General features: G+C 37.3%; 3 protein-coding genes and 1 pseudogene across 4 annotated transcripts; 1 reads left to right on the plus strand and 3 right to left on the minus strand.

Annotated features, from left to right (window-relative positions):
• Positions 1-2,161: 2,161 nt before the first annotated feature.
• Positions 2,162-27,391, minus strand: LOC110781202 (uncharacterized). Of its 2 annotated transcripts, XM_056829235.1 has the most exons (9): positions 18,340-21,703; positions 18,173-18,260; positions 16,559-17,295; positions 16,329-16,458; positions 15,926-16,224; positions 15,486-15,695; positions 15,314-15,406; positions 15,130-15,228; positions 2,162-3,652 (listed from the first exon to the last, which is right to left on the minus strand). In XM_056829235.1, the coding sequence occupies exons 4-9, from the start codon at positions 16,450-16,452 to the stop codon at positions 3,440-3,442; spliced, it is 1,038 nt and encodes a 345-aa protein (XP_056685213.1). In that variant the 5' UTR covers positions 16,453-16,458; positions 16,559-17,295; positions 18,173-18,260; positions 18,340-21,703; the 3' UTR covers positions 2,162-3,439. The 2 variants fall into 2 exon arrangements, with proteins under 2 accessions (XP_056685213.1, XP_056685214.1); XM_056829236.1 differs by lacking the exons at positions 16,559-17,295; positions 18,173-18,260; positions 18,340-21,703 and adding an exon at positions 27,153-27,391.
• Positions 27,392-27,817: 426 nt separating this feature from the next.
• LOC110775170 (oil body-associated protein 2A) lies at positions 27,818-29,521 on the minus strand. The gene is made up of 3 exons (XM_021979774.2): positions 29,135-29,521; positions 28,195-28,309; positions 27,818-28,080 (listed from the first exon to the last, which is right to left on the minus strand). The coding sequence occupies exons 1-3, from the start codon at positions 29,474-29,476 to the stop codon at positions 27,824-27,826; spliced, it is 714 nt and encodes a 237-aa protein (XP_021835466.1). The 5' UTR covers positions 29,477-29,521; the 3' UTR covers positions 27,818-27,823.
• A 4,677-nt stretch (positions 29,522-34,198) lies between these two features.
• Positions 34,199-37,461, plus strand: LOC110775175 (uncharacterized). Its single transcript, XM_056829722.1, has 3 exons — positions 34,199-35,121; positions 35,220-35,653; positions 35,750-37,461. The coding sequence occupies exons 1-3, from the start codon at positions 34,199-34,201 to the stop codon at positions 37,459-37,461; spliced, it is 3,069 nt and encodes a 1,022-aa protein (XP_056685700.1).
• Positions 37,462-69,124: 31,663 nt separating this feature from the next.
• Positions 69,125-70,589, minus strand: LOC110775169 (pyrophosphate-energized vacuolar membrane proton pump-like; annotated as a pseudogene).
• Positions 70,590-72,089: the final 1,500 nt, after the last annotated feature.

Here is a 72,089-nt window from a genome sequence, read left to right on the forward strand (position 1 = left end):
TATGACGTTCTAATTCTGTGAATTGATGTGGTTACTGGTTATTTAATCCTACCAAATTTGTTAGATTTTACTGCTGTTTGAAATTGACAGCAACTTATAAGATTGATTAAACTTAAGTCTGCTCATAGAACTATTTTACTGTAACATGATCCAAAACCTACTCTAATAGTAGAAAACTCATAGTTCCCTTGCATACTGTGAAATGTATAGGTACTGATGTACTGGTGTAGTGCCCCATCCCTTATTTGTTGTTTTGGTTCTAGCAACGAGTGGTTATCTTCTGTCTTCCGTAGTCCGTTAGGTTCAATTAGGCCGGGTCTATGCTAGGGAGCAACCTGGTGTCTCTTTTCTACTAAAAAGTTGTGGTTATAAGTTGTGGATTGATTGGTTGTACTAAAAAAAATGCTAGATATTTATGGTAAAATCTAAATGCCTTTGACTTTCTCATAATTGTGCTTTGACCATATTGTTGGCACTCCCCTTGGCAAGGTTTTCGGTGATGTTTCTGAGGAACAATCAATTGCGACTGTTATTGAAGCTTTTAATCAGGGTATCAACTTATTTGACACTTCTCCGTAAGTTCATCGTCTTCCTCAAATTTGATGAGCCATTTCTGTATTTCTCCCCAATTTTAGTAGTATCTAGATGTGTATTTTTTGGAATTTTTGGAATTGTAATATGTTATTTTGATTATTGTTATACGAAAATTGAATTTTTTGTGACCCATTTTGGGGTTAGATCAGTATTTGTCATACTGAAATCTATTAGAGTGAGTTGTCTCGGGTTGGAGACTAATAGAGTGATCGCAAAATTACTCCACCTATATAGCCAATTGATTATGGGATGAACAGGGATACAAGTGTTCTGACTTGGATTTCGGCCAAGCCTATTTTACAAAGTTAACATTATATACTGTAAAGATGCCGCCTTTGTCATTTGATTGGATTAATTAGGATTGTGTTGTTGTAATGATTTGTTATGATGAATCTATTTTGTGGATTTTGCATGTTTAGGTACTTTGGTGCGAAAATGTCGGAGAAAGCGCGTGGGAAGTGTTTGAAAGCACTTGGTGCACCTAGAGGAAGCTCTCTGATTACAAAAGCAGTGATGGGAAGACAACTCTACTTCACTTTGTGGTTCATGAGGTTGTCAGGAACGAGGGGTGACGGTGTGTTATGAACAGGAACAACATCTTAGCCAGAACTAACAGTCACATAAACTCAACCTCAAACCCAAACCCAAACCCAAACCCGGAGGAATCCAAGTCAAAAGAGGAACAAGAAAAAGAGTTCTTACAGCTAGTATTACCTGTTGTAGGGGGGTTAAGCTCTGAGTTCTCAAATGTTAAGAAAGCAACCACCCTGATTTCATTTTAGACCATTACTTTGAGCTAGAATTAAATAATTAATCTGTATTCCTCAGCTTCTGTTTTAGAACACAGTTCTTATAAGTAGACTGAGTTTATATTTTACTTTATAAGATCAGAAGAAATGTCCCTTAGATTGCAAAATATTTCTTGGTATATTATATACTTATATAGCACAATTTTTAGTTTTTTTTAATACTCGCACGCATCGCGTGCATATAAGACTAGTATATATATATGCTAGGGTTTGAGTTATGATCCCCAATTTATATGATTTTCTATTCTCTCTAACATCCCATCTTCAATAGAATATCAAATGAGACTATATAAAATTGAAATATCCATTAACCCACTACATCAATCCAATGAAAAAAGGGTACGATGCCACAATTATATCACTACAAGAAAAGGACCTATTTATGACGGGAAATCCCGTTGTTGACCCGTCATAAAAGACCTATTATGACGGGATTACCCGTCACAAGCCCGTCATGAAAGGGGGCCGTCGTAATTGGCTATCCCTTCATGACCCCGTCGCAAAAGCTTATTGTGACGGGAAAAATTCCCATCGCAAAAACCTATTATGACAGGAGAAAATCCTGTCGCTAAAGGCAAAACTCGACGGGCTAACCTCCCGTCGCAAAAGCCAACTAACAACTATGACATACTAAGCCGTCGCAAAAGACAAGATATTGATTCTTATATGAATCTGCTTGTGTAGCTGCACCTGCTACATATCCCAAAGATATATTCTACATTATAGTAATACCATCATCATTGCATACAAATCAATGAAAACAACACAACCCCAGTTAATTACAAAAAATCCAAATGAATTGTCTGATGCCTAATTATATAAAATTTCCAGTTTATCTGATGACTAATTATATAAAAATTCAAACTCACTTGTCTACAACAGAGAAGATTCAGCCAGTAGAAATGAGGCACTTTAATTAGCAGAGCAGTTAGCAAGGAAGCATATCAGCAACACCAACTTAACTTGAGAGCAGTCAGCAAGGAAGCCAGTAGAAATGATATCCACCATCCAAATAATTGTCACAAAATACATGATGTAGACAAACAGAACCCAACATTAGTCGACCAAGTCAATTAATGCAAAATGTAGTTGATCTGTAAAAGATCTTTCCTTTGAATTCAGCAGAGAGCGAAACAAGTTATGTGTTTCAAACCAAGACAGAATTTGATTAAAATAAAATGTGGAAAGTGTTATGGTATATAACTGCAAGCTCAGACCTTCCAATTACACTCTAAGGTGTACTCACGTCTACAAATGTAACTCAGAGAGGTGTCAACTCCATTGATACTAAGCAGGTTAGCTGAACCACCTAGCCAGTCATTTTCTAGATTTATCACTTACGATATCATTAATTCATCACTACTTGATCAACTGTAAGATTAAGAGGATACTGATTTTTACAGTCAAACATCAAGTAACAACCGCAGTACCAGCTCTTCTTATTCTTGTCTGCAGCATTATATTGCAAGAAAAAATGTAATTGTTCTTCACCAAGTGAATTCAGAACAACTAAGTAAATATTAATAACTTTTCATTCCTATGAACTAATTGCTAGATCCCTGCTGCTCATATTCGATCGACCACATCCTTGAACCCAATGTATTCGGATCATACTACAATAGTTTGATAAGTAACTAGGCCTAATTTTGTCAATTTTATCTACCAATCTGCTACACACGCACACTTTTTAGTGCTGCGACAACATCTTATCATCTCAAGTAAACAAATTTAGATCTCAAACAAAGTAAAACGCCAATATTGCACCAAATCTCCCTTGAATAAAGCAAATACTTTGTAATAATCATTTAAACTTATGGCCTTAAACACATCTAGAATGGCCTGAAGTTTTCCCAATACCTGTACATCATGTGTTTTACCTATCATAAAAAAAGTGACTTAATTAAAAGAGGGAGATTTATAGTATTTACCTTACTCATCACCAAAAGCATCTAGAATGGCCTGAAGTTTTCCCTCAAATTTTGCTTCAACTTCATTTAAACGAGCAGCGAAGGTTCTGCTTTCTGCTTCCACATGTTCTATTCTTCCCAGTAACACTTCATTAACATTTCCAGCTTGTTTAACTTCATTTCAAGGTCAAATCTGTTTGGTAGAGGTCCTCTTAGATCCTTAGGCTTGACAGAACCACCATACCCAACCACATATCCTTTATTTTGCCTCCCAAAACATTCTTCTATAACATCAAATACCTCCATCTCTGGATTTTCTTGAATTGTCTTCTTGATCATTTCCTTTAAGAATTAAAAATCAAGTAAGTTGCAATATCCAATAGGGTTTCACAGTTTCATATTTTCAGCTTCTTATTTCACATAACTGTAAGTTGTTATAAAAACCACTGTAAGTTCTTATGGCATGTGTTTCTCTGAATAAGATTATGTGTTCTGTCTTTGTTTGTAAATGAAGATTGTTCCAGGAATTTACTACTTGCTATGGTAAGTTTTTTCCTCATAAACCTAAGTTTGCATCTCAATTCTTTCTATGGTTGTTGTTTGAACCTGTTTCTGTTATAACTGACTGTTACAGAACAAAAACATTGCAGGGGACACTAACAATAGGAGCTGGTTTATAGGATAGAGATACATGACCCCTTGTGAAACAAATGAGCCAAGACTTAACTAGAGATACAAGATTTGAATTGTTAGGTTATGATACATATGACAATTCATAAATCATGCGGAAAAACCATAAAGCCAGGAAAGCATATTATTTACACATAATCATTTAGCATAGTTTAGATGCATACTCTTTGTTGCGTGCCTTCCCTAGCTGCGCCCGAACCGAACAAGAACAAGTCTTTAGGACTCCAAGTGTCGTCCCTCCGTAGATAGTCCACAGCACGTCCGGATCCGCCTTAAGCTTGACCAACTAGGATCGCCCTTAAGGTACTTAGAATTTTCGGCACTTATAGGCAATTGTGTGACTGAATTTTTGCTCTCAAAAATCACTTTGAATACTTGAATACTCGATGTAAATATGTGACCCTAGGCACCTATTTATAGAGTTATGGAAAAGGATTTGGAATCCTATTAGGATACTAATTTATTTAATTATAATCCTACTAGGACTCTAATTAAATAAACTAAATCTTTTAGGATTAGATTTAATCATATGACAAATCCCGGTAGCCTTAGGATTCGAGTAACACACTTCGAGTGATACGCTAGCACCGCACGCAGGCCTTGCGGCCCACGCACAGCGCCAGCCCACTCGTCGCAGCCCCCCGCGCGCGCCAAGGCCATTGCAGGGCCTGGCCTTGTGCTGGACCGGGCGTGGCTTGGCAGCGTGTTTTTGGGCGCTTGGGCTTGCTGAGCGTAGGCCTGGCTTCGTGCTCGGCCTTCGTCTAGCAAGTCTCGTCCGATGCTAATTCGTACGACGCGCTTCCGATTAAATTCCCGATTCCGGAATTTATTTCCGATACGAACAATATTTAATATTTCCGATTCCGGAATTAATTTCCGTTTCGAACAAATATTTAATATTTCCGTTTCCGGAATTAATTTGCGATTCCGATAATATTTCCGATTCTGACAATATTTCCGTTTCCGGCAATATTTCCGATTCCGGCAATATTTCCATTTTCGATAATATTTTCCGATACGTACCATGCTTCCGTTTCCGGCAACATCTACGACTTGGATAATATTTATATTTTCGATACGATCCATATTTCCGTTTCCGGCAATATCATCGTTTCCGGAGCATTCATTTCTTGCCTGTGACGATCTCAGCTCCCACTGAAACCAAGATCCGTCGATTCCGAATATCCATAGATGGAGTATTTAATGCCATTAAATACTTGATCCGTTTACGTACTATTTGTGTGACCCTACGGGTTCAGTCAAGAGTAAGCTGTGGATTAATATCATTAATTCCACTTGAACTGAAGCGACCTCTAGCTAGGCATTCAGCTCACTTGATCTCACTGAATTATTAACTTGTTAATTAATACTGAACCGCATTTATTAGACTTTAACATAGAATGCATACTTGGACCAAGGGCATTATTTCCTTCAGTCTCCCTCTTGTCCTTAGGGACAAGTGTGCATTTCCTAATTTTGTCGCTCGATGCTTGCTCTTGAACATAAGGTAAGAGTTGTCATCCTTATTATGTCCAGAGGTGTTCCTCGGTTTCAGAGTTCAACTGATCAAATAAACAGATAATCATAGCCTATGATTCATCCGAGCACGGCCATGCATTTCACAGTTTCTAGCTCTCCGAGTGGCCTTGTACAACTTTTAAGCATCTCATCCCGATTTATGGGAGGACAATCCCAATCTTGCGATCTTGAGATTAGACTTCGTTTGATAGGTGATTACCTGAGCGTTGCCTTTATAGCCTCCTTTTACGGTGCGACGGTTGGTCAACGTCAAAGCAACCAGTTCTCAAACAAGTAATCTCAAATCACTCAGGTATTGAGGATTTAGTGTCTAATAATTTTAATGAAATTTACTTATGACAGATTTTCATCTCTTACAGTAAAGTTTCATAGGTCTTGTCCGATACTAGTCTTCCCAAAGTAAGTATCTATGCAAATGATTATGACATTGCCATGTCCATGTAGTTCAAGAAACAGAACTACTAGTCATCTTGCATTCTAATCGTCTAACGTTTTCTATGCGTCCAATTTTATAGAAAACTCCGACTAGGGACCATTTTCAACCTTTGACATTGAAGTTCACTTGATAGACATTTCTTAGTCACAGGACTGGTCCTGACAGTCTATCTCGAATATATCGTCAAATTGAAGGGACTCATCATTTAATACTAAACGAAGATTAAATGGAATATGAAAATACATTTCATATATGATAAATGTTCAACCCTAATGTTCTACAGCCATGGGCCTCGAACCCATCCTTAAAACAGTTCATGGAATTCAAAGCTATGCTTGATTTCCAGTGCCACAATGTGAGTGTTGTTTCTCACTTGTTGCATAGGTTTAGTTATCATGCTTTGCCAATCTTAATATCTTTTCATCGAATGTTCTTCGAGATATGATGATAAGATCTTTTGAGTGTGTTTATTTTGTGATCTATTCCTTCTAGCTACAAGAGTAGTTCTACGCATTTTGCAATGAAGAACCATCAAGTCAGAAGACATATGATCTACCCAAGTTCGGTGAAGAACTCTTTAACATAAACCAACAACCCTGTTTTATTGCTTCTTAGGCAATAAGTACTTTTACTTCAACTGTTTAGGTTGCTAGTGATGCTTTGTTTGGATTTACTTATCCAAGCAGTTCACAAATATGTGGAAGACTTTCCAACTATATCTTAGAACTTAGAAATTTAATTTCCCACGCAACAACTCATGGTCTCCAATCCATGTTGCCATTTCAAAAAACGATGCTCTATAGCTCGTCTTTGTCAATGGTTAACTCCAAAGGATCTTGCTTGATCCTTTGCCAGTGTTTATGCGTGTAGCATCAATATTTAGCATATCTTTATTTCCTTGAATCAAGAACTATTCCTATGTACCTTTTCAAGTACCATAAGTATTCTTGATCTCAATCTAGTTGATCTTTACTTAGATCAATAGAGATTGGTATATGTTCGTCATGGCTAAAGTCATACGATACATTTTTGGCGATCCTCATATTATATCATATATGATAAATTCTTTTGCAGAATAATTCTCAACTAAATTGTATTCATGTAACTTTAGCTCATTCAATTTCAGTAGATACTGAATCCAACTAAATTCTATATAATATAGGTTAAGAATCTCACTTAGATCCTTTGATGTTTTAACTTAGTAAATGCTTATACATAGTTCAAACATTCTTTACTTAGATTTATTCACATGGGTCGAATATCTCCAATGGAGACTTTCGTGTTTGATTTAGTAAATGCCATTACTTAATCCAAAACAATATCATAAGATCTTTGTAAATAGATCTTAATACCCAGTATGTACTAAGTTTCGCCATGGTCCATCATTGATGAATAATCTCAAATCTAAGTCATTAGCATTTGAATGTTATTTTACAATAGAGAGATATGTGTGTGATACACATAGGACCAATTAAGTTTTATGTACTCCCACTAAACTTCTTATATATCTATAAGAATCATGTATATTTTATGAAACTAAAATACTTATTAGCTTCACTAAAATACATTTCTAATTCCCAATTGCTTGCTTAAATCTGTACTTAGATTTTATAAACTAGCTTTTCTTTTCAAGCATTTATTTGGATCCACAAATCCTATGACATACCATGTACATAGTTTCTTCCAACATTTGACTGAGGAAGATGTTTTGTCATCCAATTGCCATATGTACCAATATGAAATCATTGCTTGAATTATAGACTTAAGCATTACGATTTTGCATGAGGTTTCAACACAATTCACATCGTGAATTTGCTTGTAACCTTTAGCAACTAATCTAGCTTTGTGTGTGAACATAATTTCATGTTTGATGGTTTTTATCCTTAAAAACAAACTTTGCAACCAATAGGTGTGAAACTATTCTTGCAAATCAACAAAATTTCAATTTTGTCATCAAAACATTGAGTATGTTTTATGGCCTCTAACCATTTAAAACATTTGAGTCTATATATGGCCTCTAACCATTTTAGGGATTCTGGGTTTCGTCATAGCTTTCTTACAAGTCACAAACTCATTAATCTACATGATAATAGTTTGACTGCAAGTTGTAGGTTTCTTCACTATCTAATAGAAGAATTGCATAGTTTCAGTGACCTGAACTCCATGTTTCTTAACTATCTAATAGAAGAATCTCATACTTTCAGTGACTTGAACTCTATGCCTACAAGGGTATAGAACATCAAACAACAGAATATCAATAGCCACTTAAAAGTCCTTTGAATATTCTGTTCTCCTTGAAGCACTTGTAAAGTCTTCTAAGAGATGTCTATTCTTTAAAGCCACTTCTAAAGTCCTTAAAGAATACGTGTTCGGATTTTCTAAAGAACTTCGAAAAGCCTCCGGAATGTCCGTTTATGTTTGTTGTTCGCCTCGAAGACTTTCGAGGTCTATTTTCTCCCACTTGTCATTTTGGAAACGAATCTCCAAAAGGACATTATTTCGAGCAAACAAACATTATGTTCTCAAAAATTCGTGGTAGAAACAATACCCTTGTGTCTCATTTGAATAAATCACAATGAAACATATATCTATACTTGGGCCTTAGTTTGTCGAATGACAAACACTAAGCTCCCACTGAGTTTTGCAACTCTCTAGATATATTTTATGAAAAGTTATTCTGAAATTACTTTTCAATAGCTTTGACGAATTTGGTTTAGTTTGGTGGTAGTTGAGCATTTTGTTTTAGAAATTATAGGAAAAGTCCTTATGATTCATCATTAATCGAATCAAGTACTAATTGACTTCGATTATTCCAACTAAGATATGCCATATCTTATGGACCTAGATTGTGAAATTACAACACACAACCATTGATGATCATATTTGGTCTCAAGTAATCATCAACATGATCTAACCTAGATCTTTATGATTTCTTGCCAAGTGGATTTTATACTTCTGAATCTTGGAACTACCCAAACAGATTCAACTTATATCACATTTGAGTCAATAAACCTATATTCACTCAAATCCATGTGAAATAATAAAGTCATAAAATCTTTCTTTAGCTTTGAACTCTATTGTCTAGGTGTTCTAACAATAGTTCATATCTTTTGTTACTTTCAACAAGTAAGACTAGTCGTCTTAAATTGATCTAGAAATCAATGAACTTTCAAAAGTCCATTAAAATAGAGCTTTTGAATGTTAACTTGTTGATATGGTCTAAGCAACAATGCCAAAGATTAGTGGAACTCAAATCAAGGGTTTGATTTGAACCTAGTAAAGTTTTTATTTTTAAAGAGTTGTTTGTTTTAATCAAGCATATTGACTCAACCCGTAAATGACCATTTCATTCAAATAAACAAACAAACATTGTTTTTGTTCTTCTGAATGTGAGTCTTTCTGTGTTTGAAACAGAAATTTAGGTATGTTGATTATGGAACAAAATATCCATTAAGTTCCAGCCTTTGAAAGGACTTAAAACAAACTAGATGACCCTACAACTAATGTAGCACTGCCATGCTTCATTTCCCACTTGTAGGTCATTAGTGTAGCCTAGCTTCCATTGTTTGAGTTATTACCGAAGTAAGAACCTCAAGCGGTATATGATACCAAGGAAGTTTGATTGCTAGGTCACTTCTCTTTAAACATAAACTTATAGGTAGAAACGGAATCGTAAATTCCTTTCATTTGTTCCTTGTTTTCCTATTTCTTGTACCCTTTCTTATAGTCTTAGGAATTGAATTCTATAGTGTTGACTTTTATACTTTGTTAGACATGTCCGATGTCATTCCAACAGAGTTCTTACCATTTTATTTATGTTGAATATTCTGTTTCAACTAGATGATCTTACCAGAAGCTTCTAAAGTTCTCTAAGCATCAATCTTATTCGACTGTCTAGGGACTAGACTCATTCGAGAATTAAAGGGACAAAGATATTAGGTTGTTAACCATTGGTAAAGCTGAGCGTTTAAACTCAATGCTTTATGATCTCAAAACTACATTGTATTTTGAATTCACAAGCACCAATCGGTTTGCCATTCGACTTTGATACTCGAAAACAACCATAAAAGTCGATATAAGAAACGTACATTTTAAATTGCTCACTTTCTCTCATTTCCGTGAATCGTTCTTGGATTCACTACCAATCGAGGAAATTTACTGTTACCTTTCTAAAAGGATTTACTGCAGTGCAAGATTTTTAATTATAAACAATAATTAAAACATACATTGAAGCATGCAAAGTCAAAACATTTATCATGAATAATAACTTGAAAATTAAAGCAATCATGCAATTCAAACAAGTTATTAGCATTTTATTCGAATTTAATGTTCCGGCAGGTGTGAATAAAATGATTCCAAGATCCTAAAATCATTGAAGAATTAAGCACAGTTTTTCGACTTAATTCTAAAACATCTTAGGTAAGCAAAAACCTTTTGCTAATAGTCTAGAAACTATTCTTGGTTGATAGGCACGTCTAAGAACTTATTAGGTAAACCTATCGATTTTGCCACGACATAAAAGGACTCCTTACTTATATCGTTGAGTTTCACCAAAACTAACATGTACTCACAATTATTTGTGTACCTTGCCCCTTTAGGACCAATAAGTAACACCTCGCTGAGCGAAAACTATTACTAGATTGATGTAAAGGATATCCAAGCAAGTGTATATTTTGGCATGGCACCTTTTAACTCAATTTTTAAGTTTGGTACTTAAGGCTCTTACTATGTTGGTTAGATTTTAAGTGAACTAAAATCCTTAATCATGCAACATAATCAAGCTTTTGATCTCATGCATTTTAAGACATATTTAAAAGCAATAAATAACTTAAAACATGCATAAGATAAATGTGATCTAGTATGACCCGACTTCATCTTGAAACTTTAACTTCAAAATTCGTCTTGAAAATCTCCGTGGGAGGCACCATTTTCTTCAAATAGAATAAGCTATAATTAAAACTAATTACAACTATTTGATGGTACGCAGACCATATCTGAATTGAAAAACAACTTTGGTACTTTAGACCAATTACATTCAAATTAATGGTACGCAGACCATATTTTCTATCCTATTTGGGCCATACTAGTCACTTCATAACCTGCAAAACAGTACATATACAATATATACCATTCACCCATTCATTATCATGAATGGCCCACATGGCTGGTTAGTAAAACACATTATGCATCACGTAAACATTTGCAGCAATTAATCAAGGGCACCAATAATCTACCAATTATTCAGTCCTTATTAATTCTAATCAAGTTGTTTTAACCTTAAGGATTTGTAGACCTAATCAAGAGTTTATGACTAAAAAGAGCTCCTACTTAAACCAATAAATTCATATGCTTTACTAATTTTAAACATAAACATGTATTTCTAGTCTAACCGGAAACATACAAATTTAATTAAAATTTAAAGCTCATATAAATTTATAATTGAATCCAAAAAGTTTAATTTAATTTCAGTCGTATTTAAATTAATTCATGATTTTAATTTTAGTAAAATAATTAGAATAAATAAAATTTATTATAATTACAATATTCAAAATTAAAATCCAAGAAAATAATTTAAATTATTAATTTTAAAATTAATTAAAATTACGTAAACTGAAAATTTCAAATTAAAATTTCAAAACGATCTAATCGCAACGCAACAATCCCACGCAACGCACGCCCATGGGCCACACGCACACAGCCATCGCTGGCCATGTGCGCGCAGCCCATGCGCTGCGTCGCATCGCTGCTGCTCACCATCGCAAGGCATCACGCGAGCTGGTGCTCGCTGCGCGCGCCAGCGCTCGACGCAACAAGCATGCTGCCGCAGCCCATCGCTGGGCGCAGCGCTCGTCGCACGTCGCAACACGCACCCGCACGTCATCGCTGGGCGCAGCGCTCGTCGCACGCACAACAAGCACTCGCACGCCATCGCTGGGCGCAGCGCTCGTCGCACGCACAACAAGCACTCGCACGCCATCGCTGGGCGCAGGGCTCGTCGCACGCACAATAGCGCTCGCTGCGCGCGAGCGATCGATGCTTGGCGCAGCACTCGTGGCACGCGAGCTTACGCTAGCTGCGCGCGAGGCTCCGCACGCTTGCGCGAGGCAGTGCGCGCTGTGGCGCAGCTCGCTTGCTGCCCACACGCGACTGCTCGTGCCTTCCTCTCGCCCTCGCCCATTCGCCCATTGCACACAGCCCACGACACAAGGCAGGGCTGCTGCCTTGTGCTCGTGCACCATGGCCTTGCTCATTGCATTCGTACCGCATGGGCGACGAGCTCCCTTGCTCGTCGTCACATGCCCGAACTATACAACACCCCTTAATGGTAACACGTAGCGTCCATTGCTTTGTGCGTGCAAGTTATATGAGCGAATCGCATAAAAATTTAAAATTTATATTCAAAATTAATGACAAATTAATAAATAATATTAATTTCATAATTTTAGGGCGAAAAAATCGAAAATTTATTATTCAATTGATTTCCGATTAACATGGATTCAAGTCTAGGTCATAAAAATTTAAAATTTAACATAAATTTACAATTTTTATGGTGGTTTTTAATAATAGGTATCTAATTAAATTATAACTAATTATGAAAATCAAATTAATTCTAAATTATTCCAATTTTCAACAAATTAATCATAATTACAAATTAGATTGCATAATTAACAAGGCTAGGCATTCAAACTTGTTAAACATATACAGTAGGTCAATAAAAAATTCAAGATTTATCAACAAGAATCGCAAATATTTAATTTAACATCTTAAATTTACGAAATTTTGCATTCGAAAAACTAAAACCTCCGAAAAGTCATAGTTAGGCTTCGAGTTTGAGAATTCTGGGTTCGGCCGAAAAATATTGTTTTTGTCAAAATTTTAGAATGCCTTTTACATGCGGAATTGACACAAAAATCACTCGATTTGGATGAGTAACGAAGAAACTGCTGAAAAACTGCGTACTTATAATTAAATAAACGCAATTTGCAATTAATTAACAATTACGAAAATTAATCACCCCTTTTAATTCTTGCAAATTTGTAATATTTAACCATGTTCATGCAATTTAGATTATGAAAATAATAAGAGGCTCGTGATACCACTGTTAGGTTATGATACATATGAAAATTCATAAATCATGCGGAAAAACCATAAAGCCAGGAAAGCATATTATTTACACATAATCATTTAGCATAGTTTAGATGCATACTCTTTGTTGCGTGCCTTCCCTAGCTGCGCCCGAACCGAACAAGAACAAGTCTTTAGAACTCCAAGTGTCGTCCCTCCGTAGATAGTCCACAGCACGTCCGGATCCGCCTTAAGCTTGACCAACTAGGATCACCCTTAAGGTACTTAGAATTTTCGGCACTTATAGGCAATTGTGTGACTGAATTTTTTCTCTCAAAAATCACTTTGAATACTTGAATACTCGATGTAAATATGTGACCCTAGGCACCTATTTATAGAGTTATGGAAAAGGATTTGGAATCCTATTAGGATACTAATTTATTTAATTATAATCCTACTAGGACTCTAATTAAATAAACTAAATCTTTTAGGATTAGATTTAATCATATGAAAAATCCCGGTAGCCTTAGGATTCGAGTAACACACTTCGAGTGATACGCTAGCACCGCACGCAGGCCTTGCGGCCCACGCACAGCGCCAACCCACTCGTCGCAGCCCCGCGCGCGCGCCAAGGCCATTGCTGGGCCTGGCCTTGCGCTGGACCGGGCGTGGCTTGGCAGCGTGTTTTTGGGCGCTTGGGCTTGCTGAGCGTAGGCCTGGCTTCGTGCTGGGCCTTCGTCTAGCAAGTCTCGTCCGATGCTAATTCGTACGACGCGCTTCCGATTAAATTCCCGATTCCGGAATTTATTTCCGATACGAACAATATTTAATATTTCCGATTCCGGAATTAATTTCCGTTTCGAACAAATATTTAATATTTCCGTTTCCGGAATTAATTTGCGATTCCGATAATATTTCCGATTCTGACAATATTTCCGTTTCCGGCAATATTTCCGATTCCGGCAATATTTCCATTTTCGATAATATTTTCCGATACGTACCATGCTTCCGTTTCCGGCAACATCTACGACTTGGATAATATTTATATTTTCGATACGATCCATATTTCCGTTTCCGGCAATATCATCGTTTCCGGAGCATTCATTTCTTGCCTGTGACGATCTCAGCTCCCACTGAAACCAAGATCCGTCGATTCCGAATATCCATAGATGGAGTATTTAATGCCATTAAATACTTGATCCGTTTACGTACTATTTGTGTGACCCTACGGGTTCAGTCAAGAGTAAGCTGTGGATTAATATCATTAATTCCACTTGAACTGAAGCGGCCTCTAGCTAGGCATTCAGCTCACTTGATCTCACTGAATTATTAATTTGTTAATTAATACTGAACCGCATTTATTAGACTTTAACATAGAATGCATACTTGGACCAAGGGCATTATTTCCTTCATGAATCAGCTGTAAAGCTGTAAACCTATGAAACTTGCTATTGGATTCTTTATATTTTTCTTTTCAATGCCCACATTGCCCCCCCTCTCTCTCTCTCTCCAAACCAGAGGCCCACAGCACAGATAAAGTCTTTTTGAGTGATTGAGGAGAGAGAGAAATCAAGTGTCAGACTGTCAGCTTTTAGCTCAAGTCTTCAGAGAACAGAGTACAAAACTCCCCACGTATACATGCACAAAAGTCCTACACTTTATCAAGTGTTACTTTAAATTAGTGAGAGTTTTCCTGAAGCTAGGAAAAATTTGAAATGCACCAATAGACATGGACAAACTGTCCCAGACTTACATAACCAAACCAACAGAACTTCAAAGGACAGTAGGAAAGTAAATTCAGATCTTTCATGAGAGGAAACTCATTGATTTACAAATAACAAGTAAGGTGCTAAAAAATAGATACCCTTCGATGGTTTCAGACTATTCAGAGAAACTGTTCTGTTCTGAATTCACAATCTTCAATTATGTAGATTCAATGCATTTAATAATAACCTAAATGATTCATGCATTATCTCAGAAACAAAGATAGAAAGACAGGAAATCGTCAACAGACAAAACTTACATGTTTACATTACAGATCAGAAGATAAAATTACATGTTTACATTACAGATCAGAAGATAAACTTACATGTTTTTCCACAGTTTCAGGCTTGTTTAGGATATTTCCTGTTTTGTGAGTGTCGAACCAAAACTTCTCAAAACTTGGAGGATTTCCAGAACTTCCACCCTACAAAAAATTCAATCAATATATCACACTTCTAGAAAACAAAGTAATTGATGTAAACATTATTTTCGTATGGATGTCATATTACCATGTCATACTTTATTTGTCGAAATGGCTTACTTCCCGTACGCTGTGGCATGGTTACTGCACCTCTATTTTCAGAATTTTTCCCACCGATTTTCTGAAATACAATGATGAAACAAAGCATGAATTAATGTATCATTGGGATAAATACAATGAAGAAAGTGCACGGATGAAACCTTGTAGTTGTCACTATGGTAATAAACTCTCACAAGCCATTCCCAATCATACTTATCCATGTTCCTTGGCACCCTCGTTATAGCTTGTCCCATAGACTTGTTCTTTACGTGATCTTGAAACATTTTACCTTGCCATTTCCTCCAAATTTCCTTCATATGATTAATTGTAGAGGTACGCTCTTGTTCCATGTCCTCGCTCTCAAACTTCTCCTAGAAGTATTCAAACTTTACAGGTTAACAAAAATCTAATTGTGAGGTAACAGAAAAAAGTACAGCATTACCATACAAATCGGAGGTTAAACCAAAACTTAAACCATAATATGTGGTCCTCTTGCTGGAGCTGGGGGCAGTCTTAATGCAAACAGAGCACTTCTCTGACTGCAGTAGTGCAACTAGTGTTTCAGTAAAACAAAAAAAACAACAGTAGCAAATATCCATACCTGTAAAACAGCCCACATATGTTCTACATTATCTGAGTCCAAATCTTCCCATTTGTGAACTCTCACGGGACACAAGTTGGGGTTATGAACAATTTTCCCAAAATACCTTGTGAATTCATTTCCATCATCACCCGCTACTCGACCTTCATAAAACGCTACCCGAAGTTTCTTCCCAGCTGAAAGATGTGCAGCCTTCTTGCACTTATTTCTTCCTCGAGGTACTAGATTGAGATTCTTCGTCTTTACCGGAGCACTTGAAGAAGAGCTAGCTCCAATATTGTTAGTATTTTCTACTTGACCTACTTGATAACAACAAAAATTAATTAGAAACAGGCTTATCCAAATAAAACAAGCAATAAATCACAAAATTTGATACAACAAGAAATAAATCACATTATCTGACCTTGTAAGAGACTGTCCAAGTCATCTTCGAACGGAATATCCTGGGCTTGTTGATTTATTTCTTTACCTCTACTATTCATGCGATTCCTACCAAGTATTTCCTTTATTTTTGCAAAAGGGGCCATATTATTCTGCAATATTACCAAAAGAACAGTTAATAATATTTATAACAGTTAGTAATATGTATATTGAAAGAACTCAATACAAACAAAAAGTATATACTTATATTACTTATTTACAAATGACACTTGATCGTTTTAGGTTCTACTTCTCTTGGAACTTCCACTTGTTTTCTGTTTTCTCCTTCTTTTTATCTCACTTTTATCAACAATTATGGGTTCACCTTCTCCAATTGCATTACAGATCTTACCACCTTTCTCAAAGGAAACATGTGGAAGCCACTCTGGAAGAAATCGTTCGGACTCATTTAACTGAAACGCCTCATTTTCGTTGTCTGTCTCATTTGTATCATTATTGCACTTTGATATTGTTTTATACAAGTCCCTAGGTTGTGTTTTCTCAGCTACATGCCAACCCTTATTAGCATTGTCAACAACATAAAAGGCTTGTGATGCTTGACTAGCTAACACAAATGGTTCATCTGTTTTCAAAAGGCGACGACAATTGATGCTCCCTGTACCATATTCATCGATCTTCATCCCATTCTCAGTATCATGCACATCATACCACCGGCAACGAAACAATGTCACACGTTTAGCACCCAAGTATTGCAAACTCACGACTTGTGTTAGCACCTCGTAGTAGTCGAAGAAGCTATTACTCATATCAACTTCACCAACCACAACTACTCCACTATTTTGTGTTACTAAGCCTCTATCACGCTCTTCCGACTGAAATTTAAATCCACTTGTAATGTAACCACCAAAGAACATAGCAGTTTCCATTGGACCACGCCCTATAGAGAGCATCTCATCATTTATCCGACCTTCCTTTTGCAAATATTCAGCCTGTTTGAAAAAGAAGTTTGAAGAGTAAGAGTGACATTAAAATAGCCTTAACATTTGATATAGAAAGCCAGAAATGAAAGTTGTCTGAACAATCAGATTATTCCATGTTGTCTTGCATCCTGGTTGACTTGGCCTTAACATTTTTTGGCTGAAAGTTGAACATTACTGGTTTAAGATTGTAGGTTCTTACTAAAATGGTCTTTTAGCTAATGATCTCACGTTCTGTCCTTAACAAGGATACATAGAAGATTCTGACCAATGAAAAAGAGTTCCAAACAACTACCACTGGTTTCAAAACATAAGGAAAGATCATTACTACTCACCAAATACCTCAAAAAGATCCTACATCAATTGTCCTATTAGAATCACAACCAATAAATAAATCAATCTCCAATACTTATTTGAACAATCGATTAATGATATACCCAAATCGAAGTGAGTGGCAAACTACTAGCCTAATTACAATTACCATATCAAGAAATTAACTTTCATCAAAGATTTCAAAAACCCAAATCAACTGCCATTGCAAAATAATGATCAAATTAATAAACAAAAAGAGAACAAGAATCGAAACAGGAAATTAAACATACTCAAATCAAAATGAGCTCCAAACAACAAGCCAAAGCATACCATTGCAGTTACTAAATCAGGACCTGATCAACAGTTCATCAAAACTTTAAAAATTCCCTACATTATCTCTATCTTTCCAGAACAATGAACAAATCAAGAAAACAACACAAACCCAATGCCAAGTTCCAAAACAACCAACCAACCAAAGTTTCTAAATCAGGAACTGAACAACTATGCAGTACTGAAATATGAAATATGCAGGCAGATAAATACATAAGGACATAAAGACTATGTCAAGTAACTTTACCGCTTTACGAAATCACTTTATGAAACTTGAATTCCAACTTTGAATTGGTATCTCCAAGCCTCTTTTATCTACCACCTCATGAAATTTCCTGCATTATGTTATATTTGTAAGCATAATAAAAACAACAAAAAGTACCAAAAGAAAAAGAAAAGCAAAACATAACTTACTGGATAAATGGTTGCACCTCTCGACAATTCTTGAGAACATATGCATGGGCCTGCTCCCACTCGTGTAAGGCTAAGTCATGTGCTTGTCCAGCCCCTAATGGTCGTCCAAGGTGACAGAATATGGATAGTCCTCCAAGATTTTCAATGACACCACCATCAAAGTTCCTTACCGGGCGATTGAATTTAGTATTTATGTCATGCAAATACCTTGAAATCAAAGTCGAGCATTCATAATCTGCAAAAGCTTCTGCTATCGACCCTTCTGGACAAGCTCTATTACGAACAAACGACTTAAGAGTGTACAAAAACCGCTCCACCGGATACATCCATCTATACTGAACAGGACCCCCAAGTAAAGCCTCCGTAGGCAAGTGAACCGTGAGATGTACCATAACCGTAAAAAAAGAAGGGGGAAAAACTTGCTCAAGTTTACAAAGGGTTATGGGAATTAGAGTTTCTACGCGCTCCAACTCATCTAGCCGAATTTCTTTAGCACACAATATTCGGAAAAATGAGGACAACTCAAAAAGCGGCTCATATACTGAAGGAAATAATGCCCTTGGTCCAAGTATGCATATAATGTTAAATCTAATAAATGCGGTTCAGTATTAATTAACAAGTTAATAATTCAGTGAGATCAAGTGAGCTGAATGCCTAGCTAGAGGGCGCTTCAGTTCAAGTGGAATTAATGATATTAATCCACAGCTTACTCTTGACTGAACCCGTAGGGTCACACAAATAGTACGTAAACGGATCAAGTATTTAATGGCATTAAATACTCTATCTATGGATATTCGGAATCGACGGATCTTGGTTTCAGTGGGAGCTAAGATCGTCACAAGCAAGAAATGAATACTCTGGAAACGATGATATTGCCGGAAACGGAAATATGGATCGTATCGGAAATATAAATATTATCCAAGTCGTAGATGTTGCCGGAAACGGAAACATGGTATGTATCGGAAAATATTATCGGAAATGAAAATATTGCCGGAATCGGAAATATTGCCGGAAACGGAAATATTGTCAGAATCGGAAATATTATCGGAATCGGAAAATAATTCCGGAAACGGAAATATTAAATATTTGTTCGAAACGGAAATTAATTCCGGAATCGGAAATATTAAATATTGTTCGTATCGGAAATGAATTCCGGACCGCGAATTTAATCGGAAGCGCATCGTACAAATTAGCATCGGACGAGGCTTGCTAGACGAAGGCCCAACACGAAGCCAGGCCCGCGCCCAGCAAGCCAAGCACCCAAACACGGAGCTGCCACAGCCTCGCCAGGCCCAGCAAGGCCATAGGCGCGCGCGGGCTTATGCTCGTGGGCTGCGAGGCAGCGCGTGCTCGAGTGGGCCGCAAGGCTTGCGCGGGTGCGTGCGTTCCTCGTGATCGTGCAACACTCGTGTTCGTAACGAATCCTAATCCTATTGGAATTTGTGCATTGATTAAATCCTAATCCTAATCCTAAGAGATTAAATTTATTATTTAGAGTTCTAATAGGATTCTAATTAATAAATCCATATCCTAGTAGGATTATAATTCCTTTCAATAAACTCTATAAATATAGGCCTAGGGTCACATATTTACATCAAGATTTGAAGTATTTAAAATATAAGATTTTCAAGCAAAAATCAGCCAAACACTTGCAACCCAAATAGCCGAAAATCCTAGTAACCTTAAGGGCGATTCTAGTGGGTCAAGCTTAAGGCGGATCCGGACGTGCTGTGGACTATCTACGGAGGGAAGACACTTGGAGTCCTAAAGACTTGTTCTTGTTCGGTTCCGGCGCAGCTAGGGAGGGCACGCAACAAAGTGTATGCATCTGAATTATGCTAAATGATTATGTGTAAATAATATGTTTCCTGGCTTTATGGTTTTTCCGCATGATTTATGTTTATTCATATGTATCATAACCTAACAGTGGTATCACGAGTCTCTTATTATTTTCATAATCTAAATTGCATGAACATGGTTAAATTTTAAAAATTTGCAAAGAATTAAAGGGGTGATTAATTTCCGTAATTAATTGCAAATTGCGTTTATTTAATTATATGTACGCAGTTTTTCGGCAGTTTCTTCGTTACTCATCCAAATCGAGTGATTTTTGTGTCAATTCCGCATGTAAAAGGCATTCTAAAATTTTGACAAAAATAGTAATATTCGGCCGAACCCAGAATTCCCAAATTCGAAGCCTAACTATGACTTTTCGGAGGTTTTAGTTTTTCGAACGCAAAAGTTTGTAAATTTAAGATGTTAAATTAAGTATTTGCGATTCTTGTTGAGAAATCTTGAGTTTTTGATTGACCTACTGTATATGTTTAACAATTATGAATGCCTAGACTTGTTAATTATACAACCTAATTTGTAATTATGATTAATTTGTTGAAATTCGAATAATTTTGAATTGATTTGTTTTTCATAATTAATTAATAATTTAATTAGGTATCCATGATTAAAGTACACCATAAAAATTGTTAATTTATGTTAAATTTTTAACTTTTATGACCTAGATTTGAATCCATGTTAATCGGAAATTAATTGATTAATAAATTTTCGATTTTTCGCCCTAAAATTATGAAATTAATATGTTTTATTAATTTGTCATAATTTTGAATTAAATTTTTTTTAAAATATTTATGAATACGCCCATAAATGTTGCACGCACAAAGCAATGGAAGCTACGTGTTACCCTTAAGGGGTGTTGTATAGTGCGGGCACGAGACAACGAGCAAGGGAGCTCGTCGCCCGTGCGGTACTAATGCAGCGAGCAACGAGCCTGGCATGCGCAAGGCTATGCGCCTAAGGGGCGTGTGCTACGCGTGTGGGCGATGGGGCAACGGGCTAGCAAGTGCAGCGAGCAAGGCAAGCACGTGTGGGCAGCGATGGATGCTGCGCCACACATGCGCTGCGTCGCTCAGCAGCACGCCAAGGCAGTAGCCAAGGCAGCGACAAGCGCAGCACAACGTGCACGCGAGCAGCGTTGGCTGGCCTGTCTAGCGAGCGTTGCCCAGCAGCGCGCCAAGGCGATGGGCGAGTGGGCTGCGCGCAAGCGTGGCTCGCTGGGCCTGACGCATTGGTACGTTGTTGCTTGGGCTTTGCGGTACGATCAATCGAGTGACAAGGGGTTTGTTGCTTGTTGGACTTGACGAGGTATGGGCGCAAGCCCATGGCCTTGTCTTGACCCGATTGGTTCGCTTTAAATTTTAATTTGAATTTTTCAGTTCGGAAATAATTTTAATTAACGTTAAAATTAATAATTTAAATTGTTTTCTCGGGATTTAATTTTGATTATTATATTTATTATAAATTTTAATTTATACTAATTATTTTACTAAAATTAAACCTTGAATTAATTTAAATTCGTTTAATTCAACTGAAATAAATTAAATTAATGGATTCGATTATAATTTTATATGAGCTTTAAATTTTAATTAAACTTGTATGTTTCCGGTTAGACTAGAAATACATTTTTATGTTTAAAATTAGTAAAGCATATAAAGTTATTGGTTTAAGTGGGAGCATTTTTAGTCATAAACTCTTGATTAGGTCTACAAATCCTTTAAGGTTAAACAACTTGATTAGAATTAATAAGGACTGAATAATTGGTAGATTATTGGTGCCCTTAATTAATTGCTGCAAATATTTATGTGATGCATACAATGTGTTTTAACTAACCAATTATGTGGGTCATTCATGATAATGAATGGATGAATGGTATATATTGTATATGTACTGTTTTGCAGGTTATGAAGTGACTAGTATGGCCCAAATAGGATAGAAACTATGGTCTGCGTACCATTAATTTGAATGTAATTGGTCTAAAGCACCAAATTTATTTTTCAATTCAAATATGGTCTGCGTACCATCAAATAGTTGTAATTAGTTTAATTATAGCTTATCCTATTTGAAGAAAATGGCGCCTCCCACGGTAAAATTCAAGACGAAGTTTCCAATCCATTTTCAAGACGGACTTTGAAGTTGAAGCTTCAAGATGAAGTCGGGCCATACTAGATCACAATTATCTTATGCATGCTGTAAGTTATTTATTGCTTTTAAATATGTCTTAAATATGCATGAGATTGTGGCTTGATTATGTTGCATGATTAAGGATTTTAGTTCACTTAAAATCTAACCAACATAGTAAGAGCCTTAAGTTCCAAACTTAAAAATTGAGTTAAAAGGTGTCATGCCAAAATAACACTTACTTGGATATCCTTTACATCGATCTTAGTAATAGTTTTCCGCCATAGCGAGGTGTTACTTATCGATACTAAAGGGGTAAGGTACACAAATAATTGTGAGTACATGTTAGTTTTGGTGAAACTCAACGATATAAGTAACGAGTCATTTTATGTCGTGGCAAAATCGATAGGTTTACCTAATAAGTTTTTAGACGTACCTATCAACCAAGAGTAGTTCTAGACTATTAGAAAAAGGCTTTTGCTTACCTAAAATGTTTTAGAATTGAGTCAAAATACATAATGTGCTTAATTCTTCAATGGTTTTAGGGTCTTGGAATCATTTTATTCACACCGGCCGGAAAAATAAATTCGAATAAATAGGAAAACAAGGAACAAATGAAAGGAAATAATGCCCTTGGTCCAAGTATGCATATAATGTTAAGTCTAATAAATGCGGTTCAGTATTAATTAACAAGTTAATAATTCAGTGAGATCAAGTGAGCTGAATGCCTAGCTAGAGGCCGCTTCAGTTCAAGTGGAATTAATGATATTAATCCACAGCTTACTCTTGACTGAACCCGTAGGGTCACACAAATAGTACGTAAACGGATCAAGTATTTAATGGCATTAAATTCTCTATCTATGGATATTCGGAATCGACGGATCTTGGTTTCAGTGGGAGCTAAGATCGTCACAAGCAAGAAATGAATACTCCGGAAACGATGATATTGCCGGAAACGGAAATATGGATCGTATCGGAAATATAAATATTATCCAAGTCGTAGATGTTGCCGGAAACGGAAACATGGTACGTATCGGAAAATATTATCGGAAATGGAAATATTGCCGGAATCGGAAATATTGCCGGAAACAAAAATATTGTCAGAATCCGAAATATTATCGGAAACGGAAATATTAAATATTTGTTCGAAACGGAAATTAATTCCGGAATCGGAAATATTAAATATTGTTCGTATCGGAAATGAATTCCGGAATCGGGAATTTAATCGGAAGCGCATCGTACGAATTAGCATTGGACGAGGCTTGCTAGACGAAGGCCCAGCACGAAGCTAGGCCCGCGCCTAGCAAGCCAAGCGCCAAACACGGAGCTGCCACAGCCTCGCCAGGCCCAATGCAAGGCCAGGTCCAGCAAGGTCATAGGCGCGTGCGGGCTTATGCTCGTGGGCTGCGAGGCAGCGCCTGCTCGTGTGGGCCGCAAGGCCTGCGCGGGTGCGTGCGTTCCTCGTGACCGTGCAACACTCGTGTTCGTAACGAATCCTAATCCTGTTGGAATTCGTGCATTGATTAAATCCTAATCCTAATACTAAGAGATTAAATTTATTATTTAGAGTTCTAATAGGATTCTAATTAATAAATCTATATCCTAGTAGGATTATAATTCCTTTCCATAAACTCTATAAATATAGGCCTAGGGTCACATATTTACATCGAGATTTGAATTATTCAAAAGGTAAGATTTTCAAGCAAAAATTACCCAAACACTTACAACTCAAATAGCCGAAAATACTAGTAACCTTAAGGGCGATTCTAGTTGGTCAAGCTTAAGGCGGATTCAGACGTGCTGTGGACTATCTACGGAGGGACGACACTTGGAGTCCTAAAGACTTGTTCTTGTTCGGTTCGGGCGCAGCTAGGGAGGGCACGCAACAAAGTGTATGCATCTGAATTATGCTAAATGATTATGTGTAAATAATATGTTTCCTGGCTTTATGGTTTTTGCGCATGATTTATGTTTATTCATATGTATCATAACCTAACATATACCTCCTTAGGCAACAACCCGCGAGTAAATATAGGAAGTAGACGTTGAATAATGTGACAATCATGAATTTTAAGCCCAACAATTTTTGACTCCTTCATATTTACACACTGGGAAATGTAGGATGCAAAGCCATCGGGCACTTGGAGTGCTTTGGAGAACTCACACACTATTTTTCTCTTGTATAGAGGAAGCGTGTACACACCCGAAGGCACCAAAATCTTATCATCTCCTAGATCAACAGGACGCAAATGTGGCATTCAGTTCATTTTTTTCAAATCTTCACGACATCTGAAAGTATCTTTTGTCTTTCCATTTACATCCAACATAGTATTTACAATATTATCACATATGTTTTTCTCAATGTGCCTTATATCTAAATTTTGCCTTAACAAGAGGGTTTTCCAGTATGGCAACTCAAATAATATGCTCTTCTTGTTCCAGTTATCACCTCTCTGTTCATGTGATATTGTGACCTTCACACTAGGGTCTTTTGTCAAATTAATGTCTTTCATGTCCTTAACTTGACTAAGGACATCATCCCCACTCAATGGTTTTGGTGCTAAACCATTACCTTTATCGTCACAAAAGTTATCTTTATCATCCCTCTATGGATGATCAACAGGAAGAAAACATCGATGACCTAAGAAACATTCCTTGCCACCACAATGCACATGACAAGTTTCCTTGTGACAACAAGGACAAGCTAATTTACCCTTTGTGCTCCACCCGGACAAATTGGCATAGGCGGGAAAATCATTGATTGTCCAAAGCTAAGATGCATACATCGTGAAATTTTGCTTCTTGGAAGCATCATAGGTTTGGACACCAACTTCCACAACTCCTTTAACTCTTTCACAAGTGGTTGCAAATAAGTGTCTATGGTATCTCCCGGACCATCGGGACCCGGAATGAGCATAGGGAGGATGAAATTAGGTTGTTTCATACACATGTGAGGAGGAAGATTATACGAAATGAGAACAACAGGCCAAATGCTATAAGATGTACGTGAATTTTTATAAGGCTGGAACCTATCACTAGCTAGACCAAGCCTCACATTACGGGGTTCCATAGCAAAGGTCTTATGCAACTCGTAAAAATGTTTCCATGCCTTTGAGTCCGAGGGATGATGTGCCAGATTAACATCAACATCCCTGCCATGATGCCAACTCTTCATTGAAGCTATCTTGCTAGACATGAACAATCTTTGAAACCTTGGCTCTAGTGAAAGAACCTTAATATCTTTGCTGGAATTTTCTTACCCCTCTTGCTAATTTTAGTTTCCCCACTTCGATCATCTTCCTTCCATCTAGATTTCTTACAAATGTTGCAATACTCTAGATCTATATCATCCTTCTAATACAACATACAATGTTTTGGGCATGCATCTATCTTCTTGTATGACAACCAAGGTCACGAATCACTTTTTTTGCCTCATTGTATGAATCTGGCAAACTAGAGTTAGAAGGAAGCATTGTCTTGTACAAATAATCTAACAACATATCAAATGACTCATTACTCCAACTATCGAGACTTTTGATATGCAGCAAATTCACTAATGCCGACAATTTTGAGCACCTTGAGCCTTCATATAATGGTTGTTCATTGTCTTGAAGCAACTTGTAGAAGGTTTTTGCATACTCATTTGGCTCATCCTCTTCTGCTTTTATGCCCTCCATTTGACCAATATCAGGAAACATATCGGCCAACATCTCTCTCATCCCATCCTCTTCCTCATCCTCGTCATCTATTTCATTATTCTCCTCATTTTCTTCAAGATCCACATCCACCAAACTTTCCCCATGAAAATACCAAGTCGTGTACCCCTTGTCCATCTCATAAATAATCAAATGATTACTTATTGTTTTCCTATCATTATGAGATGAGTTTTTGCATCTATTACATGAACATGCAATAAGTTGAGAATCTACAACTTTAGAAAATGCATAATCTAAAAACTCTATAACTCCATCTCTATATGCTTTGCTAAACCTATCATTCAAGTGCATCCATTCTCGTCCCTTTTCCTTATTCATCCTACAACATTATTAATAGTAAATAACAAAGTCATTCAAAATCACATTCCTAGATAGAATCATTTGAAGGAAACATAATAAACATACTTGACACTTAACAGAACCATCATTTAACATTGCTAACAATAACAAAGTCATTCAAACCCACATTCCTAGACAGAATCATTTGAGGGAAACATAATAACATATGCAATCTGTTCCAGAGCAATTGAACTTTGGGTGTAATTGTCTAAATTTAGTAGAAAATATGATTATGACATACTCACACCTTAGACTTCTATAACTAAATTACGTCTTTCAGGTCATGTAATTTAGGTAAAAGTTAAGATTTTGGTGTACATAGCAGAAAGAAAAACATAGTAATACACATGACACCCTTACACTCTTTACGATGGTGATGCAGACATTATGACAATCTTTTTAAAAGAGGTAATTCCAACATTTTCTTATACAATAGGTATACCAAGTGCCTGATGCTTCAATGCTACACAGATTTATTCAGGACACAGATATAATAGCAGATTTTTTCCCGCCATAATCATATTCAGATCCAATAACTAGTAGTTGATCGGAATAAAACTCTAATGAGCAAAATCAGATAACTAGGAGATACGAATTCGCAACTAAATGACAAGTAATCTAGTAAATTTTACAGGTAAATTCGATCAAAGTTGCAAATTCACAGAAAATCAAACAAACAAAGTTTTGTCATGAAATTCACAAAAAACTCTATAATTTCACAAATAAAATTGGAATTCTCACAGAAATTAAATTCAAGAGAAAAATACGACCATAAAAAGAGATTAATACCTGATAATAGTCGAATCTGGAGGAAAAAACACCTAATTAACTTGCATCCGAAAATAAAACTTGATATCACTCGATTTTGATTCAAATAGTCTCTAATTTGAAGCTTAATTAGACTAATTAAAATTAAAAAGCTCGATTTTGTTGAGGAATTTCATGAAACCCTGCGAGTTTGATTCATCGCCTTCGTCGCCTTTGTTTGATAGAGTGAAAGGAAACAAACGAAGGAGGAGAGAAAATATGAGATTACTGTAGGTCATTATTGTATTTGTGGGTGGATTTTGGCAGTTTTTTTCCCATAAAACCCATTACAATAACGACGGGCTTTGGGCCGTCATTAAAGCCATTACAATTATGACGGGATTTGGTCCCGTCGTAAAAGCCATTACAATTATGACGGGATTTAGGTCCATTACAATTATGACGGGATTTAGGTCCTATCGTAGATGAGTTATCGTTAAAGCCATTACAATTATGACGGGATTTAGGTCCTATCGTAGATGAGTTATCGTTAATGGGCTGCTTTTTTGTAGTGAATTATATCATACCTATTAATCTAGTATGAAATACTGAGATTAAATTAATTCTAATAGCATAATCTTACATGACAAACTCTCATATTCAAACAGAGTCATTGTACATACATGCACGTACTTCATGTATACAAGTCAAGATTACGGAAATTGGGTAATTTTCTTCATCTCAGCAGTGATGACATCGATGGCGAAACCCTTTCCATGCCTAAGCCAATAATCTGCATTAGGGTTAATCAAAGCCGGGCCTGAGATATCAACCCTTAAATCACTTATTTTGGTGCTTGATAGGCCGTATTTTTCATCCCTTTGCTGTAAAAGAGGTGCCTTCACCATACCAGCTACGTCCCCTTGTGGAGAGACCATTAGAGCTGGTTCCCCAATTGGGAGTTGGTCACCTGTTCATTAATTAGGTCATTAATTAATTATCATTCAACCCAAAACTTTCTTCACGAAATTGCATCAAAAACCATTACCATTCCTTGGAAAATTAAAGAGCTAATAGTTGATACCTCGATCAGTTTGCCAGGTACACCAAAATTTCCCATATGTCTTTGCCAACTTGTCCAGTTCTGGCTTAGCAACCGCCTCCGGCACCCGAGGATTCACCCACAGCCCCGACTTAATCTGCCACCAAATTATATAAGTCGTTACTATTATGTTGCAGATATTGTAAGATTTGTATCAATAATTCTTCTAAATATTATTTTTTATAATTTTAATTATAAATAATTCCAAAGAATTTGAAAGTATAGGTTATAAAACGTAAAGCTATACTTCCTTCGTCCCGAAATATTTGTAACGGTTTGACCGAACATAATTGCCAATGTACAACTTTGACCATCAATACATTCAATTATTTATAAAATATTAATATTTTGAAAATATATATTTTAATTATTTATAAAATATTAATATTTTATAAAATATTAATATTTTAAAAATCGAAAATGATAAAGGTCGCAACATGCGACCTTTAAGCCGTGTCGCAATGATGACATGGCATGCTTATGATTTAAATTGGAAACTAAAATATTTAACTTAGATAATCTATTATATATGTTTCAAAAAAAGGTAGGAAAATCTTAATATTCTGATTTGTTTCCTTTCTTTATATCGATTACCTAATTTATATATTTTTTGTAGTAAAAATATTGCATTAATAGTAAAATATTTATGATGATGCATAGCATACGTGGCGCTTATATGTACCAATTAAACTGCGACATGTAAAATTGCGACAACTAAATGTTGTCGCAACTTGCGACCTTTATCATCACCCTTTAAAAATATATATATTAAGATAAAACTAACAATATATTATATGCTAACCCTTATTTTCATATACTATAAATAAAATAGAATCAAACTACATTATATGAATAGTGAAAAAATCAAACCGTTGCGAGTATTCCGGGACGGAGGGAGTAGGAAAGGGACGAAGTATAGAACCTCAAAGAGATGGGAGTGCCAAAGCTTCTGCTCCTCGGGAGGAAGGGCCTCGAAAAGGCGATCAGAGATAATATACTCGACACCGATAAGGCGACCAGCACGATTATCAGTATCATAGACAGCACACTGACAGAAATCCTCGTTAAGACGGTGGACAAAGTGGTGAGTCTCAATCTGACGGTTCATGTCATGGCTATAAAGAGCAAAAGTGCAAACATGTTGGCTAAATTGCTTGATAGGCTTCATGGATTGAAACATTTCCGCACCTTTCTCCATTATATGCTCCTTCATTGACATCCCTTCACCTGCTGTTTTTCCTTCTCTCCCTACTGTTGATGCCATACTGTCTTTTTTTCTTTTGTGTTAATTTTTATCTTGAGTGTTTTAGTTAAGATGCCAAGGATTTTAAAGGGGAGATTTTGTTATGTTTTCTTTATTTATGTGAGGAGATTGTTGAGGTGTACACGTGTAGTACTGCATGTACAGGAAAATGGTACGTAAAAGGTTTAGGTGGCTTCAACAATAGACGCCATTTTGCACTATGTTTTTTGACACTTGGAGTTTGCTTCTGTAAGCTAACTTGTTTGTTGTACTAATCGTGTCTATCTTTTATATTATGGCTATCATGCATGTTAAACTATACTAGCTTTATTACCGAATTATCTTTATGCTTACTATTTACATGATAAGTAAGGAAATTTTATGAAAATTAGTGGCTTGGCCGCGCGCGATATGTCAAGAAAAAATAAAGTTGTCAATATAGTTAATCTAATGCTCTACGCGTTTTTATACTAATGACATTTATCGTGCAAATATATGAACATCTTATGATATGATTGGATTTATCTTGAGGAGCAAGGCTTGCAGTGATTTGAAGTCAAGCGAATGCTTCTAAGCATTGCTATATAATCTCACTCCTTTCATCAGAATAATGCTTGATCAAATATAAAAATGTTGATATATTAGCTAAACCTACGTACGGTAAACAAATTCAAAATGACAAAGAAATGTTTTCATCTTTTAAAATATATACATCAATGCAACAAAATCTTTCAGAATACACTTCGATGCAACAAAATCTGAAAATATGTTATTCTTGACAATCATCTCAGCTTTCTCGTTATATGCTTGGTCATCATCTCGAATTCCTCATAGCTTCCTCGACAATTGTAGCTGTAAAATGCACAAAGAAGAATGTACAAACAAAACATACCACTATAGGATCACATGAACTTCAATGCCTGTTCTTTTTTTTTTCTTTTTTTTTACATAAGCTTAATTTGGTGACTTTCAATATGCACCTATTCTGAAACTGTTGTTAGACTAATGTTCTTGGATACTCTATGAAAAAGACCACTTATATGCTACGTTAGAACGTTTTAATATCAGTCTAACTTAGGGCTGAATAAATCGGTCTCAAAATGTTTTAAGATAGAAACTTAGGGCTGAATAAATCAGTCACAAAGCAAGTTTCTTGCTCTAGCTGAAAGTTTTCTAGAAAAATAAGCTCTACCATTAGGAAAAGAAATTCATACCCATTTAACACCTAACAATTATCATTGACTCATTGTAATCTTTAAAGGTAACAAAAAAACACACACACACATATATATATATGACATCAACGTACTTCAGAGAGCCTTACTTTTGCTTCGTCTCATACATTATGTAGTTTGATTCTTAAGACCATATCCTTAGCCTTTCACGAGTATTCTCATCATTGTAAATTACAAGTCAAAAGTCTCCAAATTAAAAGGAAATTATTAAATGGTTTCATACTATTATAATTGTAAGAGAAATATAAAAATTTGAGCTTGTAACTCTTTGCTTCAAGTAACTGCCGCTAATGGTCAGATCAATGTGGGTTTTTCCTCATTTTTTTGGGAAAAGTTTTGGGTTTCGTTAGGTTTTTATTTTAAAATGTTGGATTTTTGGTTTGATGGACTTTTGGTCATTTTCAGGTTGTTTTTTAGCTTTTGGGACGATATATTAATCTCAATGCATTAAATATAGAACATTTTCAGGTAGCATTATCCTGGAAATTAATGTTGGACTTGTCTTGCAAAAGGTTCATTAACAAACAAACTATTCAGATACAAAGTATATCTACAGAAATTCACAAAAGCACGAAATCATAGCTATATCCAATCCACTAACCTTATGAATATCATGAAAAAATTAAGTTCAAAGCCAGTTGTATGCTTAAATCACCAGAAAGACCCAAAGTTAGACATGGAAGATTTTACAAAATAACTATTTATGACATGCAACTCGCTAGCAGTGTCCAACTGATATGTATTGGTTCTTTATCAAATACTCAATATATGACATTTTATGCATGCAAACGGGTGATATCCATCAAGAAACATTTACCCCCCTTTTTTTTTAACATGGTGCAGCATAGCAACTTCAAAACTCAAAGAAAGGAAGCTAATGTTGGAGAAAAGAAATTTGTCTAGCTAAGCTTAAACCCAGCAATGAAAGGGGAGTTACCTTCATGATTTCTCTTTACTTTGAAAGCATTGACCACCCAAGTCAAATAAGCATACTTTAAAATCCTTGAAAAATTGCAAGCTGACTGCATTGCTCGTACTTCATAATCAAAGATTCTTAGAACATGAAAAGATTCCCCAGTCCAGAACACGTAACAATTATATAAGTTAGAGAAATTGAAAGCAAATAGTGGTAAGCACAACAGCTAGAGAGATAAGAGAGATGAGAGAGCTAGAGAGAGAAAGTGAGAGAGAGCCCCCCCTCCGCAACCGCCAGATCCACCAGGCAGCTCTACGGTTCGCCCACAGCGGTTCTCGACTTCGGTTAACCTCTCCCAACTAGCCCTCCAACAACCACCTCCCTCCAACCCTTCACCCACACCATAAATGTCGTACGCAGCCACCCCAAAAAACCAACCTGAGCCCTTCGCAATTTCGTTCTCCCATGCCTCCCTACTTCCAATTGTAGCCGCCAACCCACCCCCCAACTTCGACCCCTCAATTGATGCTTTCATTAGCCTTGAATATGCAGAAGCTGAAACCCTTTCGGTGAGATGGATTAATTCCCTAATTATCAAAGTGGTGGGAAAGTCTTTTTCAGTGGAGTTTCTCAAAAGTTCCCTGCAAAGAATATGGAAAATCAAGTCGCCAGTGCAACTAATTGCCTTGGGGAAGGGTTTCTACAATGTCTCCTTGCCAACAGAGGAAGATAGGGAGAATGTTTTATCGAATGGACCCTGATTCATCACCAACTTCATGGTATTAGTGCAACCATGGACACCGGGTTTCAAACCATCGCAAGCTACAATCACTAAGATTCCGGTATGGATTACCCTCCCGGAGATGCCCATTGAGTTCCACTCTGTACCAGTGCTAAAAAAAATTGCAAGTCAGATTGGCACCTTCATAAAAACTGAAAACTGAGCCATTAAGCAAAACAGAGTGCGTTTTGCAAGAATCCAAGTGCTACTAGATTTGGCGCTGCAAAGGAAGGAAGCAGTATGGTTGGGGGCTTTCAAACAAATGATCATCTACGATGAAACCCCGTTCTTTTGTGCTCTATGTCAATCCATTGGCCATGGAGTGGGCAGATGTCCACTAGAAACAGAACAGAGGAGAGTACAGCAGGGCGGCGCAAAGGAGAGCCACGAGGAAACCCTAATCAGCGACAACAACCACACGGATCAACAACCGTTGATGGAGAAAGGGGAGATTAATCCTAACCCATGGATTAATGTCTCCAACAAAAGGACAAGCTACAGGAAATGTACAAGTAAAAGCAAGAATGCAACAAAAAGTTCAGAAAAAGGGGAAGGAAGAGACAAAAAAAGACAAGAAAATTCGGCGCCTAAACAGAAGCAAGGTTTTCAAATGAAAAAGAAAGTGGGTCCAAGTGGGAAGCAACCTGTGCTGGTCAAGAAGGTGGTCCAAAACTTAGTGGCCCAAATTGAAAACAACACACAACTGGGGGCCCAAATCAATGAAGGCAAAGCAGCTCAAAAGATCGGAAAAAACGGCAAAAAAGAGAAGAGACTAGAACAGACAGTATACAAACAAAAACCTAATCCTAATCCAACGGTGGATCTTCAATCACCAAAAAGCCCACCAATCAATAACCCACCAACCAAAACACCATCCACCCCCCCCATAATCAATGAAAACACTAATCAGCCTAAACCTTTCACATTCATCTCCTAACCCCCCACGGTTACAAAAGCCCACTCTCTCTCCTCCAAACTGAATACCAATCCAATCTCCATCTCTCTCCCTTCTTCACCCACTCACTCTCAAACTGAAAATGTCGATCGACTTGGATTCGAGCGATCTGGACTCCGACATGTTCGACTTCGGTGACGAGTCGTCGGAGGACAACGATTTCTCCAAACCACCCCCATACATAGCCAGATACTTCAAAAGTCGCAAGACCCCAAATCCCAACTTCACCCTACCCTTTCAACCTCTACCTCTGGAACTCCCAATCCCAGTTATGGAGGACACCGGCGATCACATTCCCAACCACTATGTCTGCAAAGAGGCACCGATCCCAACCTTCCCGGAGATTCATGTCAACGATATGAATTTTTATCTCAAAACCCCCTCCAAGTGGTTCATGGTCAGTGCGGCGAAGATAAGGGCTTTTGTACTCAACCCTCAAGCAGTAGAGACACCATACCAGGACATGTTCATGGCTCCAAAAAAAGGCGGTTCGATGTATCCTGTGCATCTCCCAGATTTGAACACAATGAAAGCCCTATGCCCGATTCTGGAGATGTTCGTCAGATGGTGGATGACAAGTGCAGAAGCAAAAATGGGACAGCTGATAATACCAATGGAGTTGGAATTTATGCACGACCCCATCCCGATCTTCCCTCAATTGCGAAAGACATGGCAATTGTCATCCAGATCCCCACTGAGAGGAACAGTTGGAGCCACGACCAACGGCCTGATGGTCATATCAACAAAAGAGAGCTTCCCTCAGGTGGAGATCAAGACATACCTAGTGAAGGAGATAGAGCAGGAAAATTAGGAAGCGGAGTTGGAGTTTGTGGCGAGGAAGAAGGAGTTATGGAGTATGAGGAGCAGGGACTTTATCGACAAGATAGATCCACTGACTCAGAAGAAGTTCAAGGAGTTCTCCAGAACTCGCAACACACCTGATCCAATGATTATTGTCGCCTGGAACTGCAGGGGTATGGCTCGTCGAGGATTCAGAACCAACCTCTACCACCTGTATACAGAGCACCGTCCAGATATCATCATTCTGACTGAAACCAAAACCAGCCAAGCCCACACCAAACATATCCTCAAAACCATCCTCAGCTATCAATCTAACCCCTTCGAGAACTATGTTATGGCGGAACCGTATGGGCTATCTGGAGGGATCGTAGTTATGTGGGACCCCCGAATCAACTTCAAATTGATTGGGTCGGACCAACATGCTATTCATGGCATTGTAGAGGTAAACACTAAACCTGAGTATCAATTCTTTTTGTCTGCTATATATGCTAGTACTAAATACAAGAGTAGAGTGGAAACTTGGCATGATTTAATAGAATTAGCTGCACATATGAGTATACCATGGGTAGTAATGGGGGATTTTAACGAGGTCACGTCTCAATCGGAAAAATTAGGAGGTCGTCTAGTTAAAATGAAAAGGGTAGATAAATATATTGATACTATGGATAGATGTGGTCTTATTGATGCTGGTTGTGTTGGAAGTAGATTTACTTTGTATAACAAAAGGAAAGAAAAACCTATCTACCAAAGATTGGATAGAGCTTGGACCAATATGCATTGGCTTGACCGCTTCCCTTCTACTACTGTTACCACCTTGCCAAGAGACTCTTCGGACCATAACCCAATTAAACTAATTGCTAATCCTGAAAGAGTTGTTGCCAAACCAACAGAAAAAGATTTTAAAATGGAACCACTGTGGTATTCTCAACCAGGTTTTGCAAAAATGGTAGATGATAACTGGAGCAATCTAAATGCTGAGTTTGTGGATAAACTGACTAATATAAAAAAAATGATGACTAGTTGGCAAAAGAAAACATTGGAAACTTTTTCAAAAAAAAGAAAAATCTGTCTGCTAGAATAGATGGCATCCAAAAAGCATTGGAAACTAGACCCTTCAACAGACACTTTCTTGACCTGAATGATGAGCTCTCAAAAGATTTAAATCTAATTCTTGAACAGGAAGAAAAATTTTGGATGACTAGAGCTAGAACTAATTGGTTAGCCTGTGGGGATCAAAACACTAGTTTCTTCCATAAGTCAGTTACTGTTAGGAGGAGAAGAAACAGAATCACCACCCTTAATACTGAAGTGGGACAACAAGTGGAAGGAGATGAGTTAACTGGTCATATTGTCAACTATTTTAATACTCTCTTCACTTCTGAACCAACTGTGCCTGTGTGTGCCAATCACCATTACTTGTGTAGCATTAAAATAGACCAGCCCATAACTGTAGAAAAAGTAGGTAAAGCAGTTTTTGAGTTAGGACCTCTGAAAGCCCCAGGAAGAGATGGTCTCCATGCCCATGTATACCAACAACATTGGGGAGTCATGTGAAAAGACATACACAAGTTTGTGGATGTGATTATCCAATTTAAGAAATTCCCAGGGAAAGTTAATGAAACTGTTATTTGCATCATCCCTAAAACTGAGCACCCTGAAACCATTAAACAGTTTAGACCCATTAGCCTTTGTAATGCAAATTATAAGATTGTGTCTAAAGTGTTGGTAAACAGAATCAGGCCTCACCTAAGGAACATGATATCCCCTAACCAAAACAGTTTCCTCCTTGGGAGGGGATGTGATGTCAACTACATAGCTGCCACTGAAGTTTTACACTCTATGAAAAACAGGAAGGGGAAAAAGGGGTGGTTTGCTTTGAAAATAGATTTAGAAAAGGCCTATGACAGATTGGATTGGAACTTCATTAGATTTTGCCTAGCTAGAAAAGGGTTTGATAAGAGTTCTTGTGACCTTATTATGGAGTGTATAGCCTCCCCCCAAACTTCTGTCCTAGTGAATGGGAAATCATCCAATAGCTTCAAAACTTCTAGGGGAATTAGGCAAGGGGATCCTATATCCCCTTATATCTTCATCATATGCATGGAATACCTCACAGACCTCATCTATGAGGCATCAGATCAAGGGGAGTGGAAACCCTTCTTTCTCAAAAGAGGAGGAATCCCAATCACACACCTTATGTTTGCAGATGACCTAATCCTTTTTGGGGATACATCTAGGGAAACCTTACATAGCATGCAAAGGGTTTTGGACCAATTTTGGGAATGCTCAGGGCAGAATATGAACAATTCAAAAAGCAAACTATACTTTTCCCAACACACCCCTGGTGATCAAAAGGATCTTTTCACTCTAGCATTACAAGTAGAGCAAAGCCCAGATCTTGGAACTTACTTAGGTTTTCCCCTCACTGATAAGAGGCCAACCCAAACCCAACTAGCCCACATTTGTAGAAATATAAAAGGAAAACTGAACTTTTGGAAAACCAAATCCTTGTCAAAAGCTGGTAGGTTAGTGCTGATTAGATCATCCCTATCTGCCATTGCTAGCTACTCCATGCAGGTGCTGTCCCTCCCCAAGAAAACTCTCCATGAGATTGACCAAACCTGTGCAAGATTTCTGTGGGGTAATGAGTCAGAAAATAGGAAAGTCCACCTTGTTGCTTGGGACAAAGTGTGTAGTGCAAAAGAAGTAGGTGGTTTAGAAATCAGATCTGCTTTAATCATGAACCAAGTAGCCATGACTAAACTCTGTTGGAAAATGAATAGTGCTGATAATTTAGCCATCAACTTAGTTAGAGAAAAATATGTGTCCAATAGAGCTTTTCCTGCCTCCTTTAAGACTGGGTCCCATATATGGCAAAATGTGGGTAAAGGGTGGAACCTGTACAACCAACTAACTGGGTGGTGTATAGGAAATGGGGAACAGATTAATCTGTGGAATGATAACTGGACTAGGAAAGGATCTCTGAGGTCAATCATTGCTGGACCCCTTAATAGAGGTGAGGAGGACCAAACTCTTGACTCAATTATCCAAAATGGCCAGTGGAAATTGAATGAACTAGCTGCTCTATTGCCCACTGACTTAGCTAACTGGATTCAGGCTATACCTTTAACTAGCTTTGGTTGTGACACCCCTTTTTGCACTCCCAAGGCCTTCATTTTCATATTTGGAAAAACCAATTTCCCATATCAGTTCAAAGAAAAAAATGGAATACAATATGGAAAGCTAGATGTCCCCCAAAAATCAAAATGTTTATTTGGCTCTGCATATGGGATAGGCTGCCCACTGCATACCATTTAGCTAGCAGACAGATTATCCCCAATGCCCAATGTAAATTTTGTCCTAATGTCCAAGAGGATTAAGAACATATCTTCTACAGCTGCCCTAGGGCAGTTGAGTTTTGGTCAAAAGTCAAGTTTATCCCCAAAGTTAGATGCTCCAACTCAGATTTTCAAAATTGGTTCATGGAAAATGTTTCTGAAAGTAAAAATGTAGATGAGTTAGATATAGAACATGCAACTGTTTTTATCTTCTGTATTTGGAGAATGTGGTTGAGAAGAAACATGTGGGTTTTCCAGAAAGAATCTAAGCCCATTGAATTCTGGGCCACTCAAACAATTTCCTTGACCAAAGAGTTTGCCAAAACTGAAATACCCAAATCCACCCCCAATAGACCAATGCATATTGTTCAAAGCCCTTCCTTTGTAAGGTATATAGTTAAAGTGGATGCTTCCTTTTGCTCTACCTCTTTGCGTGCTTCCTATGCAATTATCTGCAGGGATAAGAACAACATGTATATAGATGAAGTTGCTGGTACCACAACAACAGTGTCAGCTACAACTGCTGAAACTCAAGCAATCTTACTAGCTCTCTCTTGGGCTGCTGTCAATAAGTGGGAGGATACTGTGGTAATCTCAGATTGTAAGGTGGCAGTTGATAGCATAGGCGAGGAAACAACTCCAACAACATGGCTTTCTAACATATATGGAAAATGCAGGGAACTCCTAAGAAGCCAAAGAAGCCTGTTTTTGCAAACAAGAAGGCGAGATTCGATGAAGGAAGTGGACCACGTAGCAAGAAAGGCAAGGAGGCTGCTGAATCTGTCGCATCAAGGAGTTAGTCTACACCCCCCCCCTAACAAAGCTGATAGTATCTCTGAAAACAATGATATCTCTTTTTTGGAAACTTTAAACTCTAATCCCGGTTGCGCCATAAATGGCTGTATTTTTGTGCCACATGAAGTGGATGGCTGTAATTTTGCTCCACCAAGAGTGGAAACTATCTGAAACTATGATGCATTGTAAATTTTTTGCTAAAGTAATGGATTAAGTAACTCTTTCGAACCAAAAAAAAAAAAAAATTATAATTTAGAGAAGGTAAATACAATGAACGAAGATACATGAAGTATAAATTAATTAAAGTGCGTAGACTGGAAGAAGTACGTACAACTTCTCGCATCAATTCAGCTCTCTCCTTTTGCTTCATGCATCTGTCTTTGGTTTCTCATACAGAACACTTGTCTAAAATTTCTTTCTTGGGGACATTTGGGAATGCCTTAGAAAAAGATACATAAATAATAATCAATGAACCATGCAATTGAGTATAATGTCACGAATATTTCCATTCATACACCGCTTTCTGGACACATAAATGACTCACTAAAAACCATGAGTGTAATACAAATCAGACCTAGACAATGTTAAAAAGACGAAAGGGAGTCACTTTAGTCCAACTCCAGTAGTGCATGCAAAGCAAGTAATACTGGATATTCGTACCCAAATAGAGCTGATTTTCTAGTGTTATACCGGTGTTAAAGTTCAAGTTACCTTGTCTTGGATAGTGGAAAGCAGAGACATACAGCTGACCATCCGTCAATATTTGTGTGCTCCAAAATCCGAACCGACCTGTCAAATGGAAATGTTCCTTATGAATAAACATCTCGAGCTGGAAAAGATGACATATGAAGCAATAAAATTTCTAATATGGAATGTAACTTACGTATCAACTGGGCATAGCAGTAGGCAATCATCCCCTTTAGAATTTGTAAATACTCTCCGTATCATACACTAAGGTTATTTGTTGGATCAACCTGTGGTAACTAATTAGTTAGACATCAAACAGACACAGATAATTATGCTTATCACTGTATATGGAGCTCATTACCTGAAATTATCATACAACATCGAGTAACTCACAATTACCTACAAAGGACACAAGCATAGAGGTAGTCACTACAAAGATTGCAGAATTGTGGATAAAGGGAACTAAGGAATGGAATCCAAGTAAGACCAACAAGTTTAAAATCATGAGTACTTCAACACCCAAAATATAAGGTTTTTGATTGGCTGCATGAATCTCAATTAAAAAAATAACTAAAAAAAACCCACATTAAAATTGCCAAGCAAAAAGAAATCCCAATTGAATCTAGACATTTCTCTTTTCCAATTGTCTGCAAAATTATCAAATTGAAAAGTAAAACAAGCTCGAAGTAAAATTGGTGCCACAAACAAATTCAAACTAAAGAATAAGAAAAATGTATAATTGGATATTCTTAATTGTTTGCAGAAATTAAGTCAGACACTAAAACATTTCAGACATTGAACAAATTACGCTTGTCATTTATAAAAGCAATAAAATCCCAAATTATAACTGACAAAGAAAATTAAAAAAAATAAACATATAATAAGTAAGTGAAGGAAATAGTGCCCTTGGTCCAAGTATGCATTCTATGTTAAGTCTAATAAATGCGGTTCAGTATTAATTAACAACTTAATAATTCAGTGAGATCAAGTGAGCTGAATGCCTAGCTAGAGACCGCTTCAGTTCAAGTGGAATTAATGATATTAATCCACAGCTTACTTTTGACTGAACCCGTAGGGTCACACAAATAGTACGTAAACGGATCAAGTATTTAATGGCATTAAATACTCCATCTATGGATATTCGGAATCGACGGATCTTGGTTTCAGTGGGAGCTGAGATCATCACAAGCAAGAAATGAATACTCCGGAAACGATGATATTGCCGGAAACGGAAATATGGATCGTATCGGAAATATAAATATTATCCAAGCCGTAGATGTTACCGGAAACGGAAACATGGTACGTATCGGAAAATATTATCGGAAATGGAAATATTGCCGAAATCGGAAATATTGCCGGAAACGGAAATATTGTCAGAATCGGAAATATTATCGGAATCGGAAAATAATTCCGGAAACGGAAATATTAAATATTTGTTCAAAACGGAAAATTAATTCCGGAATCGGAAATATTAAATATTGTTCGTATCGGAAATGAATTCCGGAATCGGGAATTTAATCGGAAGCGTATCGTACGAATTAGCATCGGACGAGGCTCGCTAGACGAAGGCCCAGCACGAAGCCAGGCCATCGCCCAGCAAGCCACACGCATCACCAACACACCCCAAGCCTCCACCAGGCCCAGCGCAAGCCAGGCCCAGCCAAAGCCTTGGGCGCGCGCGCGGACATCAGCATGGGCCGAGCGCTGTGCGCTCAACGTGGGCCGCAAGGCCTGCGCGGGTGTACGGTGCTCGTGCGATGCTCGTGTGCAAATCCTAAAGCTATCGGGATTCGATAAAAGATTAAATCCTAAACCTATTAGATAAAGTTTATTTAATAGAGTCCTAGCAGGATTCTAATTAAATTAATTCGTATCCTAATAGGATTCCAGTTCCTTTTCCATACCTCTATAAATAGGTGCCTAGGGTCATAATTTATAGATACAATTGAAGTATTCTAAAGTTAAGATTTTGAAGAAAAATCAGCCACTCTCTTGCCCCTAACCAGCCGAAAATCTATACTACCTTAAGGGGGATTCTAGTTGGTCAAGCTTAAGGCGGATCCGGACGTGCTGTGGACTATCTACGGAGGGACGACACTTGGAGTCCTAAAGACTTGTTCTTGTTCGGTTCGGGTGCAGCTAGGGAGGGCACGCAACAAAGTGTATGCACCTAAACTATGCTAAATGATTATGTGTAAATAATATGCTTTCCTGGCTTTATGGTTTTTCCGCATGATTTATGTTTTGTTATATGTATCATAACCTATTAGTAAGTACATGTATGTTGGTTTTGTTATGGCTTCCAATAATCTTCTACTTTTCCTTTTCTTCCGCAAACTTCTCGATCAAAAGGGGAATTACTTAACTCTCCTCTTAATCTCACTTCCAAAACTTAGGGTTCAATGAATCTAATAAAAGAGAGGAAGTTTGCCAGAAGATTAATCGTATTAAATGAAGCGGCTGCAAACCAATGTCGTCTTTCTTTATGGGCTTTTGCTTCTTCATTTTTTGTTTCTCAGTTTCTTTGTGTTAAGTTATTGCAAAAAAAAATATATAAAAAAAATCTAGTATTCTAATTCCCAATGCAGTGATGTACCATAAGGAATTGCATAATCGAAACTCAACATCATTAATCAAAGAACAATTACCTAACTAATTGCAGAAAAAAAGGATCTGATTGTCGCTAAATTGAAAATAAAGTAGTTAAATAAAATAAAATTGAACAAGAAGAAAATGAAAGAATCAGATATGGAATATTTTACAATTTTAGAAGAGAAATTGAGGAACTCCAGATTGAAGAGATTTGAGCAGCAGCAGCCAGCAGTGTCGATAATGAAGGATCACCAGGGGAAAGAGGAGAGAAATGGAAAAAGGGGACAGCTGGGGAGCATAAAAAAAAATCGAAGAAAAATAAATTAATAAATTGCATTCACACGTGGGAACCAGCACATACGAGAACTGTTCATAAGCTACAGTAAGTCTCTTTTCCACTTTTTAAAGGGTAGAGATTTATTGGTTAATTGGGCTAACACTTGAGAAAGGGAGTGCCTAGATATAAATTACCCACTAGTATAAGTGTGAGTTGTTAAGTTGTGATGAACTCCCATAAATAAAGATATTGTTGTTGCGAAATAAAAAATTTAGAACAAACTTATCTAATGGTGGGGATTTACGAACTGAATAATTGCCGCGTCGTGAACGAATAACTACTTTAAAAGACAATTTTGCGCTACCTCTGGTATAGTAGAATCAGTCCCGTTCCTGACTTTTTGGGGGGCCTAGGCGAAATAAGAGATTTTGGGCCCTTTTGAAAAAAAACACATTAAAATTTTCGTCCGATAGATAATCACTTAATTACGGTATTAGAAGTCAATATGAATAAATAGGTTTATTATTTCATCCAAAAAAAAGAAGATATATTTTAGTATCATTATCTTTATATTAGTAGTTATTTACTCTTGTTTTCATTGAAGTTTGAAATTTTATTTTTAATAGCGCATCATATAGGTAAATTCGCCCACAAATATTACATGAATTACAATTGAATATTAAAAGCTAAACTACGGAGTAGATGTCAAGCACTACAAACGTAAATAAAAAAAAACTAACATACACAAAATATATGAATGAGAAAATCATTTTCTCAAAAATAAAACTGATTCAGTGAATTAAAAAGAAAAAAAAAAAAAAAACTAGCTAAAGTAAAACAAAAATAAAATGAGCAAAGAAGGTGATGGAATGCCAAGAACAAAATATAAGGTATATAAGATGCATGTAAGAGGATTCGAACCCACGTTCCCCAAGCAAGACATATACAAAAGCGTCCCACCACTTTACCACTGAGCCATGAATAGTTTTGTTGTTTACTAGTGCGTTTATTTATTATTGTACTAATACACTGTACAGATTTCTATTTTGGGCCCCATTTCACCTTGGGCCCTAGGCGGTTGCACTCTCCGCCTACCCTCAGGCCGTCTCAAAATGATGCTTATAGACGGATTTGAGACATAAATATAGAGGGCGTCTCAAAAAAAAATTGAGACGGAATTTTTGCGAATCCATTACAAACTTGAGACGGAATTTTTGAAACACTATGTACAATTTCATCTCAATTTTAATTTAGAGACCAAGTTTTAGTAACTCGTCTCAAGTTTGAGACGTTTATTGTATCCGTCTCAAAATCCATCTCTAATTGACGCATGATTTTGTAGTGAAAGAATAAGGAATTACAATAGCCAAACACGGTAAGTAATAAGCCAGCAAATCAATTTTGACTGTTACGTAAACAAGGAAGTCAAATGACATTAAGGATTAATTATGTCCGTTACGTAATCAATGAAAGATTCTCGTAAAAAAGAATTAAGCAAACTGACGGCGATCAAAAAAACGTATGGGTTCACGACCCACCCCACGCCCGCGCATCGCATTCCCAAGATCCTGTGGCCGAGCCTGGCCCGGCCGGCGTGCGCGCGTGTGTGTGTGCACCATACCTCTCTTCCCACTTCCTTAAAAAAGTTATGCACTCAATCCCACATATATAAAGAAATAAGGAAGTTGATACTTTACCAATATGGGATATTTTCCCCCTTTCACTTTTCAACTATTTTTCTTTTACTCTCCAACTAGAATTTCCAACAATCCCCCATGGGTACGAATAAGATGGAAAAGAAAGAAATAGGAAATCTGAATTTTGGGCAAAACAAACAATTAAATAGGTGTGAATGTCTCGCGACTTGAATTAACGCTTAGTGATATTTGATCTAGGATCTATTTGTTATCAACTGACATTCGTTTTGTACGCAATAGGGAGTTAAAATCCCGTCACTCAAAGCACACAATTGAACATGTATGATAATCTGAATCTCCACCAATAAAAGTGACGCATTATACCAACCACGTCCGTAACCTGGATGCTCATAGGTGCTCTAGAGAATAGCCCATATCACAATTGAAGCGCACACACTTCCACACCTAAGTAGGTGAACCCCATCAAGTGTGAGCTACATCACACCATCAAAAATATGGATATGGGTTCATTAAGAGTCGTATGCTCAACCTCTTTCTGTTTGTAGCAAGCACATAACAACATCTAAGGGATGGACAAAAACAAATATTGTGTTTCCGAATTATTACATAAGGTTCCCCTTTGAACTCATAGTGAGTAGGAGTTAATTACTTTACAATTCCTCCAATGGGCCTCAAGCACATCCCCTCCGATGATTTCAAAACTAGTTTTTTACATAGGCCTTTCATTAACGAATCTGCGGTATTCCTTTAACATTGTATAGTGATATCTCTCCACTTGAAAACAATTCTTTGACTACCTTATGCATCAAACGAATGTGTCTCTTCCTCCCATTATAGGCATGGTTGTTTGCCACAAAAATAGAAGCTTATGAATCACAATAAAGTGCAACTGAAGGAGCTGGCTTCCCCCACAGTGGGTTAATATTTCAAAGCACATTCCTCAACCATTCTGCCTCATGACCTACCAATTAAAGAGCAATAAATTTAGTTTCCATAGAGGACATAGCAGTACAATATTATTTACAATATTTCCAAGATACAGCTCCACCCCCTAGGGTGAAGACATAACTGATGGGACACTAGTAGAAAAAACCCTTGTTGTAGGGGGCTTTTAGACCCTTGTTGCAGCATACATTGTATGCTGCAACTGGGGGGCTGCAACAAGTCTGCACTTGTTTGAGCGTACATTGTTCGCTACAACTAGTATGTGAAAGTAGGCTAAAATGAAGACTTGTTGCAGCGTACAAATTGTTGCTCGCTGCAACAAACCCATCATGTTTCAGCGAACAACAATTTGTACGTTGGAACAGGTCTACCCTGTTGCGACTAACAGATTGTTGTTCGCTTCAACAAGATGGGTTTTTTGTAGCGAACAAGTATATGTCCCTTACAACAGAGTCGTACTTTTGGCGGAAATTTTTTAGTTTTATTTATCTATACCTAGAGTGTCTTGCACCAAATATAGGAACCTGTCAACAACAATAATAGAATATCACAACCTGTAGAACGAATATATATATACCAAAACCAAATTGCACGTACTACATTTAAATATATGTTCCTTTCAACATACGCATACATTTTAATATAAAATATATAACAACTAAACCAACTCGATCAAGCGCGCTCATACTAATAATAAATAATTGCTGGTAAAAAACTTAGCTCATTGCTCACGAACCACTTGAATTTCCTCACTAGCATAAGGTGCATTCCTCGGAGTATAAACCTTTACAAAAACAGAAATTTCAATTAAGCATTAGATTAAATGAAAATTAAATATTACATTTTAACATTCAAGAAACTAATGACAATGTCCTAATAGTCCAGAATACGAATCAATAGTAAGGAAAATTACTTAATTACCTCATCTAGCTAGCCTTCATAGTCATGGTGTAATGTGACTATCTCTAACATGAACTTCATAACGTAATAGCCACACTTAGTTCCGTCTATTTGTTGAGCACACTGATTAGGTAACATAATACTTTATCTTACAAGGCCAATAGTTATTTAAAACAAAGCTAAAGCTAATTAATAAACATGTTTTACCTCTATAGGAATAGGTCTACACGACCTAAAAATCGTTTTATTCAGACAGTTCCCAACATTGCACTTATACACTTGGTATGCCCTAGAAAATTAACAAAACCCACGTACTCATGAATATAATTTTGATAATATTTTTAAAAACTAATGTAATTTGTGAGCAAAAGAACTTACAAACTCAAGATTCCCCATGCATTATCTATTCGATGTGGACCTCTAGCAGAATCGAAAATATATACACAACCTCTACGTAGGTCCATCACGTATAAATTCCAATGATTTCTGCATAATTTACAAATGCTATAGTAAAATACTTAATTTTGACAATAACTATAATAATTATATATGAAACTTATATAAAACACTTACTCTTGATTATATGGGATTAAAAACCAATTGGTTATATTAGGATTACCCATATTCTCATTTTCAATTTACGCTTGGAAAACTTTTCTCAAATACATTGTTGGCGCTTCAGGGTCGGCCTTGATTCTAGTGCTTGACATCATCTCGGGACAAATGAACCCAATCCGAGAATTTTCAAATGATTTGGTATGATCGTGCAATTAATACCGACAAAATAAACAAGATTACACTAATAGGATCGATAAAGAAAAAACTTCAAAGAAAGAATAGTCAACAACAAATAAAACATTTACAATATGTAGACTTAGATAGTTGAAATGTTCAAGCACGCCCAGCGAAGGAACTCTCCTATATCGGACGCAGTTACGTATGTTTCTTGATCCAATTCTGAGTGCCAAATTGAGGCAGCCAATGGGATGGTAGTATTATGTTATATATCACCAGGCGCCGAAGTCATGATAAACTGCAGGTATTTTCATGACGGGTCAAGACCTTCAATTGCATTGTATGCAAGTCCTGCATTCTTGCTTTTGGTGGTTGATTCTTGAGTTTTACGATCACAACTACACACCACTTATACGTTGGACATAGAGTTAAAATTCTACTTCTTTGGATACGACGTTTCCTATAACAATAGTCAATTAGCATTTTTATTAATCCATACATGCTAATAATAATCAATTTAAAGAAAGAAACGATCAATTTAAAGTCAAAAAAATTGAAAAAACAAGAAAAATATATTTTGAGTTTGGAATGAGTCTTAGAAAGTTAAAACTATACATATAAAATCATTTAGAAGGTTTAAAATGAGTCCTTAGGTTCTTCAGTTCAAAGCTGGGAGCGAAAATGTCATTTTAGCCTAAATATGACCTGTTACAACCCAATGAGCCTTAAATGTGCATTCATAGATTGGAATGAGTCTTGAAAACTTAAAACTAAACATATTAATCATGTAAATGGTTTAAAATGAGTCTTTAAGTTTTTAGTTCAAAGTTGGGATCGAAAATGTCATTTTAGCCTAAATATGATCTATTACGACACAATGAGCCTTAAATTTGCATACATAGATTCAAATGAGTCTTAGAAAGTTAAAATATGCATATTAAACATGAAATAAGTATAAAATGAGTCCGTAGGTTCTTTAGTTTAATGTTGGGAGCGAAAATGTCATTTTAGCCTAAATATGACCTATAACGACTCAATGAGCCTTAAACGTGCATAAATAGATTGGAATGAGCCTTGAAAACTTAATAATAAGCATATTAATCATGTAAAAGGTTGAAAATGAGTCCTTATGTCCGCTAGTTCAAAATTGGGAGGGGAAATGCCTCATTTTAGGTTAAATATGAGCTATAACGACCCAATGAGCCTTAAATGTGCGTGAATAGATTGGAATGAGTCTTAGAATTTTAAAACTAAGAATATTAATAATTTAAAAGGTATAAAATGAGTCATTAGGTTCTTTAGTTCAAAGTTAGGAGCGAAAATGTCATTTTAGTAGCTCGATTAGTGGTTAAAGATTACAAGCAACTTCATGGCTTTGATAATGTTGAAATATTTTTCACCAAGTCGGAATGTGTGAGGGGGTCGAAAAAGCGCGAGGCTAATGCGTGACCTCGTCCCTCGTGGATGTGACGATTCTTTTTGTTCAATCAAGTGTAATTGGATTTCCTGTGAGTATACACCCAATTGACTAGTAATATAGGAGTCGCCATTCAGTTTTTAACGACAATGAGAAAAACTGACAAAATCCGGTTATCGTGACATAAAGGGAATGCAATTATGTTTGACCACGACGGCCGTAGGTTCCCTTGTGATCCCTGGTGTGGGGATCTCTCAATATACACCCGCAAGGTAGAGATTGAGGGTTCGGGGGACTGTAACTACCGAGAGGAGTACTTCGCTCGTCGATAACTCCAGAGGCAGGATATCCTTACTAGCTCAGCATAAATAATTGAAGGGACATGCGTTAACTATTAAACTAATCTGAGTTGATTTTAGCAATATGCAACATATAATACTAATTCGATCGTAATTATCTGATTTAAATAGCATTAAGGGACCTAGCATGATAATCCGATTTCCCAAAAATATTATATTTGTTAGGCGTGATAGAACAATCAGATTAGGTTGGTTTAACAGTTCATAAAAAGGGCGAGGAAAGCAGTTAAATCATCGAAAAGGGACACATTACGACGCACCCTTGAGAGGTGCGTCACGGTTCTCAGAAAACTAACCACTTTGACTTTGCTATTTCTCCTTTTTATTTAACGAATCTCAATTATGGGACAGGATACGTTCTGTTCGATTTATGGATCGATTGCGACAGAACGCGTGAACAGTTTCGCAGCGAGAGGCTTAGGCTGAGGGTTGGAGTCAATACTCAGAATAGAATTGTGTGTTGTTGTGTGTCCTTTTCACGTCGAACTTAGGGGTCTATTTATAGGAAAAAGTGGCGTAGAAAGGTAGTTTTTCAGGAATTTGAATACGAAACGGATTAGGAAAAGAATCCGTCCCAGGTACTTTCGGCGCCCAGCTCTGGGCGCTGGAAATTTCGGTGCCCAGGGCTGGGCGTTGAAAATAGGGTCTGGCAGAATTCTTTGGTTAGATTCGGATTCCTGAAATCCGTAGAGTTTGAGACTTAATCGAGTCTTTTAGCGCGTATCAATTTTATGACGGAATGCGTCTGGGCCCGTTACAAACTCTAGGCTCGTTAGGATTTTAATTGATACGTAACTCTTGTTTCCGAATCATATTAGGAATAGGATTCTCGCAGTTTTCTATCTCATTTAGGATTTATGTTGGAGTGCAACACCTAATTCTGACAGGTTTCTATCCTTTATGATTTGCCACTTTTAGAAGCTACCTTTTACGGCAATTACTATTTTAAACAGGTTTCCATAAATAGCAGGTTTCGGGTGAAATGAAATGGGGAATCGAGATTCGTTTATTTTATAGGAGATGCGTTGTCAAGTGGAGTTTTTATGCTTTCATCATCGAACCTTTCCCTTGCGGGAACAGGGACAAAAGTAGGTGTCTACAGTTAGCCCCCACTTTGACTGAGTCTTGGAGTAAGACGATGGTCAAAGTATTAGACGGAGTGCGTCACACAAGCCATGGTGTATGTGACCTGTTTTGCAAGGGTCTCACGAGCCCCCGAGTGATAACATTTGACTTAAGGGTCATCACTTGAAGTGCCGACATATCCCTCACGTGTCATTGGGATTTGTCAACTGATAGTATAGAAACTTCCTCACTTTGTCATTGGAAGAATCTAAAGGTGCGTAGAAACTCCCTCACTTTGTCATTGGGAGTAGCTACAGAGTTTTTCGAAATCAAAGCTATAAAGTGTAAATGGGCCTGGCCAAGCCCAATCACGAGGTAAAACGTTTTGTTAAAAGATTCTCATTTTCAGGGCTAGCTAAACGAGAAAACCCCCTTGTTTTTATAGGACGTAAAACGAAGGAAAATCCAGCACATCGTTCTTTTTTGGAAAAACGGAAAACCAATCCTTTAATTTTTGGAAAAAGGGAAAACCGAAAAAAGTTATCGCTGCAGCGACTAAGGACCTGCGCGGTTAGTGACGCAGACCCCGCCCGGTGAAGGTGGGCGAGCCTGTCCGCTGAGGGTGGACGCCCCGTCCGATAGAAGTGGACGAATCTGCTTTGATGTTTTGAAAATAAGGACCTACGCGGTTTGTGACGTAGACCCCGCCGGCTGAAGATGGCGAACCTGTCCGCTGAGGGTGGACGCCCCGTCCGATAGAAGTGGACGAATCTGTTTTGAAATTTTATTTTGTTTTTTTTTTCTTTTTGAAAATAAGGACCTACGTGGTTTGCGCCGTAGACCCCGCCGGCTGAAGATGGCGAGCCTATTTTAAATTTGAAGACTTTATTTTTTTTATCGAAAACTGAAGACCTGCGCGGCTAGTGACGCAGATCCCGCCCGCTGAGGGTGGGCGAGCCCATTTTGAATTTCTTATTTTGCCTATGTAGAAGGGCTTTTGTGATTACAACCTGTTGGTGGGTCATAATATTTCCTGATTAGTTGTGTCCTATGAGTGGGTCCACACTGTGTATATTTTTGTTTAACAATATATATATATATATATTTTTTTTTGGGAAAGAAATATCAAGATAACGGATATCTTACACAAAAATAGGGGAGTACGCGTGGTTCGATCTTGCCTGATTGAGGTGGGCAAGTCCCTATTTCATTTTTTTCTCGTGATTTTTTGAGAATTTCTTTTTATTCATTCTTGTAGGAGCGAATTCTTTCCGAGGGATGCTCGGATTTAGTTGCAACCTGAATGTGGGTTGACAACGTGCTTAGACGGACCATTGTCTCGTGGTCATCATCTTTCATGGTTTTGAGCTAGTCTTTACGGCTCAATTTTGCCACTACCTTGGTCCTTGATTAGGGGACTATGTATAGGTATCAACGGCGACCTTTGTGTTGAGGTCATAAACCGGTTTATTTTTTAATTTTTGAGACATCCAAACACGGGACTTCGTATAGCGTTGTCTGGGAATATTGTTTTTAACTTTGTATACTCTATATTTTCTTTCGAGCCCCCAAGAATTCGTGCTTGACGGTTATTTTTTGTTGAAGAGGTTCCTTGGGGATACGTATTTTGTAATGTCCTTGATCGTGTTTGGGATTGTGCTCGTAAGTGCGAGCGATCTTTGTAGTGGCGTGCTACTTTTAACAAAGCCGTGAGGTGCGACTTTCGGCAATTTTAAAGTCGAATGAATATGGCAAGGCCCTATAGAAGTCAGAGCTGTTGGGTCTGTGATCATTTTCGGCGCTCAAGCCTGGGCGTTAAAGATTTCGACGCCCAGAGCTGGGCGCTGAAAATAATTTATGGCGAGGTTTCTTGATGACATAGTTGGCCTCTTGTTCATTCGCTTATTTCACTTGGAAGTTCTATGTATTCTCTTTCTTTTGTTTTTTTCTTTGTTTTTAGAACGTGATGATTTTCTTGGGAAGCCGTAGCCGATTGGTGGACTACGGTGCTTGTCGCTTTGGGGCGATTATTTTAAGGAACTGTTGCTCTTAAGGTGTTCAGTTATTGCAATAGTCGGGCGAGTCTATATGGCCCGAGGAACATACCTTGAGGTGTAAGACTTTGATCGCTCTTATATTTTTTGGACGTGTTCGTGAATGATGATATGTATGTGCGAACGAGCGTTCATAGAATGACCGTTGTGTGCGGTCCATTAATCAGTTTGCTTGAATCATTTCTTTTTTGAGCAATGACTGATTTTGAATAGTTTGCTTAGAAGCTTGATAGGGTTCAGGCCCATTCATGAAGTGGGCTCAAACGTCGCGCCCTTTCGATTGTTCAAACATTTGCTTCGAGATTTTTTTTTTATTATTTTTTTTATTTTGCTATGGTTGTTTCGTAGCTTGGAGCCCCCAAGTATGCATGTTGGGATGCTTCCCTTTGGCGTACGATTTTTGTAGGTTCTTTCGAGAAAGATGCCTTGGGGTTCCGCTCGTGTAGGTGCGAGCTATCCCTTTCATGGTAGGTAATATTTTGCTACCTTTAATCCTTAATGTAGAAGTAGTGTGGCTGCATTTTGAATTTGGGCGACAAGTAGTCTTTGCCTCTTTTACACATGCTCTTGGTCGTGCCTACATTAGTGCAATATGCCTTACTTTCTTTTTTAGACTTGTACCGTGGGATGGTTGAACTTATGGTGCGACGTAGGCTTGTGTGGCCTAACGGCGTGTCTTAGAACCTTCCTCCAGACGTTGGGATATCATTATTATTTGTGCATTGGAGTACTTCATCATGCCTCGTTCAGGTGTTCGAACAAGTGTAGCACCTTCTGCGTGGGTTTGCACGGCTTATTACTTCGTTCGATGCAAGGATTCATAGGTGTTTCTTTCTTATTTTTATATCTGGGCGAAACTTGGCTAGCAGAAAGATTCAACGCCCAGGCTGGGGCGTTAAAGATATCGGCGCCCAGCTCCGGGCGTTGAAAATGATTTCTGGGCAGAATTTTGACAGTTTTTTTGTGATTGATTTTTTTTCTTTCGCTTTTTCTTTGGAACGATGTAGACTGTGTAACGGGCGTTTTATAGGGCGAGCGTTATGTGTAGTAGTTTGATCGTAGTTTTGGTGACTCGCGATTTTCAGTTACCCTTGTTAGTGGGGTGACTTTATATATTCTAAGTAGTGCTTTAGAATTTGGGAGGGGTTGTAGCCATTCTATGGTTCGCTTTACACGATTAAAGCTTAGGGTTGTGCCCCTATGATGTATGTATAGTATTAGCGTCGAGAATTTGCGATAAAATCGTCATTTCGAGCATTTTTAGAGTGTTTTTCTCAAGCCCCCAATTGTACCTACGGGATTGGCTTGGTGCTATAATGCTTTGCATACGTTTTTATGCATTCATGGTGACACGGATCATGAATAGTTTGAACCAGACTCGTTTAGTGCGAGGTACGTTCGGGTAGTAATTTGCTACTTTTCTTGTAAATGTCGTATTGTGCGACATTGCCATGGTCAAGGTAGTCACATGTTGAAGTGTGCCTTGTCCAAAAGCTAGGTGCCTTTCTTTACCCATAATCATATTTAGAAATCTTTTTGACTCACTTTGTAACATCGAGATAAACACATACTTAGCTTAAACCAACGACACTTTATTATGTTCGAAGAAGTCTTTAAAAATCATTTGAAAATTATTTAAAATCCGAGTCCTAAGTAAGTTGACTCATAGAAGGGTTCGTACAGGATTACATGAGTGAATCAAAATACTGTTACGATTTTTGGAATGCTGTCTAAGGATTTGCTGGAAGCCAAGGTGCAGGCGTCAAGACATTAATTGTGCCCGTTTGGCATATGCTTTTAAGCTTTTAGGGCCATCTTTTCCAGAATTGCGGGAATATAAACCGTTTTCAAATTAACTTAGATTTATTTGGTGTATGTCTGTGCAAAAGGTCAAGGTATATTTAGTTCCTTCCCTATCTCTTTCATTTCAATTTTTAGCCCCCAGTTACTGTTATGTCTTCCCATTAATAATGCTTTTAGATTTCGATTTTAGATGCCCGTGTCATATGTCTGAGTAGGGTGAGCCTTGGTTAAGTGCCAAGTCCTATTGACAATGTCTTATTTTTTTTCAAAGGGGATTAAAAAGCATTTGAATTACCATGGACGGGTGCCCTGAGTTCGAAGGAATGATGGGGCGACGCCGTAGAACAATCCTCTTTATTGCAAGCTTACTGCCTTTATTATTTGTTGGCGATTATGACTGTGTCTAGTGGTGAAAGAAGGTCTTTAAGCGAACGACTATGTCTAGTTGTGAAAGAAAGTCTTTAAGTGAGTTAGTTCGCTTTAGGGAGCGTCAAGTCGAGTACTTTAGAGGTCATGGACGCTTGCGCTAGCCCCCATTCAATTGAGGCAAAGCGATCTTTTGAGTGTGAGTGCTCCTTCTGGCAAAGGTACGTGCCCTTATTATTTTTCGATGTATGCTCGTTAATTTTGGCATCTTGATGACTTGGATTCTTCTATTTGACTTAAGTTTTTCTTTCGACTTGGATTGCAAGTAATTAAATTTCAATAAGGGACTTCTATTTTTATTCTTGTTTTTCTATAGGCTTTAATATTTTTGCAAATTGGTTGGACCGAATCATGGATTGCCTACGTATCCGCCTTAAATAGATTTAATTTGGAATCAGGTCTTGCGTAGTTCTTAGCCTAGAAAATGGTTTTTTAGAATGCCGATTTTAAACAAGTACGTTCTGAGGTGGAAACATATTATTTGAAACGGTAGAATAAGTGAAGTTTATTATTATTTTAATCTGCTGCCTTGCCGTAAGCCAAATTTTATTTTATATTTTTTTGAGTACATGTATTTTCTTTTCATGTGTTTTTTTTTGGTACGTATACCTGAATACGTGTTGTACCCCTCCAAGTGTTCGTTATTTTTCCGTGCATGTGCGGATAAAATGACGAGCACTTCTGGACAAATTTTTCAGCAAGCAGAGAGATTCGGCGCCCAGGCTTGGGCGCTAAAGATTTCGGCGTCCAGCTGTGGGTGCTGAAAATGACTTCTGGGCGGATCTTTTTTTGTGCGCTAAATGCTTCTTTTTCTTTTTAGACTAACTTTAGAGGCGCATTGCAAAATTTCTTTTTTTATTATTTTATTATTATTATTTTTACGTTAAGCGTAGAATGTACTTTTCATTTGTCTTTTTTATTTGTGACTCAAGACGGCTTGAAAGATGGGTTGAATGAGATAGGGTAATTTGTATAGGTATTGGTCAAGCATAAGGATTACATCTGCTAGGATTCATATTTTACGGCCTCAGGCTAGTGTCACGAGTTTACATCAATCAAGGCCAATGAGTAGCATAGGGACGGCTCAAGGGTATATCAACAGGACGTATCCAAACAAGTTATATGGTCATTATGCTAATGGTGGTGTAAGAGCAGGTTTGGACTTTGGAAATGATGGGCATGACGCACGTGTCAATGGCCGTGCGTCGTTTGCGGTTGATAACAAGTTCAAAAACAAGAGTTGAGGTAATGGTTTCTTGGGTTATGGCAATGAGAACATGGATGGGTTAAATGAGCTGAACAGGGACCCTAGAGCGAAGGCGTCTAAGAGCATAAGGATTGGAAAGGGTAGACATCGTAGAATTTTATGATTTGGATTGGTTGACTCAATTCTTTTCCTACGTTTACTTGGGTAGATTTCGCACTTTGGGAGGTACGGGCTAAGTATTTCATGGCTTTTTTCGCTCTCCCTTTTCTCTTTCTCTTTTTTCTTTTTGCTTGGGATTTCTCCCCAACATAAATCCTTCAATCAATTTTTTTTGTTTGGGCTAAAAGGTAGATGGTTGTGGTCTTTGAGTCACGAGGCGAGACTGAGTGAGCCTCATTTGGTAGGCCTATAGTGGACCTTTAATTTTAGTAGGCCTAGGGTGGACCTTTAATTTTAGTAGGCCTAGGGTGGACCTTTAATTTTGTCTTACTTTGCAAGCGTATTTAGTCGTTTCTTAAAATGTGCAAATAGCGTAGATTCAAAATGTTGTTTTTACCTTATTGAAATTTAACGAAAGAATTACATCGAAAATAATTTTTTTTTGTTTCTTTTCAAACTCCAGTTTCTGGGATTTAATTGGAAGTTGCGATTTATACTCGAACTTTCATTAATCTTTCTGATTATAACCCATGTATGAATACAAGGAGGTGGCCTAGACTCAAAATAATGACGTGGCATAAGCCTATAACACTTGACCAAGCGACTCTCAGACTTAGGCTAATTGGATCATACCTTTCGTTGGTTGACACTTTAGATTTTAACCCTTGGGTGTTCATTTGTCATGAGCCATTTTGCTTAATGTTGGCAAGGTAGTTAGTTGGGGAGATCGAATTTTTATTTTTGCGAGACTAGAATCATTAGTGCGGCTTCCCTCTTAGCGTGTATTGCTTTACCCCAATGGTAGCCTTACGGTATGCCGATTTGGGTATTTTCATGGTTGGTCATGTTGCATTCATGGAAAATCTTTTAGTCCGTACTTAGTAGTATTTCAAGGAGTGAGTGACTCAAGAGGACTATGATAGTCGTCACCCAATGTGATCATAAGCGTTGAGGCCATTAATTCTTGCTAATGGTATTGACACCTTAGGTTCACTTTGGGGGTTGTGCGACTATGGGGGAATGATTTCCAGAATGTGACTGTTTCCATTTTGCAAATACTATAATATATTATTTTTATTGGTGAGAGAGAGTATTGAGGCCGTGGATTCTTAGCAAGGGATGACAATTACATATGGGTGCTTATTGATTTAAATGTTAGGAAGGGAGACTCAATATGGTTTAACATTTTAACTTGCAGAACGACACCAAGCATTAGGACCGATTCTATGGATAAGACAACTAAGACTTAGGATTTGGATTGTACTTTGGCATAGCCTAGTCTAGACTCGGATTTATTTATTTTTTATTTGAACATTTATTTTTTCTTGAAGACTTTATTCGAACATTTTTTTTTTTGAATACTTCGCCCATGTGACATTCAAGGTCGTTTAATTAGCATGTTCGGTTTTGATGCCGAGCATTGTCGTCGTAGGAGGCCTAACAACGACACAAAGTGTTATTATTATTTTTTATATGAGTCGCTTTTAGAATCGAGTGCTTTTTCATACGCCCTCGTAGGAATTTTTTTCACGAAAAGTTTTTTTACTGCTACGTATACTTCATGCGCAGGCACCGAGGCTGCTGTGCCTGACCAAAGGCCAGGCAGCAACTTCAGCGCCCAGCATAGGGCGTGAGAAATAATGGCGCCCAGCCAGGGGCGTTGAAAATGCGTCCCTGGCTGGTTCTCGTTTTTTATTTGCGTATACTTTTGTTTTTGTGACTTTAATTTTGCGTGCTTGCCTTATAACGTCCTTTACGCGTTGTGCAGCGTTTGTGGAATTCGTTATAGGCCATCCCGAGCGTCGCTTATTTTTGTGGCGATCGTTCGGGTTTGCGGAACACGTATTTCGGTATAACTCTTTGGAAAATTGGTTTATGAATGTTTGGGCAATTTTTAAGGTCGTTGGTTTTTCTAGCATTATTTGTCACACACAATCATATATTTCGCTACACATAACTAACATTCCATCATGAGGAAATAATAATATGTCATGTAGTTTATGATAGGCTTCTATGGGTAGTTATTTGCGCCTGGCTTGGTACCGCTTCTATCGTAGATCCCACTACTACAAAATAGGCTTATAGCAACGCCCTTTTATGCAACACTTTTACTGGCGTTGATATATCATACCTATTGCAACAGTAAAATAATTATTAGTTTGAGTAGACTTTGACTTTGAAAAAACGTTGCTATAGAAACCTATGGCAACAGTTTTACATTATAATAATTATTTTTTATTTCACAAATTTTTGATAGGATATTGCAACAGTTTTGTTAGTCAAACATTTAAAACTAGTTAAAAATAAAAAATAAAAAAAAGTAACAAATTAGGTTTATTAACAATTTCAATATAGCGCAATTTTTTTTGGTTTTCACTCGTCACTTTTTTCACGGATTTTGTTTCACCCAGAAGTCCAGAACCCTTTACACTCTGTTCCTGCCTCTTCGTTCTCACGTTATACGTTCTCTCTCGCCGCCATCGTCGTTGTGTTTGAGCTCTTCATCATTATTTCTTCAAGTAGGCGAATTGAAGATTGATTTTTCTGAATTTGCTATTGGGACTCTGAATTGGCGATACATAGAAATTTGCAAATTGCGTTTCTAAATTAGCGAGAAGAACAAGGTTAGTTGTTATATATCTCTTCGAAATTTGGTTTCAAATTTCACGATTTTTCTATTTAAATTATTGAGCGATTATAGTTGATTTTTTTGTGTGGTTTTGAGGGCTAAATTAGGGTTCTGTTAGGGAAATCGGGTATTGGGAATTTGGTTGAATTTTTTTCATGCCTGATTCCAATGGTATTTTGGATGAAAATCTGTAATCTGTAATTATTTGTGGAGGGAGTCGGAGTAGATTGTTCATCATGCTTTGTAGATGTCACAGCCTGATAGAGACCAGGTTTCTCTATTTCTTGCTGCTTGCTTGTTTCTATGAACATGAAAATACCAGATAAGAACACTGCTGGCTAACAAGCTATACTTGTCATATATAACCAAATTATTGGATATTGTCACTAGTTTTCATTTTAAAAAATGACGTACAACAAGACATGGATTACAATGTCAAGAAACTAATTGTTTTTCATTTGTCACTAATTTGACAAGTAATACAAGAATTGGCATCTTTAACAAGTCCAATAGTTCTATAAATTTCAAGGAAAAAGTTGGTAGAAACTGGTGTTTGAGGAGTGTAATCACTTTCTCCTCCTAACTATCCAGTTAATAACCACCACATAGTTGTACAGAAAAAACAATAGTGGAACGAGTATGCTTCCTGATACCAGTTTTTTACAACAGTTTTGTGCTTCCTGATATATGGGTTTCAAGTATCAACTTCTTTTACCTGACAGGACAAGGTAAAATACAAAATGATCAGTTATAATTAATTGATAATCCGACAATATAGCCACTTTGAATATGCATTATATAAACATCAACAAACTAGATAAAAAGAATGTGAACATCATTTGATACTACTTAGCATTATTGGATCGTTATGTACAACTGTACAACGTACAAACAAATGGAACCAAGGCCAATAAACAAGAATAAAACATTGACGAGGATAACAACCATATATTAGGGAAACAACGGAAATATAGAACTTGGGAAAATAGTGTGGTTTTCTAGATGGCATACAGATTTGAACTTTTTCCAACAGAATGTCTAGCATCAGACCTTCTAGTGCTTTTAAGGTTTCAAATTTTAAGCTATAATGTAACAACACCAGTAGAAAACCGCACAGACCAAAAAGAGTTGTTATGAACAAAAACTCCAATTTTGCAATGCTTGAAGACTCCAATTTTGCAATGCTTGAAGACTTCAGCTGCCTCATTTTTTCCCTACTTAAAGAACCAGAATGGTTGTTTTTTTTCAGTTCTTTGATGAGCTAAATTTGAACAAGACAAATATTTTCTAGTTTGTTTATTTAATTCACTAGATCAAACTCCAATTTTGCAATGCTTGAAGACTTCAGCTGCCTCATTTTTTCCCTACTTTAAACCAGAATGGTTGTTTTTTTCAGTTCTTTGATGAGCTAAATTTGAACAGGACAAATATTTTCTAGTTTGTTTATTTAATTCACTAGATCAAACCCAATGATGTCATTTTCAATTGATGACAAAGCTTGATAATATATGCGGGGAAGCATGAAGCTCAATGTCAACTGCAGGAATAAGCGAATTTGAGTGGTTGTCCGTTGTTGTATGTCTTATAAAAGGGTAGAGACATTAAGACATCAGAGACTCAAAGTTCATAACCCTCTCTTTTCCTGAACTATTGAGACATCAAAGTCTCGAAGTTCATTTTTTGGGTTTTCTTGTTGTAAATATATATTCATTTCATATCTTGTTGTTTATCTTGAGCTTTTTGCATATATCTGCAATTGTATAGTTTCCTGCCGCTTTTGATTATCCCAAATATATCTTCTTGTTATTTACTGAAAATCCCAATTCAGAAAAGATGACTGATATAGAGAGTCAACTGATTAACCCTCAAATGAGTGAACGAGTGCCCTTACTACAAGATCATCCTTTGATTATAACAAAGGATGATACTAACACAGCTTCATATTTAAGTGGAGTCTTTAATTTGTCATGCACCATAGTTGGTGTGGGGATTATGAGCTTACCAGCTGCCATGAAAGTACTTGGTGTTATCCCGGGGGTTCTTTTGGTTTTTATTTTCGGATTTTTGACTAAGTACTCTGTTGAGATATTGCTTCGCTATAGAGAAAAGGAAGGCCAGATCACCTACGGGCAGCTCATATATGATGCTTTTGGAAGGATTGGAGAGATTTTGTTTCAAATTAGTGTCATTATCAACAACACAGGCATTACCATAGTTATTTGATAATAATTGGTATTAGTTCATTGTCCCCTAATGCAACTCTTTTTGTTCATAGTTTAACTTCAGAGTTGCTGGATATAGAAAACCGCACTATTTCTGGTCAGTTATAGTCACAGACTCACATACTCAATAGGTTATTTAGTATATATTCATTTGTTATGCTGCAATTTTGTTTCGTTCGTTTGTTGTCTTGATCAGTTGGTTATTTGGTGATAATGTTGAGTTGCAATTTGCTGCTCTGTCTATACTGTTGCTGAGCCACTGACCTGACAAACTAAAAAACAAAAACAACTACTCATTTTAAGTTGATTCAATATTTTGATTGATTATTTACTGGACAGTCTGCTTAAGGTCTCTTATTTGTTAATTATGTCTATATCCAACAATTCTATTACTCATTGCAAAATATTTGTGATCTATAACTCTTTTTTTGTGTAATTTAGGCATTGTCTCATTTTCAGTCCAAATTTTACATGTGGAACAAGGTGTTATTCAGTCTTGCAGGGTTGAGTCGAGTCACTGAGATCTCCCTTAACGGCACCGGTTACTCAGGTTCACTCACTAACATAACATGGTTACTCCCTTACCTCCATACACTTGACCTGTCAGGCAACTCTTTGTCAGGCTCCCTCTCTAATCTGATTCGCCTTTGCCGCCTTAGCCTAGCCTCTCTAAGAACTCTTTACACTCTCCATTCCCAACTCTCTTGGTTCCCTCCCTCACCTTGAAGAGCTCTATTTTAGATGATAATAAACTCAGTGGTTCAATCCCTTTAAGTTTGAACAAGCTCTCTGGTGAATTCCCCTTTTTGGGGTTCTTTAAAGAATTTAATACAGCTTTGATGCAAGTAATAGCAATTTATACAACTTTGATGCAAGTAATAATGCCTACACACTTTTTACACATGCAAAACGTTCAAGTCTTAGATCTTAGTTACAATGAGCTAGCTGGTTCAGTCATAGTTTGGTAGATGTTTGAAGCCTGTTAACTTCAGGAGCTCTTACTCCTCTACTTTCTTGGCATATGTTTGCCTTAAAAGTATGGTATATTAGGTATTAAAGACTTCTTTTTGTGGAATATTGCTGCCAGGGAAAAGTAAGTGTGGAGTGCTGCTAACATGAATGTATTATTTGGTGAAAATGGATTATCTCGTGTAGGGGTTGCTTGTTTAAATGGTAAAGTGTATGGAGGTCAGGTAAAGTTGGTATTGGGTTTGCAATCCAGTCGTAATAAAAATGAGGTAAATATAATGAAACCTAAGTGAATATTGCTAGTTTTTTTTTGGAAGTGGGGTGTTGATTGGTGCCTATTGTGTTTGTGAAATGGCATATAGAACCAGTTTTAAGGACTGCATGGAGTTTACTTCTTTTTTCTTTTGTTTTGCAAAAATCTTAGTTTGTTGAATATCACAAGCTACTGTTGTAAACTTATTTGGTTAACAAGTTCATATTCCTTATTTTTAAGGTTTATCTTTTGTCATTCATGTTGAGCTCTTTTTTCTTAAATATTTGGATTTTATTCATTGATAATGAATTTCTTATTAAAATGTTATACTTGATTTGTTTGTTGTGCAGGATGGTGCATATAGTCAAGAAGTACGAGCTACTTTAAATATGTGGAGATTCATAGGGCTTTTGGCACATAAATATTAGACAGGTTTTAAAAAATAAAGCTAACGCATAGTGATTATTGCAGGATTTTTTAATTTTAATGGAGGTAGTTTTAGAACCAATATTTTTTTGAACTATTCAGACAATTGTAATAGATATATATTATGCTTATGAATTTACATTTTTTAACTTATTTGTTATTAAAATCTTATTATATGTAGTTCATATTTATTACAGGTATATGGATAACTAAACGGATTTTTCATGAAATGCCCCTGAGGTTTCACGAAATTCACCAAATACACCTGCGTGTTTCAAAATACATAGTATACCCCTATTTTTTTTTAAATGCACCAAATACCCTTATTTTTAACGGAAGTCTAACTCCGTTAATATTAACTCTTAATTAACTACCTAACCCACAATTAACTTACTAAATTACTATATTGCCCCTCCCTTAATATCTCTTCTTCCACTCTCTTCTTTCATTCTCAACCCACTTTCAATTACTACTGCTCCTTTCTCTTCGATCTCCTGCACCATGTCAGCCGCTTGCTCATCCGTCCACCACTACAACTGTCACATTCTCTCCTGACCCTTCGCCGCCTCAACCACCTTCTCGTTCACCACCACCAACGGACCAGCAACTTAAGCTACCGCTCCTTTCTCTTCGATCCCCTGCGCCTAGTAACCACCACCACTAACTCACTGCCCCATTATCCGACCTCCGGCATTCCATCATCAATTAGCACCACCAAAATCCACACAAAACAACTTTTGCAAATCCAAGAACCCTAATTCCCAAATTCAATCACATACCCAAACTTAATTTTTCCTACAAAATGGATTTTGATTCAAACGACGACAATAAACAAAATTCAATCGACGAAACAAACAACCAGAACAATAACCCCCCACTGTCAAAATCAAACCTAACTAATAGAGCGGTGGGTAGCTAGGGCGTAATTCATCATGATAACGAAATGTTGGGTGGAATTTTGGGTGGCCCGTTTCAATTCATCATCATTAATTGCTACCCACAACTTAATTAGCTAGGTTGATTTTAGGTTTGATTTTGACAGCATGATAATTGGCAAGTAGAGTGAATTGGGTAAAAGAATCAAAAGCACCTCACCCTAAGAAATCCCCATTTGGTGGAACTAAAACCCGTGAATTTAACAAGTGGGAAGAGTTCAGAGTAAGGAATTGAATACTCAGATGAAGAATCAACATGAGGAGTTTCTGTTGCCATTGTTGAAGGAGAGAGAAAATGTGAGTAACAACATCAAGAAATGGGTTTTCTGGGAGATGGATTTGTAACTATTTATGGGGAATACCATGACTAATGTCTGGGTTCATGATGTTTGATGATGGTGGTGGGGGAGATGTACCAAGCTGTCAGTAATGTCTAGAGGAGAGTGAAAGCAGGGAAGTGGAGAGGAAAAAGAAAGGAAGAAGGATTATTTTTTAAGGTTAGTTTGTTAATTAGGAATAAATGAGTTAATTAGGAGTAATGGATAACTAATTATATGTTAATTTAGATTGATTCATGCTAATGACTAACGGCGTTAACGTCGGTTAGCCTTTGAGGGTATTTAGTGCATTATTTTAAAAAATAGGGGTATACTATGTATTTTGAAACACGCAGGTGTATTTGGTGAATTTCGTGAAACCTCAGGGGCATTTCATGAAAAATCCGATAACTAAATCCATTTGAGAATGTAGCTAAAGATCGATTGAAAGCTTTGTATTACAGGTATATGGATAACTAAATCCATTTGAGAATGTAGCTATAGATCAATTGAAAGCTTTATATTACAGGTATATGGATAACTAAATCCATTTGAGAATATAGCTATAGATCAATTGAAAGCATTATCATAAACTCAATTTAAAGCGTTGCCGTATATAAACTCAATTAAAAGCGTTGTATATAAACTCAATTGAAAGTGTTGTCATAAGCTCAATTGAAAGCGTTGCCATAAGCTCGATTGAAAGCGTTGTCATAAGCTCAATTGAAAGCGTTGCTATAATCAAAACTAAAAGTGTTGCCACAAACTCAATAGAAAATGTTTCTATAGATATAATTAGATGTGTTACCATAGGTGTAAGAAAGTGTTGCATTAGTTTTAAACTTCAACCAACAACCAACTACTAAGTGTTGCCTTAAGTTGGCGAAAACTGTTGCCTTAAACGTGTAAATGTTGGCTTAAGTTGTTGAATAACTGTTGCCTTAGGTTAAAAGTGTTGCCTATAAAAAGTGTTGCCATAGTTAATTATGGCTACAGTTTATCATAACTGTTGCCTAAATCCGGGAAACTGTTGCCATAAACTTATAGCAACGCCCCCTATTGGTAACGGTTTTTAAACCGTTGCTATAGGCCTATTACAACGGTTAATTGATCTATGGTAACTGTTTATTGCCGTTGCTATAAGCCTATTTTGTAGTAGTGTCCAACACATGCCCCGGTCGAGGTAGTGTCTTCAACAGACGAATTTCGCTCAAGAGGCCAACCCGCAAGTGCAAGCCAAGGGGGCATGCAGGCGAGAGGGACCTAATGGGCGAGTGATTGGGTTTGGGACGGGTGTACTACTAGCGAAAGTGCCGAGTGGACAACATTCGAAGCGTATGCACCCCCCGATTGGCGATGGGTATCCTTAGTCCCAACTGTCGAGATGAAACACCAAGGGAGCCGAGATTCGTTATGCGGTTCTGTCCGTTCACATTAATATGTTGATTTTCAGGTCGTCCCAACTTGATGGGGAATTAAACGCGGGGTAGGATCGTTTCACCCTTCGGCTATTTTGATTAAGACGAGTATTTCCTTCACTATCCCCAGTGGAGTCGCCACTGTGAGGGGGTCGAAAAAGCGCGAGGCTAATGCGTGACCTCGTCCCTCGTGGGTGTGACGATTCTTTTTGTTCAATCAAGTGTAATTGGATTTCCTGTGAGTATACACTCAATTGACTAGTAATATAGGAGTCGCCATTCAGTTTTTAACGACAATGAGAAAAACTGACAAAACCCGGTTATCGTGACATAAAGGGAGTGCAATTATATTTGACCACGACGGCCGTAGGTTCCCTTGTGATCCCTGGTGTGGGGATCTCTCAATATACACCCGCAAGGTAGAGATTGAGGGTTCGGGGGACTGTAACTACCCAGAGGAGTACTTCGCTTGTGGATAACTCCAGAGGCAGGATATCCTTACTAGCTCAGCATAAATAATTGAAGGGACATGCGTTAACTATTAAACTAATCTGAGTTGATTTTAGCAATATGCAACATATAATACCAATATGCGAGGAAAGCAGTTAAATCATCGAAAAGGGACACATTACGACGCACCCTTGAGAGGTGCGTCACGGTTCTCAGAAAACTAACCACTTTGACTTTGCTATTTCTCCTTTTTATTTAACGAATCTCAATTATGGGACAGGATACGTTCTGTTCGATTTATGGATCGATTGCGACAGAACGCGTGAACAGTTTCGCAGCGAGAGGCTTAGGCTGAGGGTTGGAGTCAATACTCAGAATAGAATTGTGTGTTGTTGTGTGTCCTTTTCACGTCGAACTTAGGGGTCTATTTATAGGAAAAAGTGGCGTAGAAAGATAGTTTTTCAGGAATTTGAATACGAAACGGATTAGAAAAGAATCCGTCCCAGGTACTTTCGGCGCCCAGCTCTGGGCGCTGGAAATTTCGGCGCCCAGGGCTGGGCGTTGAAAATAGGGTCTGGCAGAATTCTTTGGCCAGATTCGGATTCCTGAAATCCGTAGAGTTTGAGACTTAATCGAGTCTTTTAGCGCGTATCAATTTTATGACGGAATGCGTCTGGGCCCGTTACGAACTCTAGGCTTGTTAGAATTTTAATTGATACGTAACTCTTGTTTCCGAATCATATTAGGAATAGGATTCTCGCAGTTTTCTATCTCATTTAGGATTTATGTTGGAGTGCAACACCTAATTCTGACAGGTTTCTATCCTTTATGATTTGCCACTTTTAGAAGCTACCTTTTACGGCAATTACTATTTTTAGCAGGTTTCCATAAATAGCAGGTTTCGGGTGAAATGAAATGGGGAATCGAGATTCGTTTATTTTATAGGAGATGCGTTGTCAAGTGGAGTTTTTATTCTTTCATCATCGAACCTTTCCCTTGCGGGAACGGGGACAAAAGTAGGTGTCTACAGGATGATTGAACTATTTTGAATAACTCTAGGAATAATTTCTTATGGCTAGGTTGTTATTACTAAAGTTAAACATCAAGGATCTTGAAGAGGAACCTTCACCTTATATCACATGGCAATGCCAAGATTTTAGCAAGATTCGGTATCTCATGAAACAAAATGAGCTAAAAGTTATATGGATAGATTTTAAATTCCGGATGGTTGTTTCATTACAATCAATCATTCATGGTGTGATATATAGATCGACAAGATAACTCGTGAGTGTTGGATCATGGCGAGTTTATACCAATCTCTCTTGATCTAAATCAACGATTATTAGAATAATATCAAGAACATCCATTACATTTGGACATGTAGGATGAGCACTTGATAAGAGAAAATGAAGATGAATTAAAGTTTTGATACTACGAGCATTGCCTAAGAAAAAGTTGGATATGGTTGTTAGGCAAACCACAAACATACACGGGCAGCGTCGTGACTAAAAAGTGGTAACATAGGTTCAAAACCATATGTGATGCATGGGAAACTGAATCAATTACTAGTTTCCAAGTTCTCATTCAAAAGATGAATCTCCCACATCTGTGTGAACTGGTTGGACTATTCCAAAAGTGAAGCATCATTTTCGATTCAGCATTATTGAAATGAATTCATTATTGCCTAAGAAGCAATAAAAAGGAATTGTTTATATTGGAGTTCTTCAATAAACTCAAGTAGATCACATGTCTGCTATCTGAATTGTTTTCTATTTTAATATATGAGAATCATTCTAAAAGCGATGAAAGACTAGATCATTCTATAAACATATTCATAGATCTTTTCATCTTACATCGAAAGACTTTCGATAGAAAAGATGCTAAGAATAGCAAATTATGATAAACTAAACCTCTACATGAGATACAACACTCATATGCAGAATTGGAATCAAGTTTGAGTTCCATGAATGTTTCAAGTATTGGGTGAAAGGCCCATATCTGTAAGACATTAAATGTTTTAGTTTTTGGTTAGAGGCCCATAAATTGGAAAACCTTTGGTTTAAACATTCATCATTTATGAAATTATATTTTATATTTCATTTAATCATGGTTTAGTATTAAATGATGAAGTCCAAGTGATTCAAAATCATTCAAATGGGATATTAAGAATGGATTCTTGATAAAGAAACGCCCATAAGTGAACTTGAATATTGAATCACAAAAGGATGCCTAATCCAGGTCATTGAATGGTTGGACGAACAATGACTAATGAAGATTAGATTGCAAGTTGATTTATAGTTCAGTTTCTTTAACTAGATGGGACATGGATGTCAGAAATCATTTGCATATATACTTATTGGAATTCGTATCGGATTGACCATGAGAACACTTTAAGAGATTAAATTCATGTCATACGTCGTTCTCATTAATGGTGATTAGAACCTATTCCCCAAAACCTGAGTAGTTATGGATGCTTGTTTGAGAATTACTTCGCTTTGATGCTCGCTAAACGTCGCACCGTAAAAGGATACTATAAAAGAAGTATTCGGGCTTGCTATGAATCAAAGTAAGTTTTTCATAAGTTACAAGAAGGGATTGTCCTCCTATCTTTGATAGGATATGGTGTTGTTTTTGTACAAGGCCTCTCGAAGAGTTAGATACTGTGAAGATGCATGGCCCTGCTCAGAATGGTTAAGGGTAACCTTTTGTAAAAGTTTAACAGTTGAACCCAGTAATTAGAGAAACACTTCTAGACCTAATAAGGATGGCTTGGATCTTACCTTATGTTCATCAGTAACACTAAGAAATAAAGGAATCGGAATGCACACTTGTCTAAAGGACAAGTGGGAGACTGAAGGAAATATATCCTTCACCCAAAGTGCATTCGTCCAATGCCAAGGTTCAGATTAATTTTGAATACTTAATTCAGTAAGATTAAGTGATCAGAACAGCTAACTGGAGCAATGTTTCCGATCAGTGAGTTCTAATTCTTATTAGGCTCATAGATTACTCTTAGTTGAACCTAACATGTCACACCAATAACATAAAATAGATCTCCAGATTAAATGAATCGAAAATTCATTTAATGGATCTTCGGGAAATTAGTTCTAAAAACATAAATATACGATAAGACGTTGGATCAGAATCGTATATCGTATTGCGTATATTCGTAAGCTAGGCGAAACATGTAATCGTATAGTATGAAATTGGATTATCAAGTATTATATGATAAATAGACGTTGTAAGGCATTGGACCCAAATACGAGAAGACAACGCTGCAGGGCCAACGAGCCAAGCGCGCAAGGGCCCGGGTAAATTAGTGATCTTTGGAATCCTAGCTTCAGTTGACATTAGATAAATTTGTCCAGAAAAAAAAAACCAAGAATGATACATAAATGGGTTAAGTTAACTCCATTAAATGCATTGATCTTGATATGTTCCAAATACCCCTCAAATCCTCAAGCTTACCAGATTACAACTTTCTAAATCCCACCCATTAAAGAAGGAGCAAACCAACAATCTCCCCCTTGCTGATTTAGTTGAGGAAGATAACAATACTTACAACCTTATTCAACTTATCATACTAGTTATCATTAGTATGACTTTCTCTAACTCTAACATTTTCCCTTCTAACAAATCTTGAATCTAACGGTATTGTACATCAATATATTTTGATCGAGAGTGGTAGGCTTATTATCACATCAAATAACATATTTTTCTTACTTGTGGCCTAACTGTAGTAGAAAAATTTCCATCCATAATATTATTTTGCAAGCTTCAGTTAATGCAATGTATCATTACAAGAAAATTTACAAATAGAGGCAACACCTTGAGGAAATCAATTTTTTATGGCCTCCAAATGTGATTTTTAGCATTACTTAATTATAGTTGCCTCTAAAAGTTATTTTTAGCATCAATGACAATTAGGTTGCCCCTAAAAATACTTTTTAGCATTAATGAAATAATGATTGCCTCTAAAACTTCTTTTTAGCATCAATTAAATTTAGGTTTCCCCTAAGAGTACCTTTTTAGCATTAATGAAATGATGGTAGACTCTAAAAATTTCTTTTAGCATTAATGAAATTAAAGTTACCCCTAAAAGTACTTTTTTAGCATTAATGAAACAATGTCTGCCTTTAAAACTCCTTGTTAGCATCAATGAAATTTAGTTTGCCCCTAAAAATACATTTTAGCATTAATGAAATAATAGTTGCCTCTAAAAACTTCTTTTTAGCATTAGTAAAATCTGTGTGCCCCTAAAACGTTTCTTTTTAATATCGGTAAAATTATAATTACCTCTAAATGTTCTTTTTAGCATTACTAAAATTAATGTTTCCCCTAAAAGGTCATTGTTAGCATTAGTAATATTATAGTTGCCTCTAAAATATTGTTTTAGCATTTCCGAAATTTAGATTACCCCAAAATGCTTATTTTTTGCATTAGTGAAATTTAGGTAGCCTATAAAAGTGTTTTCAACAATTATTGAAATTTATATTACCCTAAAAGTTGTGTTTTCACTAGTAAACTATATATTACCATACTATCTATCTTCTAAATATTATGTTGTGAAAGTCTATATATAAAGTCAAGACATGAAATTATTTTGTCCCTCACATTCTAGCTTTAAAACAATTAATAAAACTATTACATCCTATTACATATCGTTAAATTATAAAAGAGGATAAATATAAAGATAAACCAAGTTGTGACCTCTTGTGACCTGTTATACCCAAACGATTTACAACCATTGACCCGTGACCAATTTAAACCGATCCATTTACACCCGCTACTCAATTAACCCAACCTGAATTGATTGTAAATTTATTCAAAGATTTCATCTTTGCTAAAACTTCAAACACAAAAGCTTAATCACAATTTAGAACCGATTTTTCCTTAGAAAATAATAATGCGATTTATAGCTTGGATTTTTCTTTTGCCTTTTGGGTACATAAGCAATTTTATTAACCAAAAACCGAAGTAAAGTTTATACAAGCTCAACCAAACCTAATCACGCAACAAACTGCATTCTAATTGAAATAAAGTTAGCCTACCAAAGTTAAACAAAGAAAATATAAAAATAATAATAAACTAGCAAAGTCAACTTTCTTCTAAACTAGTTTTTACAAACCGAAATTTCCATGGTTTTACATTATATGTTTCAACCATACTTTGCAGCACTTTTAGTCCTCGACAAGAAGTATTTGTGAAGTCAGCCCTTATTGAAAATGGTAAAAGTAGATGGGACAACAAGCCAAGTGACAATTGCAACACCGACAGGCATAAGGACAGTTGGAATGAAATAATAAGCTGCTTCTTCAATTCTGGCGCAATTTCATTGGCATCTTTAATTTCAAAGAAATCAGCAAAGAGAGTTGTGATCAAACATACTATGATCAAACAAAATATCGAACTGACAAGTATAAGATAACACATGGCAGTAAACTTGTGGTTGATGCCGAAGGAGGATATAGACTATAGAGGAAACAAAAAAGGCAGCACGGGATGATTCAGCATTTGAACCAAAAATATCAGACCCCATTCCCAGCTATATCACTAACATTGTCAGCAATGACCTGAAATAACAGGAGATAATTGTGAGAACTAAGCCAATAAGAGTTCTACTTCTTGAACAATGAAGATTCTTACAGTTGGGTTTCTTGGATCGTCTTCTAGGATGTTCCTTTCAATCTTTCCTACTATACCAACACCTACTTCAGCAGCTTTAGTATCAAAAAGGTCCATCGAAGAACCTCCAAGACCATAACCTGTAATAGCCTAAATCATCGCCTGAACAGATTAATGGTAACGTAGAGGACCAATAGGCCATTTGCTGCAAGGAGGAAACAAATAACAGCAGCAAATTTGAATGCAACAATAAATGCCTTACCAACCCCCTTCCTAGCTTCCAAGGTTGTCCTTGCATTGGCAAAGGTAGTAATCTTCATTCCTAGAAAACCTGAGATGACACAAGCGACAACACCGAGCACGAGTGCTGAAGAGAGTCGTAGTCAATAAACTTCTTGAAGGGATTGTAATTCCTGCTTGGCTCTCGGTACTAAAGTCTTCCAGTGATCCCAAAAAGAGGAAAATGAGGACAGAAAATGCAACAATGAACACTCCAACATACTGGTATTCCGTGTATAGAAAAGACGATAACAAAACCAATAATACAAGTCAATAAACTGCTGAGAGGAAGAAATATTATATTAAAAAAGACTGTTAAACAGACTAAGGAGGTACAATCCGTACAATAGACATAAATTCTAGCTGACCATGACCATGACGTGACTACAGTTGATGATCATATACAGGAAGTTCATTAGTTCACCCAAAAAAAAATTCATATACAGAACAAGGAAAACAACCTATGAACAGGTTGTGGTATACTACTTTACTCTTCCCTTAACATTCTTCACTAACCATAACTAATAGCACCACCAAATTGGAAAGTACGATGTCAAGCCAACAGAGGAATAGGGCCATTCTAGATGCAAGAGGACACTGAGAGAACTTAAAACTCTACATGATAGGTAGCAGAAAAACGCAACAACAGGTTGACCCCGTTGGTGCGGGAGTTATCTAAGTTAGGTTCGTTTTGGGGCGAGGCAGCCTATGCGAACCTGATCGGCCATATTGGTGTGGCTTTACGGATTATGGACGGTCCAAACAGGCCCATGCAGCCCATTTCTCTGTGCGTCGTGTCGCGACTCCTTGAGGTATGTATTTGATATTATCTTTTAGGAGTGCTAAATGAGTTGCGTACTTTGCTTCTCACCTTTACTGTTTTCCTACAGCTGTGGGCCTTTAAGCACCTACCATTCTTCGCCCCTAGGTCCGGTAGAGTAGCCGGGGGTTACCTTGCGGCTTACTGGTGGGGTACTACTGGGAAGTTGAAGAGACGCCCCCCTATGAAGAAAATTAGGGACATGATGGCGGCCGGGCGCCCGAACTTGGTAAACTTTACTAGTTTTTTCGTTTACTCAATCTCGTTTTATGCTAGTTGCTTGACCTGTTTATTTTTTTTGGTTTGGCAAATAGTTGAGCTGGTCTTGCTGGGCCGGTTTAGAGGAGACGGAGGCATTGGCAGAGGCCCGGCATCAGTCCCGGTGTCAGATTCTGTACCAGGGTCCTAGAGGTCCCGCCTGGTTCTTGGGGAAGCGGAAACTCCGGCAGACTTCGGAGCTTACCCGAGTGCCCAGTCGCCACCTTCTAGCATGTTGCGCCCTACGGGCATCCTTGTTAGTCTTCGGGCGGTGTTGCGAAGGGGTATGCCTGCGGGCGAGTTTATGATGCTCGACCACAACTATCCTGAGTTTGTGCGGCTCCGAATTTTGCTTCTTCAGGTTGTCGAGGTACGTGTAATCTTACGGCTTTATTGATATGCACGTGTGTTATCTCTTTTACTCTTTTGTTGTGTTTTAACTTGTTATTTGTCCGTGTTGCAGCCTGAGCCCACTGATCTCGGCGGTTGGGTGCCGCCTGATTGCACGATCCGTTATACCACAGCAGGCGGGTCTAGGACCGTGGAGGAGGTGCTTGTGATCCCTGATGAGGAGGGGTCTCATCCGTTGGTTCCTGCGGATATTCGCGTGGTATGGCATTCGTTCGCTTGGCCATCTATTTATCGTATATTTTGTGATTTTTCTGTGTAGAATTGCTGACATTTTGCTATTCAGGTTCCTGCCATGATGGTCGACAAGGTAGTACGCGTAGTCAACCGGCTAAAGTTCGCATTGTCCTCAGCTCGGGCGGCTCTTTCTTGTAGCAAGACGAACATTATTCAGGTATGGTGCCTGACGATTTTACTGTTAGTTTGCTAGTTGTTTATGTATGTGTTGGCTTGTGTCTGAATTTTGCAGACTGGTGTCTCGTAGGCCCGTATGCTGGAAACGATGCGGACTCCTCGGAGG

This window comes from Spinacia oleracea, chromosome 5, assembly GCF_020520425.1.
Source record: "Spinacia oleracea cultivar Varoflay chromosome 5, BTI_SOV_V1, whole genome shotgun sequence".
Classification (NCBI taxonomy): Eukaryota; Viridiplantae; Streptophyta; class Magnoliopsida; order Caryophyllales; family Amaranthaceae; genus Spinacia; species Spinacia oleracea.

Excerpts from the sequence above, each read along its gene's own strand:
- LOC110775170 (XM_021979774.2), bottom strand. The coding sequence starts at position 29,476 with ATGGCATCAACAGTAGGGAGAGAAGGAAAAACAGCAGGTGAAGGGATG. Across the intron at positions 28,310-29,134 it reads GGCACTCCCATCTCTTTGAG|ATTAAGTCGGGGCTGTGGGT; the intron begins GTTCTATACTTC and ends ATTTGGTGGCAG. Across the intron at positions 28,081-28,194 it reads TACCTGGCAAACTGATCGAG|GTGACCAACTCCCAATTGGG; the intron begins GTATCAACTATT and ends ATTAATGAACAG.
- LOC110781202 (XM_056829236.1), bottom strand. The coding sequence starts at position 16,452 with ATGGCCCCTTTTGCAAAAATAAAGGAAATACTTGGTAGGAATCGCATG. Across the intron at positions 15,229-15,313 it reads GACAAATAAAGTATGACATG|GGTGGAAGTTCTGGAAATCC; the intron begins GTAATATGACAT and ends AATTTTTTGTAG. Across the intron at positions 3,653-15,129 it reads CTGAAACTGTGGAAAAACAT|GAAATGATCAAGAAGACAAT; the intron begins GTAAGTTTATCT and ends TAATTCTTAAAG.
- LOC110775175 (XM_056829722.1), top strand. The coding sequence starts at position 34,199 with ATGAGGAGCAGGGACTTTATCGACAAGATAGATCCACTGACTCAGAAG. Across the intron at positions 35,122-35,219 it reads TGGAGCAATCTAAATGCTGA|AATAGATGGCATCCAAAAAG; the intron begins GTTTGTGGATAA and ends TCTGTCTGCTAG. Across the intron at positions 35,654-35,749 it reads GAAAGCCCCAGGAAGAGATG|GGAAAGTTAATGAAACTGTT; the intron begins GTCTCCATGCCC and ends AGAAATTCCCAG.